A 61,389-nucleotide genomic window follows, 5' to 3' on the forward strand; every position below is an offset into this window, starting at 1 on the left:
ACAGGGATAGATAACCTAAAAACTCTATTATAAAGGGGATCTCAAAATCCACGTTATAACCTTTAGCTTTTTTGATAATTTTATTTTGTACTTTAAATGTGTACATTTTTGATCTCAGTCCAATAAACTCTGTCATTATCTGCCCATTATTCTCATCTTTCATCAGCCCAGGGACTTTTTTATTTACTAGAGGTAAATTGTACTGATTGTTGGGAGAATAATCGCTTGTATCGAATCTAGCAAGATTCTCCCTCATAATAGTGTAAATATCATCACACTCAATGCTGTATATTAGACTATCCGTATCGGTATATAACGCTTTACATTTGCTACCGAACGTAGGAAGCATATAATCATAATGAAAATCATACAAACATGTTTTCGAAATATCAAGAATGCTCATACCTACGTATATAGGCTTATCGAATTTAGCTGCTAATTTTGTTAATTCAATCGTGACCAAATTCTCACTGAATATAGTGCGACTGTGAAAATTAGGCTTAGCAATCATTGCTTCAGCACCATATCTTCCCTCCCACCTACTCACGAGTCTCACATCAACTCTATTTCTAACATTCTCCATAGTCTTACCGAACACCGCATTGTTCATTAATTTGAAAAGATTTTTCTCAAACTCATTTTTAGATGCTGCACGCAAACTAGTGTTCAGATCGATATATTTACGTAACCAGGTGGACTGCTGAAATCCTAAAACGCGATGAATGTGTTTTAAGACAACACCATTACGCATACATTGCTGTAAAGCACGATAGTGTATAACATAGCACTCCTTATTTTCTAAAGTTGCAAGTAGCTTCTTCTGACGTGTACCCGGTGGTGCATCACGTACGGGACAAAATGGAAGGTCGGAATGTTTATTGTGAAGCACGCTTGGATACTCTAAGTCAACCTCTAAAATATAACCCTCGGGTGAATCTATCGGTATATTAGAGATATCCAAATTATTAACATTTTCAATCCAGCGAAATCCGTGAGTAGGTAGCGGTTGGGACATTGCCCACCCATACAAATTATTTACATCGTAGTACATTAAATACTTAGAAGGTTCCTCGGGATTGTAGTTTTGCATGTACCGATTGTTAGCCTTTTCATAGCGGTGCGAGCATTGGCTTAAACCACCACGTATGCCTCGTTCTACGAAAAGCAGCATTTCTACGTCAGTAAAAAGTTCTAATCTTATTCCTGTATGTTTGAGCATTGCATCCCAATTGAAGCCTAGGAGTGTATAATAATGAGCAGGATCCAAATTATAAGTTTGCATGCAGCTATCACGAAAATTTTCGAAAACGTCAGCCAACAATAGTACATCAGTTTTCAAATAGAGATCGCTATACTCCCCAAGTGTTCGTATTTGAAATTTGGTCCATACCTCCTTAGCGTGATTACACGCACCCTCACTAATATCACTATCGGATAATCTATTATAGAATATCTCGCGTGGAGGTAAAGCAGTTTCTTCCAGACGGTTCAGACTATATATGTAATCGTAAGGAAAAATACCTTTCCTTGTCAGAAGGTTAAATTGTTCTATGTTTAAATATGAGAATTCTGACTCTAAATTTTTTAACTGTGATCTCGTTAAATATGAACTCAATTTGTCTAAACTAGATGCCATAAATTTGAAAGAATCGATAAACCTTAGTTGTATATTATATTTACGGATGAATTTAGTGAATGAAATATACTTCTCCTTATGTACAGGTAACAAGTGTACTGAACCTTCACACAAGTTAGCGATTGTACCGAAAATAAAATGTGCGTCATAACCTGATAAATTATGAAAAATTACAGGTATTACATGCGAATCGTTAAAGTTTAAATTACAATTATTATGAGCAGGTCCCCTATATTTACCAGTTAAATGATCATGATCGCGAACACGTATTTGATCTGGAAGAAACGGCTTTTTACATATATGACAGTTGGGCTCAGTATAATGCCTTGAATTTTCACTAATACTTAGCGTTCTCATAGGCACTACAGTCTTTAGTTTTTCGCTCGCTATGCTAGCAATTTTATCGAGTTCTCGCACAAACCATTCTATACACTCGAGTCCACGATATGATTTGTAAGTTGAGAGCGATGAATCACGAACGCTTTTAAAATAATAACCTATACTAAAAGGTATGTGTTTTTGATAAATACCAATTTCGTCATCCGTTTGCTCAACTTTTTCAAGCAAGCATTCAATGTCAGCGTATATGACAAATGGCACCCTCTCACTGTTCTTCATGTTATTGAAGGAAACCCAACGGTCCTTGTCAGGTAGCACAATTCTGATGTTTTTATTGAGTTGCGCACAATCACGTTCATGCGATTTTAGTTTCTCATCATTGTGGAAATAGTGTAAGCAACTATAGGAGGGAAAAAGTAATATTAGAATATAGAAGCAGTAATTATATATATATATATATATATATATATAGTAACACATACCGATCACAAATAAGATGAGAGCGTTTTCCTCTAGTAAGCTGTCCATTTAGCAGTCTGGAAAGGTTCCTGATGCATATAAAATGTGCTGCTCCTTGATGCTCGAGAAGAAGAAGATTAGCGTGTCTGGTCCTCTTGCATTTTGTTAATTGTAGAGGTGCTATGATTGTATTCTCATTCGTCTCAGTCTGTTCCACCATAGTAAAAATATTAATAGAAACATCATTATCTTCCTCAAATTTCGGAATCTGTTTTAATGTAGTCGGAAACGTTATACTTCTAACATCGAAAACATTTGTAAAATGAGGATATGAAGATTTTCGTTGTGGATGAGTATTCGGTTTTGCCGGATAGAGTGCAGCCGTTACAGCCCATGCAAAACATGTATTATCATCACTGTGTATGTTTATCACAGCCTGTTTATTCTTAATAGATTCTGGAAGCTCGATGGCACAACCTATATGCAGCGGGTTATAATAATTTATATTTATAATTAAATTCAGAATTTTTTCCAACGCCCATCCGCTATCACGCTCTTGAAACTCACTCAATTCTTTTAGAATTTTGTCTATTATATTTGTATTGTACCATTCACTAAAACTATCAGTTTTGTATAAAACTGCATTGCGGGTTGAGATATGTTTAATATCACTTATCTCTTTACAAATAAATTGTCCGTTAAAGATGCAATTTATCTTAACTGCGTTCACGTTATTAAACACTTTTTCTGTGTAGGTCTGTACTAAGTCTTTTGCACCTGTTAGAAAATCACGTGGTTCTATATAATTATAATTTACAACCATTCCGCTACATATTCGAGATTTAAATGAAGACTCGAGATCTTTCCAAATAAGCTTTCTCACTCCAATTGATTTCTTATTTTTTGCCGCATGCAGAAGTAGACGCTGGATAGTTGTTATTTCAGTCAGATTTTTGTGTACTGTATCGGGAGCTGCAGATCTATTAGCATCTCTTAAACTTCGAATATAATCACGACACTTGCGTACCCACTCATGATAATTATGCTGATTTCCTAAATCAGGATTCTTGAGAGCATGATTCAAACAATAACTCTTATCCTTAGCTGCTCTAAGTAGAAGACACTGTATTTGTGCAATTTCTGCAAAATTTTTCTGCAGCGTGCCTATAGGTGCGTTGCGATTAGAGATTCTGAGTTTATGAATATATTCACGACACTCGCGTACCCACTCGCGATATTCTTCTTGCGTTTTCAAAACTCTATTTCGTAGAGACATCTTTTGTTCTTTTCTTCGAGAGGACTAATCAGGAACTGAGGAAAAGTGGGTGGGAAACTGAGCTCTCTTTAGATAAAGGATCTCTGAAACACTTCAGGGGGTAAGAGAACATTGAGGACAGGTAACGACATGTTAGAAAATAGATGCAAGCGTTTTTCAGTTATACATATATTCCAGATTTTTGCTCATACATATATTTCATATAATAGACATTTTTTAAGGCACATACACCTTCATGATTCAAACATGCTGGAAGATGTGAATTATGCAAGCTATCTTCTAAATCAAAATCCCCCCACATAAAATTATCTACATTAGTTATTTCTAAATTACAAATATCTCTTAACCAATTTGTATTTTCAATTCCTTTCACAAAAATCTCATCCTCATCATCATAAATATACTTCCTTATAATATCTTTATATTTATAGTAGGGTGAGTAGCCATCCGCCCAATTTAAACCGTGATAATTTAGAAAGAACCAGCTAAAAAGAAACATTATATTAAACAAAAATAATATATATTTTTTCTTTTTCATATACTTACTCTGTCCGCTTTCGCTCCTCTTCACTTAGCCACGAATATGAATAGGGCGGTGAAAATAAAATATGGAACACTTTTTGTTCTTGTATAACAGCAAATTCTTTGATTATAAATGACTTATCCGTCAAACGGAATCCTTGAAAATCAACGAACGATGGTGCCATTATGCCTACGTTTTTTATACTAAAATAATTCTATTTAAATATGAATGTTTCATAAAAATTTCTCCCTCTCTTCAAGCTAATTGTTCTTCATCCCTCCTACTATCCTCACCATAGGTCAAAACTATCTCCCACTATACGTAGCATAGGTCATAAATATTTTCTTGAGGACCAATGACGTTTCCGTTCTTCCAAGAGTGGCAGGTCAGTCATTTCCCCACCGTAGGACAAAAGTTTTGTCAACCCTTAAAGCATCTTAGAATTACCGCCCACTACATGTAGCATAGGGCAGAAAATATTCTCTCTTAGAGCCAATGACGTTTCCGTTTTTCTAAGAGTAATATAGGCATCTTCCTACCGTAGATTAAAAAAATTGTTGACACCTCCCTAACAGTGCTTAAAAGCTCGAAGAAATCGTAGGACCGGCATCAGTATTGCTTGAACGTTTGATTCGTACGACAAATAACATTCCATTTTAAAAATGTCTTCACTGTTTCATATTACACATATAATCGATTTTGACGGGTTTATGATAAACAGAAAGTTTGTGCATAAAGAAGTGGCAATCAAAAACTTAACTACGGGAAATACGAATTACGGTGCATTTCGTGTTCATGAGCCGTATAAAAGTTTATCGACTAAGGACCAAAAAAGCGTAAATTTCGTCTTCAAAAATATTCACGGGATAAAATATTGCAACACAGGATATGAACATTATAATCAAGAAGATATTTACAAATTTGTGAATAGCATAAAATTGGATTGTGAAAACCCCCTAGTAGCTTATAAAGGGGGACATGTAGAACGGGATGTTCTGAATTACTTGGATATCCCAAATACAAATTTGGAAAGGTTTGGTTGTCCTAAATTTGATAATTTGATAGCCACTATAAAACCTTGCAACACCCCGTGTAAACTACACGTAAAACTGTTCACCAATCATACGAGAAAGCCTATACATTGTGTATATCAAGAGGTAAACGTTTTCGCACGATGGGTACATCAACAAATAGATGTGAGTATCAAATGTTAAACTTACAATTTGTAAAATATTAACTGGATTTCTCTGTTTCAGATGATTGAATAAAATATATATATATATATATATGAACTTACCGTCGAAACACTATATTTCTCTTTATATTTTAAACATATAATTTTTAGAAAATAAATTCATTCACTGCTTCAAAACAAGATATTGTATCTTTAAAGATATAAAGTATATTTTCAAAAATGTTAACTATGAATATTAGTATTTTATATTAATCTCCTTCTATACAATTCAAAACTAATGAACATATGATGGTATATTATCAGGTAGCTCACAAATTTTTACAAGAAATGAAAACATTATAGCAAAGATATGTATGCAAAAATGAAATCATCAGTTATATCATCAAAAAAATTTTTCTAATAATTTAAAATATTTATAATAATCACAAATGATAATGATAAACTTTTTATAAATTATTCAAAAGTATTTTCAAGAAAAATATTTAATTAATTCTAGCAGAAAGCATATGAAACTCTTGATTAAGTTTACGAAGCAATTTAAAAGGATTATACGTATTAGAGTTTCAATCCTTGTGTCTTTTAAAACACAAAGTACTATGACATAAGGTTAATCAGATTTTAGAATTCTTATGATAAACCACCCTTCTAAACTCTGCTTCCTATACTAATATACCAGGACACTCAAACACTGCTAATAAATAGTGACGCTAATAATTAATTGCACGTAAAATGATAATCTGAATATTTATGAGATAAATAACAAATAACGTTAATTTCATAGTGTTCTTGCACAATTCATAAAAGGGTATTATCATAAAATTCGGTTAAAAAGCTACATAGCAAAATCATATATCTCATAAGACTGCCGTAATTAAAAGCAGGCCATTTTGAATAAATCATGGAGCTGTTAAAATCGATAAGACTATATTTTAAACATTATTAATACCCAATAATAATACCAACTGAAAACTATTAATATTTTATAATACAGGGTGTAACGAAACGACCGCCTTTTCTCGTAACTGGAGGTTCGGGGTGACCATCCAAATGCACGTGTAAAATTTTGTTCCAATCGTTCAAGGGGTTTAAAAGTTATATCCATTTAAAGCTCACCCTTTTTCGGTCCTTTTCGAACGACTTTAACTGTGCATAATAAAGTGGAGAAAGTGAAAAAACAATTAACGAACACCCCACTAGAATGTAAAAATTATCGATCGCGCGCGATAATACATTTGCTATTTATTTCATTAATTTGGCTATTAGATTAATTTTAAAAATAGCAAAATCCTTTTCATTACAATTTCAAATCAATTCAATACAAGTATCATTGACTGAATTGATGGAAAGAGGGAGAAGATAGAATGAAAAGGAAAGTATCAAAAGCTAAGATGTCACGCGACTGCACTGATAATTTAATAGGAAACACATCAAGGCATTTTCTTTCTACAAACGAAGGTAAAAAGAATTATTTAAAATCAATTCATTGATGATAGAAAAAATTAAACTTACCCATTATTGTTCTCCAAGTTCCTTTACACCGAAGTTTTTGAAAAAGCTTCAAACTGGCTCCTCGATGATTTCCAGAATGCACACTTTCATTGATTTTGCATTTAAGAACTCGCGAATTTAAGCAAATTAGGTGTTAACCTACGTTTCTTCAAAACACCGGTTAATTTGACACTTTTTGAACTGTTTGAAGTAGGTTGAAAAGAGAGACACAGAGAGATAGAATAATCAATCATTCGTTTCGACCACTCTTAATCACCCTACTTCAAACAGTTCAAAAGTGTCAAATTCACCAGTGTTTTGAAGAAACGTAGGTTAATACCTAATTTGTTTAAATTCACAAGTGTATAAATGCAAAATCAGTGATAGTGTGCTTTCTGGAAATCATCGAGGAGCCAGTTTGAAGCTTTTTCAAAAACTTCGATTTAAAGGAACTTGCAGAACATTTAATGGGTGAGTTTAGTTTTCTCCTTCATCAATGTATTGATTTTGAATCATTCCCTTTAGCTTCGTTAGTAGAAAGAGAATGCCCTCATGCATTGTCTATTAAGTTATCATTGCGCTCGCGCGATATCTTAGCTTTTGATACTTTCCTTTACATTGCGTCAACTCGCTCTTTCCATCAAATCAGTCAATGATGCTTGTACTGAATTGAATTGGAATTGTAATATAAAGGATTTTGTTATTTTTAAAATTAATCTAATAGCCAGATTAAAGAAATAAATAGCAAAAGTATTACCGCACGCGATCGATAATTTTTACATTCTAGCTGGGTGCTCATCAATTGTTTTTCACTTTCTCCACTTTCCATTATGCAGTTAAAGTCGTTCGAAAAGGACTGAAAAAGGGTGATTTTTAAATAGAAATAACTTTTAAACCTCTTGAACGATTCGAACGAAATTTTACACGTGCACTCAGTTTGTCACCCCGAACCTCCAGTTACGAGAAAAGGCGGTCGTTTCGTTACACCCTGTATATTTATTATTAAAAATATACACTCATAAACATTCTGTTCAATGCCATGAATGCCCAAAATGGCTTATTTTTAACCATAATTGTCTTATAAAAAGTATAATGAAACTATGTACATGTTTTGAGTGAATCTCATAAATATTGTCTATGAATTGCCTCAAATTAAAGTTAGTAGTAATTTAGTTACAAATATGTACACATAGATAAAAGAAAACTTGTGTATGGTTAAGTGTAACACAATTTACAAAAATGACTTATCATAAGAATTTCAATTCTTGTGACTATTAAGATAGTTTGGCAGTTTGTTAGTGCTGTGGTTAGACACATTTTACTGTTGTTATAAACAAACACTTTACCACTAATTAGAAAGTTAATGTTGAAATTTTAAATAATAGTTAAACTGTTAAGCGAAGCAAAGTATTTCACTTTTATGTTTGAATCCCATGTCATTTTATTACCTATATTTGTCAATGCTCTTCAAAGAATAGATTTGAATAAAGAAAGAAATATTTTCACTGTAAAAATCTAACAGATAACTGAATTAATAAATACAGGTAATAAAATGATATACGATTCATGCGTAAAAGTTAAATATTTGGTGGACTCAAAGTTTTAACTATTTTTTAAAAGTTCAGCGTTAACATTTCAGTTAGCGTTGAATATTTTTATATCAATTTAAAAATATGTGTAAATGATAAAATAACCAATTCCTAAGCTACTTTAAGGTTTACTTAATTATGTCGTTACCTTTTGATTCAGCTCTATGTAGCTTGATTTCTCGTGTGAGCCCTATTGCTCCTTTGACAAAATTGTCAATTTTAGATGTTTCTTACTGCAGTGTTTGCAAAAGAATCTCTAATAACGTTTTTCGTTGCTTTTCACAATGTATAAGATAAGTAGCATCACGTTCCTATAATAAGTGAAGTCTCATTAATGTAGTGTCATACTCTAGTAGAAGGGACTTGTGTATTAGTTTGTTAGCCTTAATTTAATTTTTATCCTGAATATTAAACTTACCAATATTATATATCCATCAAATGTGCTGCTAATCACCCATTCTCATTTATGTTTTGTATTGAGTCTACTTATAGCACTGTTAAAACCTGGATGAGCAGAACTTTCGTGCCACTCCAGCAAAGCAGAAACTTTCTAAATCAACATGTGTAAAACGCAACACAACATGTTCTCTAATAGTTAATATTGTCCAAGTCATTCACTATACTTATAGCACTGTTAAAATCTGGATGATCAGGTCTATTGTGCTACTCCACTAAAACAGAACCTATTTCTAAACCACTATGTAAAGCGCAGCCAAAAATGTTTTATTTTTCATGTCAGCACTTATTATTCTTTTTTGGCAAAATGAATTTTTTGGGATGACAACAAACTTGAAACTATGAAATGATGTCTTAGCTTTGGTTTGAAGTCCACATGAAGTTTACACTCACACAGATGGAAAGATTCAGGGCTAGAAACCTAAGAATTCGAAACCAAAAAAGCAATGATCATTCTAAATAGACTACAATTTCACGTAAAAATGGTAAATTACCATATAACTTACCTAGTTTATCTTCAGAATATATTGATTTCGAGCTCCCGATAAAGAAAACTGCTTATTTGGCTTTAAATTTTTAGGTTTGCAGCACTGCATTTGCGAACGTTACCAAACCTTCAGTGGCCGGTGTAATGTGAAAAAATGCAGGGCTAGAAACCTCAGAATTTAAAAACACATAAGCAAATTTTATGTTCAGGAGCTTGAAATGAAGACACTCTGAAGTAAAATTAGATAAATTGTATAATAATTTACCAATTTCATATGAAATTGCCATCTATTTAGACAGATCACTGCACTTTTGCTTTCGAATTTTTAGGTTTCCAGCACTGCATTTGGGAACGTTTCACTGACTTTGTAGTGTTATTTAACTATAGCACTTACTATACATTATCATAATTGATAAAAACTGTAAATAATTAAGTTTTAATTATTATTTTAACTTAATTGCTTCTATTATTCATTATAAATTTTATTTTCTCAATTAAACTCGGTCATCACTTTTAATACTTAAATAGATAGCAGTAATTTTGCTATAGTTGAAAGTGCTATAGTCTAATCACAGAAAATCTACTGTGAGTGCATAATTTATTAAAAATTCAACTTTACAGCTGCATAGGCTATAGTGTGCTTCTTTTCAAAGATGTCCGACGCCGGTCAACACGTGCAAAATGTAAGCTCTTAATTTTAATTAATGTTTCTTATGTGTAATTAAAAACAATGAAGTAAATGACTAATTTATGCCTTTTATAATTACAGCAGCTGGTACAAGACGCGGATTGGGATGGTATGTAGCTAATCAATACAAATTAATTAAGTACTTATATGAATGCATGCACATGGTTATGTAATAATAGATTAATATTAATATTTTAATTATTTTTAGAGCCAATGCCAGAGCCATCCAGAGGACGCGAAAGGGGGCGGCAAAATTTGCCCATCCCCCCAACTCAGCCCATGGTGCACGCACCTAATAATGGTAAGTACAAACAATTTTTAAAAATATAAAATAAAATAAAGATAATAATGTGTATGTTTTTTCAACAGCGCCGATACCAGCAGCGGCCATACAGCCACCGCCCGCTCCTCCGCTGCCACCGCCACCACCACCCCCGCCTCCAGTAGGAGGATTAGGACAAGGTAATGGTAAGTGACTCAATAATTACATTAAATAACAATTATTTTAATAACTGCATTTTTTCAGGTGGGCGACAACATCAGCGGTCCCGCAGGGCACGTTGGTGGAGGCGCCGCGATAGGGACTTTACCAATATCGCAAAGATGATAGACCAGTTGGCCAACGAGGCCTATGGGCAAGGAGCCAGGGGAGGAAGGGGTAGAGGCCGAGGCCGTGGCCGAAGGCCAAAATTTAAAAAAAAATAATTTTTAATAAATATTAAACTTTAATTATTATGTATTAGTCATTTACAATCCTTCCTATTCCTTTTCCCACCTTTTCATAGGTTAAATTTTAAAATAAATAAATATTAAACTTTAGTTATTAGTGTTCGTCATTTACAATCCTTCCAATTCCTTTTCCCACCTTTTCGTAGGTATGATAAACCAAATTTCTTCATCGTAGTTCTTTTATTAGGAACTTCATTATTTAACAATCTCAATTCTTCGAAGACAATAGTATTTTAAAGAAACATGAATCATCGTATACGTTTATCAACATTTGACTTTTTACTAACATCTGACTTTGCGAAAAACTTCAGTAACTCCATCAGCTGCTTGAGGTGATACAGGGGCAAGATCGGACAAGCAATTCGCAAAGCTTTAAATAAAGTACCATCAAGCATACAATTAAAGCTGACATTGTCGTTTTGCATACCACGTCTCATTTTAGCACCAATTGATGTCACATTTATGCTGCTAATTCTTGAAAAAGGTGGCATGGGAGATACCTTGGCGAGTCATCCTTATAATATTTCCTGTGCCAGAGTCCTCAGATGTTCGTTTCGCTAATTTCTATATACTGTTGAAACTGGTCGGACTTCTGGTGCTGCAAAATGGAGTAGAAACCATTAATTTTTGGACTGACTTTCAATTGAGAGTAACCGTGCATTTTTTCATCCATACCAATAACTAGTATACTGTCTTTGGCCTAGAATACTTGCATAGGTAATGGAGGAAAATAATCAGCAGTTATTAACTCAACTTTATATAATTTCATCCAATGAATCCCGTCCTTAAATCATGGCTGAACAATGGATGACTTTTTTGTGAATATTGGCCATTTCTTACTTTGCCAATCTTTCAAAGCTTTCATCTTGGCCTGTTTCAAGTCTCAGAAAATGCAGGAGTGAATAGTCCATTTTTTTATTCAACTCCATCAGTCATTATATGTGCGAACCTCCCTCCTTGGATTTTTAGTTCAATTGTACCAAATGTATTTATGTCAAAGCACAAATATTACTGTTTTCTATAATAGACTTGTACAGTGACTATAAAATACTAAATGACGATACTAAGAGGAAGCCTAATATCAAATTGATCTTTTACCTAAATTCTTCAATGGAACTAAATATTTCAAAGAATATGAATAATTTCATTTACTTACCAACATTTGACTTTCTTCCATTCTCATTCTCTTTATTTCTTGGTAACCTAACGTCCTTGAGTTTAAATATCTTTAATACTTGGGTATGTCTTTCTTTTTTTTGTAAACATATCCTATCGTATAATTAACTCAAATCCAAGCACTTTTCAACTTCTATTATTCGTAAATGATGGTTATTTGAAATGTTTCACATCTTACAAACAAGCATAACCGTAATTTAATGTGAAATATTTCTTTGTATGTATATGATTATTACTTTTGTAAACATCTCCTATTATATAATTAGCGCAAACCCAAGCACTGGTCAATTTGTATTCTATGTAAATGAGGATTATTTGGAATGTTTCACATCTTCCAAACAAGCATTACCATAATTTAATTTGAAATATTTGTTTGTACATATATGATATAACCTATCGAACAGTTTAAACCCACATCAGTTTAAAGAAAAGAAACAGTTAAATATGGATTTTTTTAATGATTTCAATACTGGGAAGTTTACCATATGATTTTCAAATACCTTAACAATTTCTTGTAATTAATATGCTCCTGATAATCACCGATGCATATAAGTTGAATGTATATTTCTCTTTGGCATGGTGTTGAAGATATGTAAATATTAATCTTACTTCATCCAGTCAGCTCTATCCTCAGCAATGGTACAACAACCACATTATATTTTAATTCTTCACTCCACAGCTCGACCCTCAGCAGCCAGACAATAAATACATCACTCTAATTTAACTTGAAATAAAATCCCACAAAGTACCACAAAATATATTATAATTTATATTATAAAATTTATTGATATACTTATTTAATCTGTTGATTCCATAAAATCCTTTTAATGAGTATGGTGAGTACAAGTATAACCTCATCTTTTTCAAATAAGAACAGTCTAATAATGTTCTTTCATTTATTTATTATAAAATAGGGTGCTACTTATTTTAAGGTTATTACTGTCAATCAAACTTGCAGCTTAACCTGATTTACCGTAATAAACGAAGTAAATCATGTCGCGGAGATACACACACAGACACACTATTTACGATTGTGAGCAACTATGTTTACGCATACGTCTACCGACGTCACTAGCATCTACGTTGAGCAACCAACTTCAGCCCGAGACATACATTCTGGCTGGAAAAGAAGAAGAAGATTATGGAGAAGAATCTGAGTTTTCGATATATATATATATATATATAGCTAACATTGTATGAGATCTCTAGATTGCATGAACTGATTTTCATGTTTATGGTCTCAAATGAAAGCTTATTCAAAACCAGTTTAGGAAAAGCTTTAGTTAAATCATGACAATGGATCATTCACGGAAATAAATCGGTTTAATAATTGGGACGGCAAAATTTGCTGTATAAGTTACACGGTAGCGTCGGCGGTACTTTTATATGTACTTGCCTTCGAGACACTACCGTGTCTCTTGATTCACTTCATATAAATAATTGAATCCTACATTGTAAGAAATCAGTAGTTCCCTTCAAAGTTTATTCCAATGGATTAATAAAAGATTTAATTTGATAGGTAAAATATTATATAAATATATTAAAATATAGACTTGAAGGAAATAATCAATTCGTACTTTCTAAGGAGTCAGTAATTTATTTAAGAGTACATTCATTCTGAATAATAAATTATCTAATTTACTAAATAAAATTGCGTATTAAGGTAAAGAAATATTAATTAAAATTAATAAAAGAGCGGTTGAAAATATGGAAAATATTAGCTCTATCTTAACGTAAATCCCTAATTATCTATATATTTTTTTTATTCAAAAATTAGTTTAATCAGATAAATGGAATAATCACTTCAAATAATTTAATAAAATATTTGGTCTAAATAATTGATTTAATTAAATAATATTCAAGCGGTTTTAGTTGTAAAAAAAGAAACCTTAAATCTACCACTAATAGCTGCAACTTAACTTTTGCAGAAGCACCGTAAGCTGTTAGACGACTTATCACATATTGCTTATGGTGGTAAATCTTACGATTTAATTTTATAGAAAATTTACAATAGTCATACGGACCTTATATTACGCATACAACATACATTTACTCGCTTATATGATTACGCAGAGAACAGAAGTATTACACAAATCTGAATAATATATTTTAAATCGACTCTTATATAATAACCAAGTAAAGTTCAGTCACTTGCGAGAGAATATTCAAACCTACTAGCCCTCTAACGGTAATTTCTTGAAACATCTGAAGTTAGTAAATAGTAGATTATTACAAGTAAAAATCTATTGACATTTTTTCCGCCGCGTATAAATTTTAAATTATTATTCATAAATTAAATATTATTTCTATTGAAATAATTTTTTCGTTAAGTGAAGAAGGAAATACGATTAGAGAAAGATAACAATTTTAATGAGATAATGAATTTAGGTGCTCCGAACAATTAAATATTTCTTTCAATTATTACTATATTTAGTTGTAACAATGTTACCATTTCCTTGAAAATATTTACTTCTTGTAATAAATTAATTCATGAAACAAAGAGCACAAATTACTTAAAAGCTAAATTTTTATATGTTTTGAATGAAACTATCGGTTATTATTCATAAATGAAATGTTATATCTATTGAAATAAATATTTCATTAAATAAAAATGGAAATATCATTCAAGGAAAAAAACAATTTTAATGACGTAATAAATTAAGTACTCTGAACAACTAAATATTTTCTTCAATTATCGATATACTTAAGTGTAACAAATAATACTGTTTTCTGATAATAAGAAACAATTATTTATTCAACCGTATCATATTTGACACTTGTATTAATTAAATATTTTCATAAAGAGTGCGTATTAGTATATAATGATCCGGGGTACATAATGTATTTCATTGAAACTAAGAACAGTTATTTGAAATAAATAAATCTAGAATTGATTTGAATAAAACAGACCCTGAATAAATATAAAAATTATGTAAGTAATTTATTTAATTGATTGAAATACTCTTCATTTCATGAAACTAAATAATATTTGAAACAAATAAATATTAAAACGAATAAATGATTTACTAATTTTAAGCAAATTTTTTTCTCAGTGCATGTAAGTATAATACTAACAAAAAAGACGTTATTGTATTCTCGTCATGGTTACAGCTAATGAACTTGGTTACTGGAAAGGGATGAAGTCTCGGCTTTGCAAGAATCAAGGGATAGTAATAGATTTGTTTTTCACAAGCATGAGAAGCAGCAATTATTGAATATGTTGAGTCAAAATGCAGAGTTGCATTGTGTCTAGGCATCGAACAAAGAACGTTTCTTTGTTTTTTCAGAATAGCGAACGTTCGGAATAATTTGGCAACGTTGTAACATTGAACATGGACTGAATTTGTTATTGAATGTTACCATGGCATCAGTTGTTATTTATATAAATAGATATGAATTTGGATCTTAGTATGCAGTGTTGTATTTGCTGTGATAATCAGTAAAACCTATCGAAATCGTAGTTTAAAAGAAGTTTATTTAAACTGAAAGTGGACTATCAAAAGATTGAATTCTTATTGCTCTATTATTAAAATAAACTGATAAAAAATGCATATTTCTCGTGAAATGATAGCAGTTGCTATATCAAACATTTTTCGAAATAGTGGTGAGAGTGTTGAAGCAATTATGAAATGTATGTATAAAGCATCGTACAAAAAATCAGATAACATTTTTCAACAAATCTGTGAGAATATTATGAATGGGCATAGCTCTAAAACTGTTAATAAGTACACACGGACGTGTTACTTCACTTTCTGTCGACATGCCATATTTATTGAAGACCAATTAAAGCAAATTCTTTGAGATAGAGGCACTAAAAAGGAAATAAAATATGGTCATATCGAGATGTTACGGAGGAAAAAAGAGAGGAAGAACAAGAGGTGGGTGGAAAAGAAGAAGAAGGGGAAGAGGAAGAGTGAGAAAAAGAACGAGGGGAATAAGAGAAGGAAGGAAGAACGGAGAAAACAGAAAGAATGGGAAACAGCTTCAAAGAATTTAAGTAATTGTACCCTATCCAATACGAGTAGTATTTTGAATTCTACTATGATCATACCTTGTTACGTACTGGGGAGTCGTGGCCACCTATCGGTCGAGTTTCGACTGAATGGACACTACAGTCTGGGTCAGTAGAAACGCCGATTGAGCTTTGCGACTCACAGTACAATGAACTAAAATATTACACTCCGAGCGGTAAGAATGTAATGAATTTGCAAGATTCGGGGTGAATAATTGTATGTATAAACATACGTTGGAACAGCAGATTTGACACAAAAGTATGTATTTTCAAGTATTACAATTGTACTTACAGTAAACGCTAATTATGCTGCAACAGCATTCGCAGGCTTATTAACTATTCGTCACAACTATTAGAGAGACTAGACTCTCTTATGGTTGTGGGTTACTCGCACTAAATTTCTATGATCAGTTCGTAGTAGTTGTTGTTATCTTTCAGAACGGTACGTGTTAGGCACGACTGAAAGATGCACACTCGCGATGATTACTAAACGACTTGTTTCGGATTGAATATTACTAGACTTAACTGCCAGTACACGGCGACTGGGCAAGAGGTTTATTAGAATAAAGTAGAGTAGTCTGCTCCCGTGGAACGAACACTAGAGTTCGACCTTGGAACGCGGATAATGCGGCAGCGGCTAAGCTTGCACAGAATAAGACTCAACTCGAGGGTCGCGGAGCTCGCATATACACTGCAGGCCAAAAGTTTAGGACCACTTGATAAAATTATCAGCATGACAGGGTCTTCTTTAATTGCGTGTAGTTTAGCAACCCTAAGAGGTAGAACAAATGTAAGGAGATCGTTGTAAAGCTTATTAAATTCCGTATCCTACCACATTGCTTTCACTTAAAAAAATCTAATGGTTGCCTGAATTAAAGGACAGCAATATGACGACATTTTTGATATCTCTTTGTTTATGGATAACCAATTTCAATTCTTTGTACAGCCCATGATAATAGTCTTATGCATTTGAAATTGAAGTATGTGAAGCTTAAATCTTTAGCTTTCAACCAAGTACAAAAATGTTGATAAATTGTTATTAGATCCACAGTTATTGGATAATGAATGAACCAGTGTTCAGCCAGCATTTTGTCCGTAAAACATCTGCTCGCTAAGCTCTGGGAACAAATTCAGGTCGGTATAATGTATGGGCGCCAAAGGGGAACCACGTTTAACATTTCTTTTATTTGATTATTAACTATACTACGGTTTCAAGTAAATCAATGCAAGCTTAAATACGATTAAATAACACATTTATTTACAAGATAATGATATAAAATTATATTTTCTTTTCATCGAAAATACCGCCCTTTCTTTTAATAACTTCTGTTACTATCCTTGGCATCCTGGCAATGAGTTTATCTATTACAGTCATAGATACGTTATTCCAAGCTTCTTCTAATAGAAGCCACAAGTTTTCTGCTGATGTTGGGCAAATTTCTCTAACGCGTCTGTCAGTTCATCCCAAATTAGCTCAATTGGGTACAGGTCTGGTGACTGAGGTGGCCACTTCATAATTTTTAAAAGATCCTCATTTTCCTTTTCCTGCAAGAAAGACATGCATAATTTTGATGTATGCTTCGGGTCATTATCCTGCTGATATGTGAAGCCACGACCAATCAGCCGCAGACCAGAAGGAATAGCATGGTCTTTCAAAATATCCTTAAACTTCTCCTTGTTTAAAATGCCCGTAATTTTAACAAGCTCTCCCGTACCTACGCCGGAAAAGCAACCCCATATCATGACTGATCCGCCGCCATATTTAACTGTAGGAATTACACATTGTGGGTCCATTTTCTCATGTTTAGCCCGTCGCACGAAAACTCTTCGCTTATTACCAAAAATTTCAAATTTGGATTCGTCCATCCATAATACTTTTTTCCAATCATCTAGGGTCCACTGTTTGTGTGACATAGCCCATTGCAATCGTTTTTGTTTAATAATAGGGCGTTGCAATGGCTTCCTAACTGCAATTCTGCCGTGCAGATTTGCTTCTGTTAATCGTCGTTTCACGGTGATCAATGACAGCGATTTTATTTTCATGTCTTTTAAATTTGCTCTAATTTGTGGAGCTGTTAATCTTCTATTTCTCTTACTTTGAACGATGATGTATTTATCCTGTTCGTGTGTCGTTACTCGTGGTCTTCCTGACCGATGTCTGTCTGTATTTCTTCCAGTCTCTTTGTAGCGTTCAATTGCATTATGCACCGCTGTTTTTGAAATTTTCAGCTGTGCAGCAATAGTTCTTTCAGATTTACCTTCCTTGTATAATGTATTAATAGCGGAACGAGTATCAGAATCTAATTGATTTTTGCTCCCATTTCTGTGGTTATAATGACCTTAGTTCTATGAAAATTATTCATAAATGATTATCAAACTAATAAGACAAATGTATTAAACATAAAACAAACGAACAGTATGATATTTAATACATTTGTCTTATTAGTTTGACAATCATTTATGAATAATTTTCATAGAACTAAGGTCATTATAACCACAGAAATGGGAGCAAAAAACATTTAGATTCTGATACTCGTTCCGCTATTAATACATTATACAAGGAAGGTAAATCTGAAAGAACTATTGCTGCGCAGCTGAAAATTTCAAAAACAGCGGTGCATAATGCAATTGAACGCTACAAAGAGACTGGAAGAATACAGACAGACATCGGTCAGGAAGACCACGAGTAACGACACACGAACAGGATAAATACATCATCGTTCAAAGTAAGAGAAATAGAAGATTAACAGCTCCACAAATTAGAGCAAATTTAAAAGACATGAAAATAAAATCGCTGTCATTGATCACCGTGAAACGACGATTAACAGAAGCAAATCTGCATGGCAGAATTGCAGTTAGGAAGCCATTGCTACGCCCTATTAATAAACAAAAACGATTGCAATGTGCTATGTCACACAAACAGTGGACCCTAGATGATTGGAAAAAAGTATTATGGACGGACGAATCCAAATTTGAAATTTTTGGTAATAAGCGAAGAGTTTTCGTGCGACGGGCTAAACATGAGAAAATGGACCCACAATGTGTAATTCCTACAGTTAAATATGGCGGCGGATCAGTCATGATATGGGGTTGCTTTTCCGGCGTAGGTACGGGAGAGCTTGTTAAAATTACGGGCATTTTAAACAAGGAGAAGTTTAAGGATATTTTGAAAGACCATGCCATTCCTTCTGGTCTGCGGCTGATTGGTCGTGGCTTCACATATCAGCAGGACAATGACCCGAAGCATACATCAAAATTATGCATGTCTTTCTTGCAAGAAAAGGAAAATGAGGAACTTTTAAAAATTATGAAAAGGCCACCTCAGTCACCAGACCTAAACCCAATTGAGCTAATTTGGGATGAACTCGACAGACGCGTTAGAGAAATTTGCCCAACATCAGCAGAAAACTTGTGGCTTCTATTAGAAGAAGTTTGGAATAACGTATCTATGACTGTAATAGATAAACTCATTGCCAGGATGCCAAGGATAGTAACTGTTAGTGGTGTAATAGGAATAAGGTGAGGAGGGACAAGAGGAAGTAAGCTTTATTTAAATGATGATGTAAGTAAAATTGCAAGAGCAATATCGGTTGAGTTCTTATTGCGTGAAACCAATAAGATGAGTTTCATGGCTTTAAACCCCACAGATATGGATGACATTTGTTATCCTGAGGCTGCATCGACCCCGGTAGGGATATTTATCCATGGTAAAATGAGGGTCCCACGTTTCAGGGGGAAGCCGAAAGGCGGGCCGTGGTCAGTGATGCCAGAAACGGACTTTTTTTCCAAAAAAACAGTTGAACAGAGGGGGCATGCACACAACGATAAATACCCCTATGCGTGTGACTAGCCACTTTTATGCCGATTCGGGCAACTTCGGCTTTAGAGAAGGACAGCGACATTTACTACGTCACTCTACATACACAAGTCTACGGCATATGCGTGTGAGCTGCTTGCGTCATCGAATACCGGGAGACTAACACATATGTATGATCCATCCGTGAGAGCCTTCCCAAAGTTTAGCAAAGTGTCAAAAATTCTCGTGTTCATAATCTATATTAACCTGTTCGAATGTTTTACGTGAGTAAAGTGTAGTGAAGTGAAATGTCAAGTGTGGATAATAAAGAAGATTGTGGGGAATCATCATCGAGTATGACATCCACAGGTAAATTATGAATTATTCTGTAAAGTTTTTGGTGCTTGTTTCAACGTTTTCGTTTTTGTAGGTTATTTTAATGGAAGGGTTTTGGTGGGTAGGTGCGGAATAGCCATAAATCCTGTTGAGTGTCGAGTTTGGATTTAATATTCCAAATAACTTGACCTCTCCAGGTCGGCAGCAAGTCCCACACTACCCGTGCAAAGGATCCTTGTATCGTTTGCACGGGTGAACATGAGTTTTCCCTGCCATTCTAATTAAAAAAAAAAAAAAAAAAAAAAAAAAATTATAACTGGAATAAAGCTTATGGATACTGAACACCAGTTAAAGTGGACGTTCATAAGGACTCGACCAAAAGAAGAGATAGTTCAACTGGCAACAAGGATTCTTCGAAGGATGAATTGCTGAATGGTGGATTCTTTCAATTTGCTGTCAATCAAAGCGTCCAGAGCATTATTCTGCAAACAGTGTACAATACTCATTGATTTGCCATCGGCCTGGAAATGGAGATAATGGAGAGAAGTTGCCTTGTTATAATCCATTAATTCAAGGATGTAGAAACATTCTTATGGTATTGATGGATTTAACAATATAAGCATCAGTGACAACAGTAGATGGAAAAATCATTTTAAGGTAATCCAGTCATACATTTGTACATCAAATCTTATTTCAACAGGAACACGCGCTGAATCTACTCCAATAGTGGCATCTGGTAGTATAATTCCAATAATGATTGGTAGTTTGCTGACTAAATCATTTTCCTGTTTCCTCCCTGCCTCATGACCATTAATCAACAGCAGATACATATTACAATAATAAGGTATATTTTTCAAAACTGTCATCTTGAGTGTTACATATAAACAAGTAAAATATAATTAATTCTTAATTTCTATTACTTTGTAACTTATAAATCTGTATTTGCAGAAGCTGCGGCTCACTCCAACATCAAGAGTCTATTATGGCTGGAATATTGCTTGAGGATTTTGAACACCAGTTGAAGTGGACGCTAATATGGACTCGACCAAGAGAAAAGAGATGGTTCAACTCGCAACAAGGATTCTTCGAAGGATGAACTGCTGATTGGTGGCTTCATCCAAATTGCTCTCAGAGTCCCCACAGTATTATTCTGCAACCAATGTCCAATGCTGTCGGATAAGCCATCTGCCTGGAAATGGAGAAAATGCATATGAGAAAATTGATTACAATCCAAAAGTGCAAGGATATGAAAACATTTCTATGGTATTTATGGACTTTAATAACAACTACTTAAATATGCAAATATAATGAGATCATTTTCAATGGATCCAATGACATTTTTTAAAAGCAAACTTACTTTATCAGGTACACATTGAAACTCTTCCAAACGATGCATCTGGTGGCCTGAATGCAAGGAAAATTTTCATTATTCTGACTGGAGGCTTTTTTCATCAGCAAACGCGATCCACATGCTTCTCCACTGCATCAGGACCATTAATCAGAGGCAGGCATGCTGAAATTGTACATTACAGATTACAAAAATGTTATTCTGAGTGTTACATATAAACAAGTAAAAGATAGTTAATTCTTAATTACCATTGCATTGTAACTTATAAATCTGTATTTGCAGAAGCTGCGGTCCACTCCAGCATCAAGATTCTCTTATGGTTGGAATATTGCTTGAGGATTCTGAACACCATTTGAAGTGGACGTTCATTAGGGATTCAACCAAGAGAAAAGAGATGGTTCAACTCGCAACAAGGATTCTTCGAAGGATGAACTGCTGATTGGTGGCTTCAACCAAATTGCTCTCAGAGTAATTGTTGCTCTCAAGTCATATTTTATGGAAATCATTTTATTTTTAATTAAAAATTAAATTTTTCACACGTTTATTAATTCAGATTATAAACCATGGCAAGTACTAATAAAAACATAATATATTAATAATGTGTAGCTACATTCTTATACAAATAAGTAATGGTAAACATGATAAATTTGGAAATATATAGCATTATCATTAAAGTTAATGTTTTTCATTTGTACACAGTCTCAATTTATTATTATTATGTGTGTTTGACTTGTACTTTTTTTTAAGCGTAAAGATATAATAGATTTTTAACTTTTCGTTTTCGTATTTTTTAATAAATGAAAATAAATCGATAATTTATAATTAAAAAATTTATTTATTTTAAATTTTCAAAGAATATTATTTAATTTTATAAAATAACTTTAAATATATATTGATTTAAATAATTTATTAAACATATTTACATTTTAAATAAATATTTACAAAAAATTTTATTTATTTACAATTTACAAATGCAACCCTCCCCTCCCACCTCTGCCACCCATACCACCACGCCCACCCCTCCCTCCCCTCCCTCTCTTCATTTCTTCCCAAGTAAAAATTTTATTTATATAATAACTTTGGGCCGCCATAATTTGCCCAATATAAGCGGCGGCCCTCTGTTTCCCCCTTTGCTGGGCCCTCTGCCGGACCTTCCTGCCAGCTCGATAGTTCCGCCTGGTTTCTGCAACAAATAATAAAATACATATTTATTAATTTCCAATTTTTGATTACCTAAAATTATTACATTATATATATATATATATATATAGATTATGAAAAGAAATACATACTTTTATAATGAGCTGGGGGCTCATTCTGCCCATTCTCTCCCTCAATAGCTCCCTCATGGAGAAACTCTCCTTCTTCTATTCCAACGACACCATGACCATCCTCATTGGTGGGTCCGTCGGGACGTGCCGCCTCAGTCATGGGCATCGGCTCGTCCACCACGCCGCCGATACCCATGACTCGCGGCACTTCATTTTTTCTTAATTTAATACCCGACGGACCCGGTTGGGACTGCTGGTCCGTGGCGGCGGCGGCGGCGGCAGCGGCAGGGGCAGCGACAGCGGCAGCGGCAGGGGCAGCGCCTGGCCTTCGGCCTCCTGTCTGCCATCCAGGTGGGCCAAATTGAGCTGTAGCTCTTTTTTGCCCTTCTTTTCCTTTCTGCATCTGCTTTTGCTGTAATTAAAAACAATTTCTATTAATTATATTTATTAATGTGTTACTTAAGTTTTTTAAAATAAAAATATGTTAATGAAAATTGAAAAATGAAATGTTATACGTACTTCAGACATCCTTCCCTGACAACGGTTTTTTTAGAAGTGAATTTAATCGTTGAAATAAATAATCAGATATTAGCTTTTAAAACATTCAATTTTTTCGATTAAATCGATTGTACAAAAGTTTAATTAACATCAATTAATTTGCTTGCTTTTGGAATGTTTTGAATGAATGCAGATTTGTCAGATAACTCGATTACTCGAATAATCGATATTACTCAAAATATTTCCAAATCAAATTGTTTCGCGAAAGTTTCAAATAAAAGAATATAGAAATATAATATAATTTGAGAAGCTGGAAATATTGGGATACATTAATTTTAATTAAAAGAATAAGCAGTTCATTAGTTGATAACGTAAGTAATTTCTTTCATTTTAATTTTACATTCATTAAGAAAATTTAAAATCTGTATTTCTTAATAGGAATTTGTAAAGTTAAAAACTGAATAATATTCAAAGAAGCGCTTGCTAAATTGGAATATTTTGTAGAAGAGGCGCAGCGTAGAAGGGAGTAAGTAATGTAACTTTCTTGTAGAATAAATTATTAAGCTGAAAACCTATAAATGTTTCTCGCACAGCTGTTTAACAGTCTAAAATATCTCCGTTGCATAGATTGGCACTGATTTCAAAAATATAATCTCGCATCAGCTGAATCAGTTAACGGGATCCCTCAAGCCCTCTGTAGCCAACATTATGGAACGAAAAACGAGGGAGAATTGTCCAGCGTTCTTTTTCGACCGATTTTAATGATTTTGGGCTTGTTGGAACCGTTAGGACTCGCACCTTGTCATAAAAAGCCTTATTTTCCAAGAAATGAAAAAAAATTATAAAATTGTTTAAAAATTCGAATTAATAATATTTAAACGCAAAACAAATCGAAAAATCGGGCTTCTTTATGACGAGGTGCCAGACCTAACGATTCTAAAAAGCCCAAAAACATTGAAATCGGTTGAGAAATAGAGCCGTACCATTGTCCCGCGTTTTTGAGGTGGCCGAAAACTAAAAATTTTTAGGAAGAAAGCTAGGCTTCCACCCCTCTCGCGGCTCACGCTAACGTGTTCCCCTACTCCAGTATCGAAACTTACTGCGAAGCTTTCCTCATATTTACGCTATTCCCCTATCTGTAGCTATTCTCATATATATACAGCTGAAATAATATTGAGAACATTTCATTTCGCCGATATAATGAAATAGCTGAAAATGCAATTATCATTTTGAAATAAAATTGTAGAAAAGGAGATTTCGTAATGCTTGAAATATAGGGCATACGGCGAAACGCGGGACAATGGTACAGTCGTATTTTTCAACAGAATTTGATGAGACTAGTAATAATTAAAGCCATTCTTCATGTAGATTGTCATAAAGAGCTCGCATTTTCGATAAAGCTTATAGTTTTTCAGCTATGAACGTTTGAAGTTGCACGGCGCACAAATACATATTTCTTCTCTCGCGTAGATCAACTGTTGCGCACGTCCATCTTCAATCGTTCATAATTGGAAAACTATAAGCTTTATCGAAAATGCGAGCTCTTTAGGACAATCTACACGAAGAATGGCTTTAATTATTACTAGTCTCATCAAATTCTGTTGAAAAATACGACTGTACCATTATCCCGCGTTTCGCCGTATGCCCTATATTTCAAGCATTACGAAATCTCCTTTTCTACAATTTTATTTCAAAATGATAATTGCATTTTCAGCTATTTCATTATATCGGCGAAATGAAATGTTCTCAATATTATTTCAGCTGTATATATATGAGAATAGCTACAGATAGGGGAATAGCGTAAATATGAGGAAAGCTTCGCAGTAAGTTTCGATGCTGGAGTAGGGGAACACGTTAGCGTGAGCCGCGAGAGGGGTGGAAGCCTAGCTTTCTTCCTAAAAATTTTTTAGTTTTCGTCCACCTCAAAAACGCGGGACAATGGTACGGCTCTATTTCTCAACCGATTTCAATGTTTTTGGGCTTTTTGGAATCGTTAGGTCTGGCACCTCGTCATAAAGAAGCCCTATTTTTCGATTTGTTTTGCGTTTCAACATTATTAATGCGAATTTTTAAGCAATTTTTTTTTCATTTTTTGGAAAATAAGGCTTTTTTATGACAAGGTGCGAGTCCTAACGGTTCCAACAAGCCCAAAATCATTAAAATCGGTCGAAAAAGAACGCTGGACAATTCTCCCTCGTTTTTCGTTCCGTAATGTTGGCTACAGAGGGCTTGAGGGATCCCGTTAATGGTTTTCATTAATATTAATTGTATTTATGTTTTTTCCTCAAAATTAATTGTAAAATCGAAAATTACGTGATGTTCCAAATCAAGGGTGTACGGGAGAAACGCTAGACAATAAAACATTAGCATACACTGCAGCCCAAAAGTTTAGTACCACTTGGTAAAATTATCAAAAAAAATATATCTCCTTTAAGTGCGAGTAGTTTGGTAACCCTAAGAGGTTGAAGAAATTTAAGGATATCGTCATGAAGTTTATTAAATTCTGCGTCTTACTACATTCATTTGACCTAAGAAAACCTAATGAGTTCTTGCCGTGCTTGTATTAATGGAGAGGAACATGACAACATTTTTAATGTCTCTTTATTTATCAATATTAAATTTCAAATTTTTGCACCGCTCATAAAAATTGTCCGAGGCATTTGAACTTCAAAAAAGTGAATGCTTGAATCTTTAGCTTTCATTCAATTTCAAAAACGTTTAAAAATTCTAATTATGTTCGTAGTTATTTGATAATTAATGAATCAGTGTTCGGCCAGCATTTTTTTCATAAAACATTTGCTCGCTAAGCCCTAGATGCAAATTCTGGTATGTATAAATTATGGATGCCAATAGGGAGAGCCACATTTAACTTTTCTTTCATTTGATTGACAACTATTCTACGGTTTCAAAAAAAACAATGAAAGCTTAAATACAATTATCATATTTATACTTTTATTGATTGAATTGTAACACGTATTATTGTTAATAATCAAAATTAAAATAATTAAAAATGCTAACCGTTTGGTACCCATTGCTTATACCGACCTGCATTTTTTCTTACAGCTTAACGAGCCGATATTTTGCGGACGAAATGCTGGTCGCGCACTGCTCGACTAATTGTCATATAACTCCGGACTAAATAACAATATATACACTACCGGTGAAAAGTTTAAGACCCCTTGACAAATTTGGCTGAAAAACAGTTGCTTCTTAAAACGCGCATAGCTTGATAATGAAGAAAGATACAAGAAAATTGAAAACATTATTGGAAAGGTGACGAAATTCTGCATAGGATGGAATTAGATTCATTTACGAGAAGCTTATAATTACAGAGTTGCAATTAAATAATAATGCTGCTAAATTAAAAATTTTTAATTTTTCGTTATGTCAATTCAACCTGTTGCAGCACTTGTAATAATTATGATAACTATGTGAAACTTTGGTGACATAAAGCTCAAAGTTTTAGCTTTAATTTGAGCCATCAAACATAACAATATTAATTGTACTTCCTTATTTTCATAATGTTTTTCTGAGTGATGTTGAAATAAATTTTTCACCGAAAAACAACTGCCCAAGCATTTGAAACAATTTCAAATTGAAGAATCCGTCGGTATTAAACGACCTATTCTACTTGTTTCATATTGCAATTTTATTCAATTAAAAGAAATATAATAATTGTAAATCTTCGAATTATTAAAATAGATTTAGTTAATCAATACTCTACATTTGTTGATTTAATTTAAAAATGACTTTTTTTTATCTAATTGAATAAAAGCGCAATATGAAAAAAGTAGAATAAGTCGTTTAATACCGACGGATTCTTCAATTTGAAATTGTTTCAAATGCTTGGGCAGTTGTTTTTCTGTGAAAAATTTTTCTAAACATCACTCAGAAAAACGTTATGAATATAAGGAAATACAATGAATATTGTTATGTTTGATGGCTCAAATTAAAGCTAAGACTTTGAGCTGTATGTCACCAAAGTTTCACATAGTTATCATAATTATTACAAGTGCTGCAACAGGTTGAATTGACATAACGAAAAATTAAAAATTTTTAATTTAGCAGCATTATTATTTAATTGCAACTCTGTAATTATAAGCTTCTCGTAAATGAATCTGATTCCATCCTATGCGGAATTTCGTCACCTTTCCAATAATGTTTTCAATTTTCTTGTATCTTTCTTCATTATCAAGCTATGCGCGTTTTAAGAAGCAACTGTTTTTCAGCCAAATTTGTCAAGGGGTCTTAAACTTTTCACCGGTAGTGTATATGTTTTTGGTCTTAAATGAAAGCTTAAGTTTCAACTTCGTAAGAGTATTACTATACTCGGTGCAAGTCATTGAAATTGGATATCCATATATAATGAGACATAAAAAATTGTCTGATATTTCTCTTCAAAAATAAGGGCATCTATTGGTTTTTTTTTTAAGATCAAACCATTATGGTTCTACGTGAAATTTTATAAGCTTTCCAACAGTACCTTAAAATTTCTATTAACTCCTGGGGCTGCTAAACCACTGGCACATGAAGTAGAACATGTCATTCTGCCAATTTTGTCGGGTTGTTCTAAACTTTTGGCTAGCAGTGTATATCCAGAAAACTTGCTGAAATGAAGAATTATGGAAGTACTTCTTTATACGTATTGTTGTAAAGACTGGTTTATTGACGAAACCTCATAGTTACATAACTACGAGCATTGCAAGTTGAAAAAGCGCGACAAAAATTTGAATTTTTCTTTGGCGTTCAATTAAAAACGAAAACACTATACTCTCTTTACCCAAATTTTATTTTGTTTACGCTACTTTATATAATTAAAGGTTTCAATAATGCCTAATTCCAGCATTTTTTAGTAAAATATGTTTTATTTCTCAATTTCCACCGTTTCTTCTGTATGCCCGATATTTGAAACATCATGTATAGTCTTCGATTTTACAATTCATTTTGAGAAAAGGAAAAGTACAATTATAATATGAATAATTTTATATTATTGTAGCAAAGAGAAGCTTGCTATGGACATAAGTTTTTAATTTTTCGATAAGATTGTGTAGCTGCATTTGTATATGAATAACGTTTAAGTAGAAATTGGTATCCGTGACACGACATATTACTCTACTATTCCTATAGTATCCCTCCTTATCAAGTCTCTGTTATGTCTTCGTTTTTGTCAGTCTGTCTCAAAAATACAAGATAACGATACTTAGTCATTTCTCATCATATTTAAAATTTTGTGACTTTTTTTACTCGTTTGGAGTGGCATCTTATTGTAAAAACGCCCATCGTATAAAATTCGTTTGTGTAATAATAAAATTAAACCAATTATTTAATCCATTTTGTCTTTTTTTTGTGCCTTGTATAATCTGGAATCTTTAAGAGAAAGATCAATTTGTAGCGTTAATTAAAAAAATGTGGATTGTAAAATAACATATCGTAACAATGTCCTGTATTTTGCTCTGCATTGATGAATCTGAAACTGAGAGCCACAATTACCGATCACACTATTACAGTCCGCGAAACTTTTGTTAAGGACTGTATCACTCTTAAATTTTCAAAAACAATACCTATGCAAAACGCAAAGAGCAATGAGGCTGAAATTTTTTGCATATATTCCTTGAATATTATGTAAAACGACAGTACTATGAATATCTTTGGACAGCACTTCCTCTATTTTTAAAAAAATAAGAAGAAATTCTAACATCTTGCATAATACGTGGAGGCCAAACGCAAAGGGCAATCAGGCCGCAAATTGGACCAGGGCCTCTTCATATCAGAGATTATCAAAAAATTCACTCTTAATGAATCTACGATGACATTCACTGTTATAATAGCTTACGTCATTGAATTTATAGATATACACACTGTTACAATCGTTTATATCGAGCGTCTCGTAAACGATAAGTTTAATCTTAGTACAAGATGATTTTTTACAAAATCATAAAGCGTAAAAATAAGTTACGTGATTTTCTTAATTACATTTAATTTTACTGTTTTTTATGATTAACACACAATTTGGAGAATTAATTTGGAAGAAATTATTATTAAAACTATTTGTCCAACTGGGTAAAATGTGTCCATTATTAGTAAAAAAAAAAATATAGATATAGTATAATGCAATATAAGATTGTACGCGGAGCAAAATGATATTATTAAAATATAAGGAGTGTCTGCATCTTAATTAATGTGAAAATAGATAAAAATATCTGTTTAAAGAATACAATATACGAAAGATGAAACGTTATGAAATACTTTCATTGTTATTAATCAATATCACGGATCAAATAGCTTTTCTTCACTGTTCAATGCAAGACTGTGGTTTTGTCTACCGTGCTCTTTCATTAAGAGAACATTACGTTAAAGCCTGCGGAATTGTTACACCAACGATGGATAAATTTTTAAAAGATGAAAAAACTGTAAGTAATCTTTTTATATAACACATTGTTAAAATTACCTGTAATTGTAGTTTTATGTTTATATGTTCTTTTAATTAGAATTTTATATAAATAATAAGCATACACGTATGTTTATGTATATACACGTATAGGGGAGACTGGAGTCAATTGTAACACGTCTCAGTTGTAAAATTGAAATATGTGGCTCTGTCCATTAATGAATATTAAAATCGTTTAGTACTTTTCTTGAGTACTACAAGATTCTGTATAGTTGCACTAAATTTCCAGATAGCAGACGAATATTCAGCAGAATTCTTTCAAATGTATTCGATATACTATGGAATATTCTCTCATACTCAAAAGTACATAAGTTTATAGGGTGAAACGTTAACGCCGCAATCCCATGAAAGGGGTGATTCCTGAGATATTTATAAGCAAAACGTCGTTGGCTGTTTTTAAATCTAGCCCCTGGTTAAGTAGAGGTAATAGATTGCATTTTGCGTACAATTAAGAGCATCACCTTTATGAATTCAGTAGTATTGGTAAGTTCGTGTGACAAGTGCAATTATCAGATAGAAGAGAGAAGTTGCTGCTATTACGTTTCACTCTCCCTTTTTATTGATTTTTTCATAATCGGTGAGCAGTTGATGCCGGTTTGCTATTTTGTCTTTTTATTGATTATTCGAAAATTTTAAAAATTTAATTCGGGTTCTCGCACAAAAACTAATGCGTACGCGCAATTTACCTATACGTAGAATCTTGGTTAAATGTTATTGTGCATCTCTATACAATTTAATTTACAATGCCAAGTAATAATGGGCAAATCGGGATAATGCAAATTAAATTCTATGAGAATTTCACGCTGTAAACCAAGACTATGCACCAGTCAATGATCGCTAGCTATGCACAACTGAGCGCTCATTGACTGGTGCATAGTCTTGGTTTACAGCGTGAAATTCTCATAGAATTTAATTTGCATTATCCACATTTGCCCATTATTACTTGGTATCGTAAATTAAATTGTATGGAGATGCACAATAACATTTAACCAAAATTCTCCGTAGGTAAATTGCGCGTACGCGTTAGTTTTTGCGCGAGAATGCGAATTAAATTCCAAAATTTCCGAATAATCAATAAAAAGACAAAATATCAAACCGGCATCAACTGCTCAATCAATAAAAAGGGAGAGTGAAACGTATAAGCAGCAACTTCTCTCTTCTATCTGATAATTGCACTTGTCACACGTACTTACCAATACTACTGAATTCATGAAGGTGATGCTCTTAATTGCACGCAAAATGCAATCTATTACCTCTTACTTAACCAGGGGCTAGATTTAAAAACAGCCAACAACGTTTTGCTTTTAAATAACTCAGAAATCACCCCTTTCATGGAATTGCGGCGTTAACGTTTCACCCTATAAACTTATGTAATTTTGAGTATGAGATAATATTCCATAGTATATCGAATATATTTGAAAGAATTCTGCTGAATATTCGTTGAATATTCGTCTGCTATCTGGAAATGTAGTGCAACTATACAGAATCTTGTAGTACTCAAGAAAAGTACTAAACGATTTTAATATTCATTAATGTACAGAGCCATATATTTCAATGTTACAATTTACTCCGGTCTTTCCTATACGTGTATTATGATGTGTTGCGTATGTAAAATTTATCTTTCTTGAATCGAAAATTGTTGCGTAATCATTTAATATCATCTTAAATTTATTTATATCAATTTTTAAAATAAATTAATGGTATATGTCCTGCATTATATTGTTAAGTAAATTGTATTATTAAAAATGTTAATTTTTTTAGTTATCCAATGACGACAAGAAAAACTGTAGTTCAAATAAAATGGGAAATTCTTCATCCAATATTAAAAAAGAAAAAACCAATAAAAAATTTTGCGATCAAACAGCAAGTTCATCAAAAAGAGAAAAAAAGATGATTATCCCTGGAGTCCCTGGAGAAACACACGGGTAAGAGATATTCTTTTTACGCAAAAAAATATTTCATAATGAAGAATATTGTTGATTTAGTACGATAGAGCCGTCCAGGAACAAAGGAAAAAATTAAAGTTGGATGAAACAAGACCACCCACCAAAAAAAGATCACTTACACCAGAGGGTAAAAATTCATGTAAATTACTATTTGAATGTTATGTATTAATAATTACAACTTGAAATATATATTTCAATAGGTGTTTAGACCTTTAATTTTGACACGGCATCGTCTGACGAATCTTAATAATAAGCGTAAATTATAGGTAAAAATACATCATTTACTTTCTCATTAATATGTTAGGAATATAGTGAATTATTTTTAAAAAAATATTCAAAGGAATCACGGATCATGAACTTGCAGGAATCATCAACCCAATATTAGCGTAGAGGTACATAATGGTGAAACTACGAGCTTCATCTGGTTTTTGAAAGATAATTATAAATGACTTTTTGCTTTGGTTTTTTCTACAATAATATGTTGTTAAAATTATGTGCATCATTGCTAATACACATTTTATATGCTGGTAGCAAAGTTCTTTAAAACATTCTCCAAAATAAACAAAAAATAAAAGTATAAATTTACAGTATGTAACATCGCAATGTAAAAATATCAATCATTTATAAAAATCGTTACAAATGACAAATTGTAGTATAATATTATTTAAATGGAATTTAGGTTACCCATTTTTCAATTAATTCTGCGTCATTTTAAGATTACTCATGATCAATATTGAGTTATGGGGTTTAATATGAAAAAAAAAGTATCATTTAATTATGATTTTATAAATTATATGAAGAATTTAAGTTAAAAATCATGATGTCTCGAAATGTGATCTCTTTCGCAAAGTAATAAATTTTAGTTCAAGCATACTGTCGTTATAAAAAATTGTAAAATACATAATGCATTGCTCATACTTTTTAATACTTCTAACTTTTTAGTATAAACTTTATTATAAAAAAGGCATTGTTTGTACTAATTAAAAATGAGATTTATTTTTTTTTTTAAGGATCCTGTTTAATTATTTTAAACAAATACAAAAAAATGTTTGCAAATCAATAATTTACAAAATTATAAACAGCTTTTATATTGTATTATGGAAAACAAAAATTATATAAGTATCATTGGTGAGCTATATGCTAGTTTGTATTAGGATTAAATTTGCAATAAATATTATTTTAGGTCCTGTTACAAACTAGCCAAACGAAACCTATCAATGTTTTATGGCCTGCTCCCTTTTTTAAAAACCTCAAAGGTAACAGTAGATAGTTACACTTTTGTAATGAAAAAGTCAAAAACTAGCTAGACTTTAGCAATTATTGGGCAAATAACCATTACAGCTTTTTGATTACAATATATATTTATCATTATTTTTTGTTATTAAAAACAGCGGAGATATTTTAGATGTTAAAAAATACCTTTTTTAGAAAAAAATTATATTATTGACATTTTTGATAAATGTTCAATGTTTTCAGTGAATATACCAAAAAACAAACACTCTTAAATGATAAGCTGTGGGCAACTGTGACTTACGACATTGTGTAACATACAAGTGTACATTTTATTTTAATAATAAATTCTTACACAGATTACAGAAGAAAATGTACTCTTACTGTAATAGCCAGCTAAATATTCTATTAACAAATTTTGTCATTTTTACATCATTATGATCAATATTGTTATTTTGATTAGTTAAAAATTAAATAATGTAATGGTGATAAAATTGTTTTTACATTTTTTTAAAAATGTTTTCAATAACGAAGAAATTATTTGAATTATATATCTTTAATATACAAATAATTATTTCAAAATTGAAATTAAAAATGTCTAATATTAAAATAATATGTGGGCCTTATATTGAAATACAATAATATTTCATTTAACACACTGTCGAAACTTGCTAATTGCCACTACAAAAAAAACTGCGTTTAATATAAGTACACCTTATTTTCATAAATACATATACTAATTAATCTTTTTTATTTTCAGCATACCCAACAACAGCTTGTTGTCCAGGGTACAAATAAATATTATTTTACGGCAGTTCAGAGTATTTAACTCTTGGTACGCCATATATTTAAAGGCAGTTCAGAGTATTTAACTCTTGGTACGCCATATATTTAAAGGCAGTTCAGAGTATTTCACTCATGGTACGCCATATATTTAAAGTATTTAAAGGTAGTTCAGAGTATTTCACTCATTGTACGCCAAATATTTGAAGACAATTTTAAATATTTAAAAACATAAAACACATTTAATAGATAATTGTCTGAAAAGTTAATTAATCCAAAATAAGTAAATTTCAGAGCCATCTGATCGGTATAAATAATATATATCAATAAATTTAACATTGAAAAATATATAATATCCAAATTAAAATGGAATCTAGAATTGAAAATAAATTAAAGAAAGGAAAATTTTGTCAGAAATGGCTACATGATGAACGTTATAAAGATTGGATAAGCATTGTTCCAGACGATGATTATTCTTATCAATGCAATAAATGTAATAAACAATTTTCATGCGAAAAAACGCACGTTTCAAAACATAAACATAAAAATAATGCTCGATTAAATGACATTACAAATTTATGTAACAATTTAGTTTTGACAGATAATGAAAATGAAGAAAGTAGTAAAAAATTTCGCCTAAGTTGGCTAGAGAAATCTGAGTTTAAATTATGGTTACGCAATATACCTAATAATGACAATTATTTTTATTGCCGAGTCTGCAATGTGACTTGTAAAAGTGGACTGTCCAATATAACTGAACATGCTCGATCAAAAAATCATAAGAGCAATTTACCAGAAAATAATATGGATAATATTGAAAACCTTGAACAGACAGCTTGTTCTTTCGATGAAAGAAAAAAGTCTGCTGAAATAAGATTTGCTGCATTAATGACCGAAAAAAATATACCTTTTAATGCTGCTAATGATATTTTAAATTTCTTTAAAGAAATTGGAAAAGATAGTAATGTATTACAAAGTATGAGAATGAATAGAACGAAATGTACAAAAATAATTTCTAACGTTCTATGCCCAATTGAAACTGAGAGCATTGCTGAAAATATAAAAGAAAACAATTTTTCTGTTTTCATTGACGAAACAAGTGATATTACGAATAAGAAATGGATGACATTTTTCGTTCGTTACGTAGACTCTACTACGTTAGATGTTCAGTGTACATTATTAAAATTGATAGATATCGATGCCAAAGATTGTTGTGCAGAGAAACTATTTGATTATTTCGAAAAGGAAATGCTTCGAATGGGAATTTCTTTTTCAAATATAATTGGATTAGCTTGTGACAATGCTTCAGTCATGATAGGTAAACATTCCAGTTTTAAAACAAAATTGGAAGCAAAATGTAAAAATCTAAAAACCTTTCCATGCATTTGTCACTCTTTGGCATTAGCGGCAAATGCTGCATGTAGCAAAATTCCAGATTTCTGCGAAGATTTTATGAAAAAAATTTCAACTTATGTAAACAGCAGTCCAAAACGGTCTGCCATTTACGAAGAATTTTCTACAGCTTTTCAAGAAAAAAATAAAAAAATTTTGAAGTTGTGTGATACACGTTGGCTTTGCCGATATCAATGTATTGAAAGGATATTAACTTCTTGGAATTCCATCGTAAATTTTTTACGAGAAATGGTTGTTTCTGAAAATAGTAAAACTGCCCAAGATTTATTATCCACAGTAGAGAATGTGGATACTAAAGCTTATTTTTTGTTTCTAAAATTCGTACTAAATTATTTCAATTCATTTAGTGCATATTTTCAAACTCGTGAAACAAGGGTGCATTTAATATACGATAAATCTGTTCAACTATTAAAAGATTTATGTATTAATTATTTGAAAACACCACTAATAAATTATCTTACAGACAACATAAGATTGTCTGATGAACATAATATAAAGAATATTGAAGAAATATATTTAGGACCAGATTGTGAAAAATATCTCACAGAATTAGAAAAAGAGGGACGAAAAGACATTGTAATTGATGTAAGGAAGCACTGTTTACAATTTTATTTAACAGCTGCAAAAGAAATTAAAAAAAGATTACCATTCAATGATGAATTTTTAAAAAATTTAAGAGTATTAAAAGCGGATATAGCTTTACAACAATGCGATAGAGAAAAATCGTTTGACGATATTTCTTTAATTGCAAAATCATTAGGTGATTATGATGAAACAAAATTAAAGGAAGAATGGGTTTCATTGTACAATAAAATAACAGATGAGGAAAAAGTTAAATTGTCACAATTAAATTTTGATGACATGTGGAAAAACATTTTAAAAATTGATATTAATGGAAGCAAAAATTGGCCTAATTTGTCAAAACTATTATCAAAAGTAAGATGTCTTCCACATTCAAACGCTGATCCAGAAAGAACTTTTTCTGTATTAAGTGATTTAAAAACCAGAAAACGTAACAGATTATCAGCAGATTCCGTAAATTCTGCTTGCGTTTTTAAAAGTGCTCTAAAAGCTAAGAAACGTAAAGCTATAGATATAGAATTATCGGATAAACATATTGCCTTAATGGATTCTAAAAACTTATATAAGGCAAGTGAAAGGATCATTAAAAATGCATTAACGATAAATCCAATAGATGATAATAACGAAGATGCAGATGATCCCGATGATACGATTAATAATAAATAATTATTTATCAAGTTGAGAAAAAAAATTATTTAAATATTAATCTATTTTATTAATTAAATTACAGTGAATTTTTCAAAAAATAACAAAATTGAAAATTTATTAAATATTTTTGTGAGTTACTGGTGCAATTTTAAAATAAAAAAAAAATAATGGTGATGCTAATGGCGAAGGAAAATGAAGCGATGTAACATTTATATAAATAAAAATACAATTTTCGCTAATTCCCCAGTAAAACTCAAATATACTCATAATATTCATGTATTTCACCGAAAATATCAACACATCGCGTGAACATGCTGTTGGAGATTACAATTATATATGTTATCAGATTTTAATGAAAATATTAAATTAACTGAAACATATAATAATTTAATTCATTATTTATAATGAGTATACATACATAATATTTCTTTAACAAGTGTAAAATTATATTATTAAAATATTAGAAACTTGTTTGCATTTTCTCAATCTCAAGAGAGATGATAGTTGCGAGAGTATTGGTTATACAATTTATCTTTAAAACTTTGAAAGCAAATTAGCAGCAATCACCATTTATGATTACATTTTTCGAAGAATCTTTGTCGCCAGTTGAACCATCTCTTCTCTCTTGGTTGAATCCCTAATGAACGTCCACTTTAACTGGTGTTCAGGATACATAAGCAATATTCCAACCATAAGAGAATCTTGATGCTGGAGTGGCCCGCAGCTTCTGCAAATACAGATTTATAAGTTACAATGCAACGGTAATTAAGAATGAACAATATTAAACTTGTTTATATATAACACTCAGAATAACATTTTTGTAATCTGTAATGTACAATTTCAGCATGCCTGCCTCTGATGAATGGTCCTGATGCAGTGGGGAAGCATGTGGATCGTTTGTTGATGAAAAAAGCCTCCAGTCAGAATAATGACCAATTTCCTTGCATTCAGGCCACCAGATGCATCGTTTGGAAGAGTTTCAATGTGTACCTGATAAAGTAAGTTTGCTTTTAAAAAATGTCATTGGATCCATTGAAAATGATTTTCCAATATTTGCAAATTTAAGTAGTTGTTATTAAAGTCCATAAATACCATAGAAATGTTTTCATATCCTTGCACTTTTGGATTGTAACCAATTTTCTCATATGCATTTTCTCCATTTCCAGGCAGATGGCTTATCCGACAGCATTGGACATTGGTTGCAGAATAATACTGTGGGGACTCTGAGAGCAATTTGGATGAAGCCACCAATCAGCAGTTCATCCTTCGAAGAATCCTTGTTGCGAGTTGAACCATCTCTTTTCTCTTGGTCGAGTCCATATTAGCGTCCACTTCAACTGGTGTTCAGAATCCTCAAGCAATATTCCAGCCATAATAGACTCTTGATGTTGGAGTGAGCCGCAGCTTCTGCAAATACAGATTTATAAGTTACAAAGTAATAGAAATTAAGAATTAATTATATTTTACTTGTTTATATGTAACACTCAAGATGACAGTTTTGAAAAATATACCTTATTATTGTAACATGTATCTGCTGTTGATTAATGGTCATGAGGCAGGGAGGAAACAGGAAAATGATTTAGTCAGCAAACTACCAATCATTATTGGAATTATACTACCAGATGCCACTATTGGAGTAGATTCAGCGCGTGTTCCTGTTGAAATAAGATTTGATGTACAAATGTATGACTGGATTACCTTAAAATGATTTTTCCATCTACTGTTGTCACTGATGCTTATATTGTTAAATCCATCAATACCATAAGAATGTTTCTACATCCTTGAATTAATGGATTATAACAAGGCAGCTTCTCTCCATTATCTCCATTTCCAGGCCGATGGCAAATCAATGAGTATTGTACACTGTTTGCAGAATAATGCTCTGGACGCTTTGATTGACAGCAAATTGAAAGAATCCACCATTCAGCAATTCATCCTTCGAAGAATCCTTGTTGCCAGTTGAACTATCTCTTCTTTTGGTCGAGTCCTTATGAACGTCCACTTTAACTGGTGTTCAGTATCCATAAGCTTTATTCCAGTTATAATTTTTTTTTTTTTTTTTTTTTTTTTTAATTAGAATGGCAGGGAAAACTCATGTTCACCCGTGCAAACGATACAAGGATCCTTTGCACGGGTAGTGTGGGACTTGCTGCCGACCTGGAGAGGTCAAGTTATTTGGAATATTAAATCCAAACTCGACACTCAACAGGATTTATGGCTATTCCGCACCTACCCACCAAAACCCTTCCATTAAAATAACCTACAAAAACGAAAACGTTGAAACAAGCACCAAAAACTTTACAGAATAATTCATAATTTACCTGTGGATGTCATACTCGATGATGATTCCCCACAATCTTCTTTATTATCCACACTTGACATTTCACTTCACTACACTTTACTCACGTAAAACATTCGAACAGGTTAATATAGATTATGAACACGAGAATTTTTGACACTTTGCTAAACTTTGGGAAGGCTCTCACGGATGGATCATACATATGTGTTAGTCTCCCGGTATTCGATGACGCAAGCAGCTCACACGCATATGCCGTAGACTTGTGTATGTAGAGTGACGTAGTAAATGTCGCTGTCCTTCTCTAAAGCCGAAGTTGCCCGAATCGGCATAAAAGTGGCTAGTCACACGCATAGGGGTATTTATCGTTGTGTGCATGCCCCCTCTGTTCAACTGTTTTTTTGGAAAAAAAGTCCGTTTCTGGCATCACTGGCCGTGGTGCGTTACGGGTTATAGAACACAACGATAAAAGTATGCTCAATAGTTAAAGGATGTACTATATGTATTGGTTTAATTATGCACTTCCTATGTTTTTCCCTCTCTTCTTTAGCTTATCTATTCGCGTAGTAACAACGTAGTAGAGTAGCTAGGAGGGTTCTATGACCGGGTGGCGAGGGGGTCGGGGTTCCGCGGGGGTAGGGGAAGTAGGGGAATTGCCCCACTCCTCGGCTGAGACCGATGGGCGAGGGGGCCGGGGTCCCGCGGGTGTAGGGGAAGTAGGGGAATTGCCCCCTCTGCGGTTGTGCGCATTGTGTGTGTCATCCACGTTAAACCCCTTTGGTGTGGGGTACACATGTGACCTCCCCCCCTCTTACGTTAAGCAGTGGACGCCTTAGAGAGAGAGAGAGAAAGAGAAAGAGAAGGAGAAGGAGAATGGGAGGTTGCGAAATGAACGATGGTTGAAGTTTTTAATATAAATTTATATATATATATATTTTTAATAATATACACATAATAATAATAATAATGCTCCCAAAACTGCAGCATCTGCGATTAATTGATATACAATGCTTGTTTCTTTAGAAGTTTTTCTTACATTCTATGGCATGATGTACGTATGTTCTGCAAATGGTACACCACTCTGGAAGTGAGCAATTAATATGCAGGTGACCATAATTTTTGCAATTTGTACACCAATAATGTGGCGTTAGATCTATCGCAGGTTCCATTTGCGTAGCCTCGGTTATTACGGAAATAAGTTCCGTTTGTGTACCACTATTTTTCACCTGGGACATATTTGAAAACATTTTGTTATTTTTTTTTTATATTGTAATAACTATTTTACAAAGCAAGTATACTTACAAAAATCACCTCCTCTTCTTCTTCTTCCTCCTCCTCCCTCTCCTTTAAATCAATGACTGGTGTAAAATAAAATAAAAAAAAAAATTAATTTTTTTCGTTATTCTTCGTTTTGAATAAAAAAAAACAATTGGTCAAATAGTGAGATAGTTAACAGTTTTCAAAAATATCTGTCGTAAAATTCTTTTATGATTCTATTTATTGACATTATCTCATGTATCACGACATAAACAGTCTGTATGGATGGGTGGGTTTTTTTCTTTGAAAGAAATAGAAATAAGTACTTACAGTTCAAGTGTATATTATGATGAAGCATCGCTTCATATTCTTCAAAATATCGATTGTGAGAATCGTTAATTCTTTTGATGTAATCCTGCATCGATTCTGCAGGATTTTCATCCTCCTCTACTAGATTTTTTGTCACAAAACCCCGTTCACTTTCCATTTTTTTTTTTTTAATTTTCTATTGTACAATCTGTACTGATGGAGGTTCGACGACTGAATGAAGCCTCTGAAGAAATTTCATCGAGAGAAACTCTTTGTCGTTCAGTTTTTAAATATAAAGTTACATTTGATAACACTTAGGAGTCCATTCTTTCTTCATCGAGAAGGGATACACTATACCCTCTGAATAATCACCGTATTGTGATATTTTTCCCTATTGTGTTATAATGTGATAAACCTATAGGTCAATCACAATGGAAATGCATTGCAAGAAAGAGAAGAAAATTACCCTTTCCAATAATTGAAATTAAATACGCTTAACATACGATAATATCGTTTGCAAAGAAGTCAAGTGAACAGCAGAAGAAGAAAAAGCTTCAGTCTGTAAAACGTATTCTGCATAGCAGTTACAGTAACGTCAGACGTATTCTGCATAGCAGTTACAGTAGTGTCATACGTATTGAAAAAGAAAGAGAATAAGTGTTTTTGAAAAAAACTTCTTTTGTTTTTCTTACATAATAAAGGTAAGGAAAAAATTTTTTTTAAAATGATTTTTTCATTTGAGTAGTGCATGCATTTTTTAAAATGATTTTTTAACTTTAATAAGACGAATCATTTTTTATAGACATATCAATAAATTGAAAATGAATTTTGAAAAAGTTAATACTCTTGGAAATGTAAAACCAAAACAAGTTGTGAAATTGGATACTTTAAAGGATGATGAAAATTACGAAATTTTAGAAGTGGAAAAAATTAAAACTAAATATGGGATAAAAATAATTGTAAAATTGACAACCGATGAATGGCTATTCTTGCCTGCAAGAATGGCAAAATTGGCAGATGACCCGGAAGAATTGAAGCAGCTGCAGAATGCTGCGTTAGCAAGTAATTTAATAATGATCTATAAAGGTGGTAAATACCACAATGTAGAATTTAAGAATAAAAATTAAATATTGTTTGTTTAAAAATTGTTTGTTTAAGAAATAAAACTAAATTACTGCTTATATTTATTTATTTATTCCCCACGTCTAATTTCGAATATCGTAATGTAGAATTTAGGAATAAAACATTAAGTAGTTTAATAAAAAAAAGTATTTTATTTTTTATAAACTTATATTTCTAACAATAATTTTTTTTTTTTTTTAACTTACATTTCTAACAATATTCGTAAGAGGATTATATTGTACAATTTTATCGTGTATAATTAGACAATAGGCTGTAGTATTATCCGGAATGATTTCCATACACTCGATCTCGAGTTTGACGTCGATCGTGCCGGTTTTTATGGACTCGTTCTGATGCGAGCAGTCGATGACGAAGAGCGGCCCGTACGTCAAGAAGTCCGTATAGTCGAGCATGGGTCTCGCGAGTTTCTCACCAGCGTAATAGGAGGTGAAAAACTTTACATACATGTCGTAGAGGACGGAGTAGCGGGATTTCGTGAAATCAGTGTCGAGGCGATCGTACGGATAAGATTCGGAATTCAGATAAAGTTTGACATCGAGGACTTTGCAATGATTGAATTTCAGCACATCCTCGTGCTGACTACTCTTTTTGTTCGTTCTGAACGCCAGAATGACGTATCGCGGCTTCTCCAATTGCGTGGACGCTTTCACGGACTACGTGTGTCGCTGCGACTTGGGCAAAAGCGGATACTCGTAAAGTTCCCAGGCGCGAAAAGCGAGTGACAGACTCTTGTCCTGCTCGACGATACTGAGAAATTGGAGTTTCGTAATTTCGTTCAGGGTCACATGGGGCATTCTTCATTGCACTCGTAGCAGCTTGATCCACGAATCGGTGATTTTCACCGATGAGTAAATGGCGTTTGTATCGTCGCGCGCGCGAATAAGAACGAGCTCGTGACGCGCGTTAACGACGACTCGCCGATAATCCTCGCAGAATCCCAGCAGCATTTTTAGGGGCACGCAAAAGCTGAAATTCTTAACAGCCGCCTCCTTTTTCAGCCGGTCTTTGGCCGTAGCGACGAACCATCCGGAATGACGTAGACTGGCGCTCTCCTCGGTGCTCAGGGAAACAAGATTCTTCAGAGTGCTGGTAATACCGACGTTTCTGCATCGGTCGATCTCGATACCGTTCAATTCGTAACGAATCTCGTCGAAGAGGAAGGCCGCGGAATTGCAGTCGAGCGTAACTATATCCTCGTTGTTGGCGCTCGCGTCACGCGTGCCCTCCACCAGCTGTCCCTCGACGTAGAGATAACTCTCGCACGGCAGGAGTATCAAATCTTGCTGCTGTATGGGAATGCGAATTTCGTCGCTGTTTGCCAACGAGGCGTTCGCATACGGATTGTAGGCATGCATCTCCATTTTGGTGATGCGATTGTCGTAGGTCAGCGGTGCGGTGACGTTCAAGGGATCTGCCATTGTTCCACTATGTACTTTCGCCCAATCTCTTCACGGTGAATCCCAATGATTGTAAAAATTCTATATTTCTTCTCGTTAGCAAGAAGCTCCTCTTGTCGCGATTCCTGCTTTCACTCTGAACCGGTGTATTCGACTCCACGTAGGACGAACGACTAGCGAACGTTTCAGCCAGTTTCATCGCTTTATAATCCTCGTTTCTTTTGTAAATTAACATTTCTTAATGTGTAATCTTATGGTAATTTCTTCACGACCAAAATCTACGAGACGATCGTCCTGATCGAGGATACCTAACGTGAGACGGTCGATTACTCTGACGATGACCGGTAGATAAATGACGGTTTTCGGTGCCTCCGAGATTTTATAGCCCGGTGGTACGCTGGGAAAGAACTCGTTAATAATGTGTCGGGGTCTACCGTTGGTGTACACACCACCCGCAATGTTGCACTCGATGCGTAGAATATTTGTTTTCACAATGTTCACGGTTTCGTCGGATTCAGCCTGGGCGTTCGGTTCAATCATGCGATTCGATGAGAAGCCCAGTAGTGTGCCAATGTTATTCGGTTTTCCAAAGTCAATCGAATATTTACACAAGTAGTGGTAGCTAGGCGGTTCCTGTGACACGATGGTGAGGGGAGTGCGGATGTGCGGGGGGAAGTGTCTCTGTGACATGGAGGTGAGGGTGGATGCGGGTGTGCGGGGGGAAGTGTCTCTATGACATGGTGGTGAGGGGGGTGCGGGTGTGAGGAGGAAGTGCCTTGGCTGTAGGGAGTGTGAGAGAGAGAGAGAAAGAGAGAGGGATCCCTCTCACCCTCTCTTTTTCTCTTAGTCTCTCACCCCTTTCCCATCACCCTAGGGCCCGGATGGTTAATTATCCTGCGGGTCCACTAGTTCCCTAAGGCGTACCCCCTCTCCCATGACTCTTGGGCCCGGATGGTTAGTTATCCTACGGATCGACTAGTTTCCTAAGGGCTGCCCCTCTCCTATCACTCTAGGGTCCGGATGGTTAGTTATCCTGACAGTTACCTAGAGAACTTTTTTTGTATGTTAGTTAGTGGAGGAAAAAGTTCCAATTTTCTCCACTAGGTGGCGATCACGAAAATTACTGGGGCAGCTACACCGCTAGGGGTCCTCACCATCATACAAACTACCATTCTTTTCTTGGGCCTGCCCTCGGAGGGGCTTTTCTCTTTCCACATACTTATCTTAGACCCTTTCACTATTTACCTACTGTGGACCCGCCATTTAATTTGATTTCGCATTTTCTTAAACCGTGAACACTAGGTAGATTTTTTTTCTTTTACAAGTTAGTAATAATTTTAAATTGAAAAAAATATGCGAGTTAGCATTGCTATTATTTTAGGACGTCCTACGGACAGTATATTACAGGAAATTATTGAATTGTTTCATTTGAATTTCTTTGAAATAGATTCATATATTATATGTTAACAAAAATTTAATTGAATGAGATATAATGTTACAACTTTTAAATAATGAAACAAGTGAATCTATTAAAATTTTGTTTAAAACTAAAGTCAATGTTCTTCTTGAAAATTTCCCTAATACTCTCTAACCATTTTTCTCCCCTCTCAACTGACCTCTACGCCATTGAAGGGACTTTTTTCCTCCGCATACCCATTCTAGACCCTCCTACTATTTTCCTCCTATGGGTCCTTCTTTTAATTTCACATTATACCTTTCTTGAACCTTGGGTACAGATTCCTTTTTTCTTACACAAGCTGTCGAAAAATATAAAGTGAAAAATTATGCAGTATCAAATGGTTATTAATTTATCGTATAGTCAGAATTCTCCAGTAATTCCTATAATTACAAGAATAATGGGTGAAATTATGCAAAATTTATCACGAGTGGTAAATGAAGAAACAATCGAGACGGATGGAATGGAATATGAAAATAGTAAGTTATTATAAATGAGATTGTATCACACATTTTTCTAAAATCTGATGATTTTTTACAGTATCACGGTGTATGCCAATGTTGATGAGCGGTATCCGAATGATAGAGGTAGAGGCAGGGGTAATTCCGCAGGAAGAGGAGGAGGAGGAGCAGGAGGAGGAGGATGAGGAGACAACGATAGAGGTAGCAAGGGCTGAAGAATAGCTTCTTATTTTAAAATATTATATGTTAAAACTCTTTTTAGTTATATATATATATATATGTGTGTGTGTATATTGAATAAAAGTATTATATGTTAAATCTTTTGAATATTAAATAAAAATTACTGTAAACATGTTATAAGTGAATAGATTATTCATTACATCTTCCTGTAAGCATGCTCTACATGTCACATAATTAAGACATTATTTTTCCTTTTGCGAAACAATGGGGGATAACATTCTAGGGACCACCCAATGTTCCTCCTTTGAGCTTTCTCAGGGCTCTCTAAAACTGACCCGATACCTTCTGACCATATTTTACCCTCTCAACCAGCCTCTAACTATTTTTTCGTGACTTTTCTCACAAGCAGACCAGACAAATGAACCCATGTGCTAAACAGAGTCGCAGTGTGAAGTAAGATTTTCAAGAAGTCATTGATGTGCTCGTAAATTTTAAGCTGCACTCAGGATACGTCCTTAAGAAGCTAGTATTCCCCACCCAAGTAATAATGAACGTATATCTCACGACGCGTTTCTAAATAATGAAAAGTTTATATTTTAAACTGTCATTACTTTATCTGAGGAACGTGACTATCTTTACCATCTAGTACGTGTTATGACACGTTTGAATTAAACATATTTGTTTTAGATGACAGTTATTTGATATGAAGAACGTGTATCTCACGACTCGCTTTTAAACAATGAAAAGTTTATATTCTAGACTGATGTCACTTTATCTAAGGAACGTGTATATAATTAAATGGATTTATTAGTTTTAATTAACAACTACTTAATCTAAAGACTACATGTATCAACACGTTTAAAATAATGACTTCACTTTGAAATCTACAATCATGAGAGAGTAACCTATTACAAATTCCGTTCGCCTGCAACACTTCCCCTACTCTCAATTTCCAATAAGTGTGTATATCTTATCCCTTCCTACGATATTATTCAAAGTCACCCATGCTAACAATTAGGAAATTTCATTCAGTCTCGATTAGAAGCGTGAAGCAGTCGAAAGTTCAAGTCTGTAATGCTGCAGTCAGAATATTTTATTGTGGTGTAAGAGCAGTATTGAAGCTTCAAGCAGTGCAAAGTACCAGTGTCACGTTGCAGACAGATTAGTTTTTTATTATCACATAATTGTCGTAGAAAATCTTTAGAAGGTAAGAATTATTTTTTCTTTTTACGTTATTCTCTTTTCTTAATATTATTTTATTATAAAAATAGATTTAACTAAGATTAATTTTTTATTTTATTATAGAAATAGATTTAACTAAGATTAATGAACTGGCAACTGTAGAACCAAAAACTTTTATAAAGATGAATACTTTGGAGATTGGGGGGTCATACCAAATAACTGAATTATCGAAAATTAAAACCAAATATGGAGAGAGAATAATAGCAAAGCTGGTTACGAAGGAATGGTTCTTCTTGCCTGCGAGGATGATGGCATTACTGGAAAAACCAGAACAATTCAAGAATTTTCAAGATGCAGCTTCAAATCAAATATTAACATTCACGTATCATGGTGGAAATTACAATAATATGACATTTGCAATTGTTAGTCAAATTTCAAAAGATTAATTTAGAAAACATTTTTAAGGAATGATTTAAATACAAAATAAATGATTATTATATCTTATTTATTATATTTTTTCCTTCATTATAATGATAAGCTTAACTATAGTCTATTAGCGATTAACTTACATTTCTAACTATTAGCGATTAACTTACATTTCTAACTATTAACGATTAACTTACATTTCTAACAATACTTGTAAGCGGGTTATATTCAACAATTTTATCATGTATAATTAAACAATACGCAGTAGTATTACTTGCAATATTTTTAGAACAATCGATCTCTATGTTAACGTCAACCGTGCCAGATTTAACAGATTCATTTTGATGCGAACAATCAATGACAATTAAGAGTAGTCGAAACGAATTATTTATTATTTTTCCTCTCTGTGTCTCTCTCTCTCTCTCGTAAGTAGATTGTGCTTGCTTTGTGCTGTCATACTTTTCAACTAAGGCTATTTGCTGCCATAATTTCCCCGTGTGGGTTTTGTTGTAGCTACTATATCACCAAATCTCAGGCTATTTGATGAGATATTAACCATTATTGGTGCTATTCATTCTGCTTGGACATATGAGGTTTTATTGGAGTCACTAAACCTAACCTCACAGCGTGTTTACCGCCTAATTCACGTTATCAGCCGTCTGCGCATGACTGGGTCGTGCGGTGTGTTCAACATCACGCTGCTCTATTGTCTATTGCTGTCAACTGTCAAGTGACCTTACACTGTACAGTGAGGACCATACACACATAACATACTACAATCGCTATCGCTCATCTGTTGCCTCTACGTGGGACTCCTGGTACCGCTTGTGCATGCGCTTATTCTTATTCTTATTCTATAAATAACTGGAGTGTTTTCATAGTTTTTACATATTTATTGCTGGACTGCGTGCCTCTTATTAAAATGCCAGACATTAACTGCGGAATCTGCGGTCTCTTCGTCGGCAAGGCCGAATTAACGAAGTTTTGTTTTATCCCCGACCATGGTTATCACACCGTTTGTGTCCGCCAAGAACTTAATCTTGGGGGCAAGGATGTTATACCATCACAAAACTGTACTATCTGCGCTAAACTGGCTACTGCCACTCCCATGAATCAGCGTTCGCATTCTGGCAATTCTGTAAATTTGTCGGTGGCATCGGCAGACAATGCCAGTGTTTCTCCGACATCTGAGCCGTTGTTGACTGCGCTTTTTGCCGGCTTAAACTCCCGCTTGGATTCTATTGATGTCAAGTTGTCTAAAATGGAGGTGCTTTCTGACAAGGTCGATACCTGCATCTCTAAACTTGAGAATATGGCGGCACGTATTACTAATGTGGAAGGAGTGGTTGAGGATCTTAAAAATACGTGTGAGAAACTGACTGCCAGAGTCAATACGATTGAATCAGCCTCGCATGACAATCTTTTGGCACCCAACCGAACTAATGACCTGCAGTCACAGATCAATCACTTGGAGTATAACATTAATAGGACTAAGCTTCTATTCTCTGGTTTACCGCAATGTGGGGTTCCAGATAGCTCACTTATTGAGAAGGTTCTCGGCTCTCTCCATGTTGGTTTTGGGCCTGAGGCCATTCTTAATTCACGTCGACTTCGTGCTACTGCTGCGGAAAACCAAGTACTCTCCTAATGCATTTTAAGAATGATACCTGCACTGACTCCATTATCGCTGCTAAGCGCTCGTTAGGGAGACTTACTGCTAACATGATAGACGCCTCGTTCAACGGATCTAATATTTATGTAAATAGGTTTTTACCCCCCGCATTGTATAAGCTTCTCTGCGACACGAAAGTTGCTGCTAAAAAAGCCAGCCATGAATTTGTTTGGGTCGATGATCAAGGCCATATTAAGGTTAGGAAGAATAGATCGTCGCCAGTTATTAAAGTCACTTCTCCGTCGGATCTTTCTAAGCTCGACGCATGAAGCTCATTCCCCCCTACCTCATCTATGTCTGCGCTGTCATCAAGTAATGTCCTACGCATATGCCATATAAATGCGCAATCGATACCGGCTCACTTTTTAGAATTTAAAAACTACTTTCTGCAACATTCTTATGACGTCATTATGGTCTCGGAGACTTGGTTAACTCCAGTGATTACCAATGACGTCATTGATCTCCCGGGTTATCTTATTTTGCGTTGCGACAGAACTCATAGGAGGGGTGGAGGGGTTTGCATTTACTACCGAAACGCTTATAATGTCAAATTGATCTGCTCGTCTTCCTCTGATATATATATGCCACGTGTTGAATATCTATATGCGGAATTAATGGCGAATACTGCCAAGCTTTTTCTAGGTGTTATTTATCGGCCTCCGCGTGTTGCTTTCAATGCGGATCTGGAAAATGTGCTCATGGAGCTCTCACAAGACTATCCATGCAAAATCATTATGGGAGATCTAAATGCTGACCTTTGTTCCAGCTCTTCCGACTGTGTATACCTGCGCCGTACGATAGAGCTCTCTGCACTCTATCTAATACCTTTTCTACCGACACACCACACCTCCTCTTCGCATACTTGGCTTGATGTTTGTATAGTTGATTGTACAGATAAGGTCCATAATTCGTCTCAAGCACCTATGCCATTTCTTTCGGGGCATGACCTTATCAGTGTTGATTATAAAATCTCCTGTAATACACCACTCCCTTCAACTACTATTTCCTGCAGACATTGGAGTAATCTGGCTACCCCTGAGGCTATGACATCAATTACAAATTGCGACTTTGGTGCATTATTTCGCTCAGGCTCTATTGATGATGCTACTGTTGCGCTTAACAGCTTATTGCTAGGTCATCTGGATAAGTTTGCGCCGAGTTACACTTTTACGCCTAAGAAGCCGCAGATTCCTTGGATGACCAGCAGTATCAGGGAGGCTATATTAAACAGGAATAGGTTCCGTTGCAGGTTGCGTCGTCTCACTCCCACTTCTCACTTATATGATATGATGCGGATTGATTATTGCCTTGCCCGCAATAGGGTGCGTGATATCATTAGAACTGCTAGGGATGAGTTCTGCTTAAACTCCTTAAATCGCTGCGCTAACTCTAGATCATTGTGGGCCTGTCTCCGTGATCTGAATATCGTTCCGAGAGGTAATTGTCCCAATGTCTCTGGCTTTAGCCCTGACCAATTATGCAATTACTTCTGTAGCGTCGTTGAACCGCCTGGTGCGGGTAATAAGCAGGTATCTTTTCCACTTGACTTAGTGACGTTACCAACTTACAATGATGATAACTTTTACTTCTCCCCGCTTGACCTTTCTACCTTTCTTCGATTTTACAAATTCTCAGACTCATTGCTCACTGGGAGTGACTTGCTCTCTCCTAGGCTTTTAAGGACCTGTTCTCTTGCTGTTCTGCCTGCCTGCTTCCAGATCTGCAGTCTCTCATTGTCCTACTCGTTTTTTCCAACCTGTTGGAAGAATGCGTACATCACTCCGGTGCCCAAGGTCAAAAACCCCTCAGAGCTCTGTCATTTTAGGCCTATATCCATCATTCCTGAGTTGTCAAAGGTCTTGGAGCGCATCGTGTATAAGGATGTCCTTAGGTTTCTTAATAACACAAGCTACTCTGATGATTCACAGTATGGTTTTTGCCAGGGCCGTTCTACACAGGACGCTCTCATCAAACTGACAGACTACGTGCGTCTTGGCATTGATAGGCGGAAAATAACTCTGCTTATACTGTTTGATTTCTCTAAGGCCTTTGACACGGTCAACCATGTCATCCTGTTGCGTAAGCTCTTGGCTCTTGGGTTTTCGGGTCCTGTCTTGCGCTGGTTTTGGTCGTATCTTACCGGTCGCAGGTGTGCAGTTCGATCTTCTGATTCTGTTTCTTCGTGGCATGTTATTTCTTCTGGGGTGCCGCAGGGGTCGGTTTTAGGCCCTCTGCTCTTTCTTTTATATACGGCTGATGTTATATCTGTTTTCCCTGAGCACCTCCTTATACGTTATGCAGATGACATCCAGGTTTGTGCTCAGTGCTACCCCAGTGATATTAATCAATGCATTGCAAACCTTAATCTTAGTATAGAAAGATTTTGTACTTGGGCGTGTGATAATGACCTAGTCCTCAATTCTGGTAAAACTTAGGCTATGGTTCTTGGTTCCTCCAGGTTCATTAATGCAATAGACCTTGCTCTGATCTCCCCCATCATTGTGGATAATTTTGCCATTCCGTTTGCTACCTCCGTGTGTAGCCTCGGTATTATTTTATCCCCCACCTTATGCTGGAGAGATAATGTCACTGCGGTATGCTCCAGAATTTATCGCACTCTGTATCAGTTTCGCTCCAACCAGGGCTGCCTTTCCACCAGGATTAGGCTAAAACTTATTAAAGCGCTCGTTTATCCTTTGTTGGACTATTGTTCACTGGTCTTGGTGGATATAAGCGCCGTTGAAAATCTCAGGCTGCAGCGTGCCCTGAATGCGTGCGTGCGTTTTGTATTTAACGTTAAGAAGTCCGACCACATTACGTCTTACTATAAGAGTGCTTGCCTCCTGAAGGTGCAAGAGAGGCGCATGTATTTCCTAGGTGTTGCCATATATAAGGCGTTCTACATGCCTAATGCCTCAGTTTTTGGACAGCTCGTGTCTAAACTGACATATCCTGCCTCTGTTAAAGGTAGTACCAGGCGTTCAGCCTTGGACCTTAAAACTCCTTCCTGTAGAACCACTGTGTATCAGCGCTCTTTTATTTCATCGGGTGTTCATTACTGGAACTCATTGCATCTTGGCATTCGGCAGGCTACCACTCTTTCTAGCTTTAAGAGATTGCTGTACCACCATGTCCTTAGTGGGGAACCCACATAATTATGAGCTTGCTGCGAATAATATTAATTGTATTATTATCTCTTGTGGTTAGCTATAACTTAGACCTGAGATTTATTTATTTATAAATATTTTATAATTGCGTTGAATCCTGATTGTATACTTTACTGCGTTAATTTTATATTTGTTATGGGAGAGAGCGTTATTGATTTATGGCTGGGTTTTGTTGCTGGAAACTTATGTTTGTTTCCTGGGCAATTACCCCTGCCTTTTACCTCTCTCAATTTTCTTATTTTATTTATTGTTTGTTTGTTTTTTTTTTTTGTACATATAGGGCCCCCCCCCCCTTTGTATAATAAAGTTAATATCTATCTAATATCTATCTATCTATCTCTTCAGCATACTTCAAACAGTTCAAAAGTGTCAAATTAACCGGTGTTTTGAAGAAACGTAGGTTATTACTTAATTTGCTTAAATTCGCGAGTATTTAAATGCAAAATCAGTGATAGTGTGCTTTCTGGAAATCATCGAGGAGCCAGTTTAAAGCTTTCTTAAAAACTTTGATGTAAAAGAACTTGGAGAACATTAAATGGGTAAGTTTAGTTTTCTCTATCATCAATGTATTGATTTTGAATCATTCTCTTTAGCTTCGTTAGTAGAAAGAGAATGCCCTCATGCGTTTCCTATTAAATTATCAGTGGGTTCGCGGGACATCTTAGTTTCTGATACTTTCCTTTTCATTGCGTCTTCTCGCTCTTTCCATAAATTCAGTCAATGATAATTGTACTGAATTGAATTGGAAATGTAAAGAAAAGGATTTTGCTATTTTTAAAATTAATCTGATAGTCAGATTAATGGAATAAATAGCAAAAGTATTATCGCGCGCGATCGATAATTTTTACATTCTATTGGGGTGTTCATCAATTGTGTTTTCACTTTCTTAACTTTCCATTGTGCAATCAAAGTCGTTCGAAAAGGACCGAAAAACGGTGATTTTTAAATGTAAATAACTTTTAAATCTCTTGAACGATTCGAACGAAATTTTACACGTGCACTCAGTTTGTCACCCCGAACGTCCAGTTATGAGAAAAGGCGGTCGTTTCGTTACACCCTGTATAACTTATCTTTGTTCATGTTGCTTGTATTTCCTGCACTTTTCATTAAAAAAATGTATATAGTATTTATTTTATAGAAATTTGTATGAAATAAATAATATATACTTTTTTAATGAAAGTTGTAGAAAGTTCAAGTGAGACGAACAAAGCTCAAAAACTAAAATAGTTAACTGCGACATTTAAAGTGCATTTAAAGACCTTTAAACAGAACCTGCTGCCAATCTGCTACCAGTCTGCAATCAGGTTATGCTGCAGATCTGCTTCATCTCATACGTCATTCTGCTAACAGGTTATGGAGCGCAGGATCTGTCACCAGACTGTCGACAGTCTGCGCATACAGTTGTATGCAGACTACCAATACAACTTAAATGATTCTGGTACCAATCTGAAAGCAGTCTGCGTACAAAATGTTATCTGGGACGTTACAATATATATATATACATATATATTCAGTGTTATGAACGCTTAAGTGGAGCATTTATCCACATTAATTTAACCACTGAAAGGTTTATTTTAATTTGGCAAAAATTATGATAGAGTTCGTAATATTTGTTTGTGTTAATAACATAGGAAGCGATTAACTATTCAAATCATACAAAAGTAATTATATTCTTATATGTATATTAGTGTACATAAATAAATGACAATTAACATATAAAGAAACGTGCACAAGTGTTGATCTATCATTTAAAATAAAATAATGAATATTTTATATCATAATTGTCTTAATTTTAAAACATCTGGTGGAAGAGAATTATAATATCTATGCCAAATGCTATAGGTTATGATGGATATTCCTTTATAGAGATGCTTGATGATAGACACTTTATCATTCACTTATTACCTAGATTAAAATAATATATTAAATTAATTAATCTTATTCAGAAATTAAATAACTTCTCTTGGTTCTCATATATCATTACTGGCTTTTTATATAGTGTGACGCTACTGTCTATCCCGAGGGTTGGCGTAGAAGGGGAGGGAGGAGTGGTCCCTCACCGATCGCGTTCGCGTCCCAATAGACGATTTCCTACAAGACCTGAGCGCCTTCGATGTAATTTCAATAATACCCGAATATTTATTTGTAAAGAGGGGGTTCTAACCCTCGTACGCGAATTTAGGGGATGGGTGCTAACCACTATAATTCCTCAATTCCGGTTAAGTTGTCTTTATTATCAATTTCGTACTCAGTTTATTACAATGTTCTTCTCACAATGTTTTAGTTCCGCTAGCGCGAAATCCCAATTGTGGGCGCGGCCTAAGTCATGCGAACGCGGCTGAAGCCCCGATGACGTAGTAGCTAGCCTCGCGCTCGAGCCACTAGTCGGCGTTCGCCGCGGTCCCCACCGAGTCGCGCGGTACTCGCGCGCCACCGGCGGATTCCTAGGCTAACCACTACGCGACGCTACGCGGATAAGTCCCTATCCCCGCGCGTGCGCGTCACTCGACGGCTATTCGCGCTTACTCCGTTCCCGCGTACTCAAGCACCACAACAACCCGGATTGTTTAAGTTTGGGAGTCTAAGGTCGCGAGTCCTCACGATGATTATACTAAGTCCGCGGCCTTGAACCGACTGAAGGGAACGTTCTTGTCAACGGTCAAACTCACAACGAATCGATGTAATCGCGAACACTTTTACTAATTCGCGCTTTTATACAATATGACTTTCGTTACAGGTCCGACGGAATGACCTCTCCGCTAGGTTGCCCGCTTACCCGTGACAGGTGAGCAGGGCCAGCGGTTCCCTATAAAACCGTTCGGTGCTACGAGCCCTAAAGCCCTAGCACACCCCGGGACGTCACTGGACTTTTCACAATACGAATAATCACCCTTATATCAGCTACCTAGGGGTGGCTCTCTTCTCTATCTCTCTCTCTCTTTCTCGCCCTTGAAACTGGCCCGAAGGGGTGGTAGGCTCCGTTTTCCGGTATGGGTTCGCTGCGAGGTGGCGGTCGTTGCACTTTCGTCTGCACTTTTTCTGGTTCGCTGCGGCTTATTCCAGCGGCGGGGTTTCCTCCTAACACTGTTCCTATGAACCTCCAAACTACGTGTGTCGAGGCAGTTCGCGGGAGCAGGTCAGGCCCTGCGCCTGTCCCGCCACTGCCCCGCTACACCCATCGCCCGACACTAGGGAGCCGTCAAGTTATCAATCCTAGATCAATACTTATCGGTTGATAACTCCCTAGTTCGCACGCGACCCGCCTATCTAGCGCTTGAGATTAGCGAAGCGCTAGATGGCAGCTATTGTAACGTTGCGGGAACGCAACGTTACAAGAGTAACATATATGCTTTGTACCTTAATGAGTTGGCAATACAGTTTCTCATACACATTCCTTCTGTTTTCAAATGGTTAAGACTGTATGTATTACTTGTGTTTTCTCTTCTTATATCTTCATTAATTAAAATAGGTATATTATCCATCATATCGTTCCTTAATATGCAAATATTATGTAAAATACAGTATGCTATCACATAGCGTGGTATTAAATCAGTTCTAGTCATACGCAATTTGTTTAGAATGCTTCGGAATCTCCCTTTGAGAAGTCCAAAATTTCTCTCAATTATCATCCTTGAAGATGATAAAATGGTATTAAATTTGATTTGATTAGCTGATAAATGTCCATTATCCTTAAAAGGAACCATGACATATTTTTGGATCTGATATGCTGCATCGCCTATGATATGGCTGTTTTCAGGAAAATTCTCATTGTTGAACATATCTATAATCTTTGACAACCTAAAGACTCGCATATCATGAACAGATCCAACATGTCCACAATAAATATGAGTGAACTTTAGGTTTTCATCGTAAATAGCCTAAAAATTATATTTGATAAATAATTTGTTAGTCAAAGGTGCCTTAACAAAGATTTATTTATAAATAGACCTGTAGTTGTAAATAATGATCGCGTTTTCTATTTACGTAGGCCTCAGACTTATCTTTCGGAGCAGCAATTTTTATATGAGTCCCATCAATGGCTCCAATCACTTTTGGAAACCCATAAGTATTTTCTATTTTAGCCATTGTTATTTTGGCTTCTTCAATGGAAGGCCATTTTATGGAGCTATGTAAATGGCTGTATAAGGCTTTTACTACCCTTTGGGTAGACCTCCAGGCTGTTGCTTTGCCAACTCCAAACCTGTCACTAACACATCTATAATAATTGAAATTGAATGCATTAATCTTTAATAAGCAATATTTGTTAATAAATTAGAAAATATAATTTATAGTGACCTAAATGAATTAGGAGTCGCCATGACCCATACTGCCAATAGTAATTGCTTCTCTGGTAATAAACTGTGACGTCCATATGTGTCTGATTGTCGTATTAAGTACGGAGCTAATAGCTCATTCAGAAATACGAATGTACCTCGTGTTATTCTAAAAGAGAAAAACAAATCATACATACACATTGAATTTTGTAACATGTTATATCTTTTCAATATTACCTAAAATGCGATTTAAAATCAGCCTCAGAGTAATGACTCACTGCATTTTCAAAATAATTTGTAATTTTTATTCTAGAAATGGTAAATGTCCCAGCAAACCATTATATTATTGTTATATAACATTGGAAGCGCAAGAGCAGAACAATGTAATATTTCGATATTACATAACATATACCTTTATAATGAATAATTATGATATACTCGTAAAGCATTTGGAGAATATAAAAGTTACATTTCTTTGTTACATGCATGATCTGTAACATTTATTATAAAACTGTAATATCACGTATCTGTATCTTATAATAAGGGATGTATATATTACATTTGCCATTGTAATGTTATATAACAAATGTTATTCAAACGATACAAAAATTTATATATTAGGTTAGTTCAGAATTGATGACAATTGCTGAAACATAGTCAGATTATAACGGAACAATATCGACTGCCTCACAAGGGCTGCGTTCATGTATGTACTGCCAGTACTGAAAAACTATATTTTTCGTAACATACATTGTAGAGTTTTAGTACTCGCAGTTAATGAGCGAACGCAGTCAAGATCACAATGATCATATCGCTAAATAGATGCCATTTTTCACAGCGTTAAGTACACGGGGTAGCAGGAAGCTGGTACATACACGTTCCGCGCAGCTGGTGCGATTTTGATAAAAAATATATAATATATGTATATACATTTGATATAATTCTGATATTTTCAATTAACAAAAAGAAAATATTGCAATCTATGTTGTAGCAAGGTTAACAGCTATATGTACAGAGGCACTTCAGTTTTCTAAAGGCTTTAATAATAGCTTAAAGAATATTGAAAAGTACTTTGCTGATCTCAAGAAAAATGATGATAATAGCTTTGATGACGTGTTGCCTATAGACTCGTTGGAGGCTCTCAAAAGTTTCGAAAAGCTTCCATTGAAAATGATGACATTAAGGCCAAATTTGTAAGTAAATTTCTCAAATTTAAATGGTGGATTGTTTTCGAGGTTAAAATAAGTAAAATTCGATTCTTTCAACTACACTGCTTATAGATAGTTCTACTTCTTACTAAACATGATAATTTTGGCTGAACTAACTGGAACTTAGACTGCAATGAATTAACCGCACTGGCTTAATCGTTAAAATATTTCTTCGTGTCATTGAATTTCTTAGATAAGTTTTTATTAGCTATCCTTCATAAGTTTTTTACTCATTTCAAAGTGAGCTTTTGCAGTGACGCTGATTAATGCTTTCAATAATTTGTTTTTAATATGATTAATTAAATAAAGCTGTATATTATATACATTTTAGATCAAATTCGTGAAACACATTGGGGGTGTAGGCGGAAAAAATATGGTTCAAAGGTGCATGAATCATTTATTTACAAATAATTTTGGGATTACTTGTTCATGGTGTGGACGCTCAATTAATAATCGTGTATGCGATTTAAAATGCATACGTATTCTGAAAAGTTAGTAATTATGTAATTTTATTTATGCATGTAAACATCTGATATAGATATTCGCAGTAAAGTCTTTTAAATATTAATAGGAATATTAAGAGCGAAGGGCGTCGATGAATGCGAATTCGAAAAAACTGCGAGTGAATGGCTGCGTTTAAGCAAGTTACGATTCAGTAGAGAAAAAGTAAATACAGTACCGAAGATGTAAAGGGTTATAAAGGTGTAAAGTTTCTGTATCTGTTCTGAATTCGAGATGCTATATGCAATCCACCTGGTTGGTAATTTCATTTTATTGTACATTTAGCTATGCTTTATACATATAGGTGGAATTTATATTTTTGCAAAGTATCTAATTTTGTTGACGAATAAAAAAAATTCAACATATAAAATACAGTGAGTAAACTATAATGAGTTTTCGTGTTTTTGCTATATAATTCAATAGCCTATATAAAGCGCAATAATTTCCTCAATGACTGAATAATAACTCATTTGTTATTCTTACATAGATTTTTAATGATTCGCATACTGGAAACAATTTAAATCTATTATACTAAACTTAATCAAAATGTTCTTCTTGTGTTCCAAATCAATTAGTTTATATATTTTCTTTGCTGTTTTCTTGCAAATTTCTTAGTTCGTAAGTATATTAATTCAAAATCAATATCACTTTTAATGGGATTTTTATATTTGTACTTTTTTTTCAAATTGTTTATTTTCCGCGACAAATACTAAAGTTTAATAGTAAATTAGATATAACCTGTTAGTTAAATCTTATAATCTTTTTAATAACAATTTAGTTAATGCAGCAATTGTCTCATTAGTTTAATAATAATCTAATCACATTTTTTTATACAGATTGGTAAATATTTTATCTGCAACGTGCAGGCTAAATATTAATAATTCATATTTTTCATGGAAGTTTATTCATTGTATAAAATGTTAATGAGATAACCATCATAACCTTAAACATATTTTTAATCTTCATTTGTATTTCTTTTGGATTCTTCAATATAACGTTTACCTGATAAGGATTATTTTTTATTTTAATATTAGCCATATTCTTTAGTTGACCTTGCAATACTGCATTATCCACAGTTCTTGTTGAATAAACAAATTCATGATAAATAATAGTAATCGTGCAATAATTAATTTTTAGTCTTTGTAAAATTTACCTGTAGCTAGTGCATTGATTTAGTCTGAACAACTAAATTTAAAAAATAACTCATTTGTAATTCTTTTACAGATTTTTGGTAATTGTAATACTTATTAGCTTGAATTTACCAAAAAATTGGGTGTGCAATGTGCAAACTTATTTCGAATCTAATATGGAGTTGCTGCAGAATTATTTAATTTTTTGAAATAATGTGTATCTTCGGCTGTTTTCTAACAAATTTTAGTTTGTAATTATATATATTTCAGTTCATCGCTTTGTCAATTTTAACCCTTACTGTGCACACCTGTTTAATGAATCAATTAATGCATATGGGGTCAATCTGACCCCATACGACATAAACTTAGAGTATCTTCGCAACTGTACGTTTTTGGTATGAAAAAGCTTAATGTTTTCTATTGGAAATTTATTAAATTTTCACGATTTTAAATAAAAATCTAAAAAAGAAATGAAATATTAGTCAAAAATATATTAAGAGGAGAAATTGTTTAATTTATCGTTTTTAATTGTAAAAAAGGGTGTAAAATTTACATGCATTAATATCCGGAACAATCATTTATGGATTTAGTAGAGTAATCCACGTAATTTAAGAAAAAAATATGAAATTTCTTAAGGATTTCAACAAATATATTTATTTACGAATCAATAGTTAAACATTTTTAAGTTGTATGAAAAAGTGAAAATAATGGTACTGCAGTAAACGATATGAAATATTCTTGTACACAATAACTAAAAATAATAATATAATTATAAAATTATAGTTATTAGTATATTTAGTCAACACAAGCATAATCTGTGCATAAATAGACTCTGTGGTTGTCACACATCGGCCGTCCGCAGGATGGACATTTTGCGTTTGTTTTTTGATCTTCTTTGCGACTGCACAGTGAACATCTAACTCTTTTTTCAAACTTTGGACGTGATTCTTCAGTAGGCAGTAACTCTATACCTAAAATTGTTTGAATGCTTTTCTTTATTCCTATTTTCAAACAGGACGTTTCAGCAAGTCGGCGATGGAGTAATGGTTTTAGCAAGTACATTGCAATCTGCTTTTGGCTTTCCCTTCCAGACAATCTCTCTCCTACATTTTCCGGATCATTCATTTGACGACAAGTATGGAGTATTCTGTTATTTACCGCTGCCTGATCCAACATCCCAAAAAAAAATCGCACTGGCCATCGTTTTGTACCACGTGTAACAGTGTAGGAGTGACATAATTTGTCAAAACCGTCAGTACCACCTTTTGTACTATTGTAATGACTTATAATGAGAGGTTTTTTCGACTCTGTTGCATTTTCTGTCGAATTAATGAATGAAGATGCTACTAGTACAACTTTCTTCTTTCGTGGTGTCCATGACAGTTGCTACACTACAAAAATTTTGGCATACCCTAAGATATTCGTAAGCTGTAACTAAATCCAAATCTGTAACGTAAGTTGGGCGCCAGGTTCCCGAAAGAACCACTGTACTGTAGTGACTGCAAAATACTGTATTCGTCAAACTAAAATGCCAACTAGCTCAGTGAATATAAGAGTAGGATTGCGGAAGCGGAGAGTGGGTGAGTTCCTGAAACGTAAAATGCAAAAGGATTTGGCAGTTCGGGTCAAATCACTACATACTATATTCGATAATAAAGTGTCTATATTTCCAAAAAGACATTGCTGTATTTGTCAGACTTCATAGCGCATAGATCGTTATTCGTATTCTACAAAACTATCACTCGAAATGGCGTAGAAAACGGTTTTCCGGAGTGCTCGGGATCAATCCAACGAATTTCTTCAATAAACAACTAACTAATCAAATAAAGGCCTACCCAAGGCAGGTGTTTCTCCTGCGACCTTTTAACTAAACGAAACTATACTCTCGCGAAGAGAACCGAACGGAGTAGCTCTTTCTGGGAGAATTCACCTCCGGGGTTCCTTCTGACGAGAAAACGAACTGTATGACCACGAGGTGATCGAACGAGGTAGCTCCTTTCGGGGAGAATTCGACCTCGGGATGCACCCCTGGTTAAACGCGACGAACTGTACAAAACGTAACTGAAATTCGAAACTGAACGAATATCCCGATCACTCTTTATACCCGAATTCGACCCATCAACTATACTGTAAGCGCATAACCAATTTCTCGGAAAATACAATACTTTAATACGACATTATATACACGGTAATCGATAAAAGGACTTAACGTAAGTTATAGATAAAAACTATGTACATTTCATATCCGAAAACCCCAAAGACGACGGTGTCCTTGAATTACTAGCGAATCTCAAAGTTTCTCGATATTAGACCATTGTTCCAATTTCTCATTTGTGTCCCTAATTCCCAATCCACGCACTTTGGGAGTATGTTTAACTCGTAATTCGTGGTTTTTGACGATTTCACGGCTATTAAGCGCGTTTTCCGAAGTTTACTCGTGATATAAGGATTTCTAGGAGCTGGGACTCCCGCTAACCTTTTCCGTTGGAGCTGGAGAACGACGGCTGAGCAGGATAAAGCAGAGCAGAGCAGAGCGGAGCGGCGTCGAGCAGAGCTGAGCAGAGCAGATCGGAGCAGAGCAGAGCAGATCGGAGCAGAGCAGATCGGAGCAGAGCAGAGCAGAGCAGAGCAGAGCAGGGCAGAGCAGAGCAGGACAGCGCAGAGCAGCGTCGAGCAGAGCAGAGCAGGGCAGAGCAGCGTCGAGCAGGGCAGAGCAGAGCGGAGCTGAGCAGCGTCAGGCAGCGTAGAGCCGAGATGAGCAGAGCAGGTCGAAGCAGAGCAGAGCAGAGCAGCGAGGAGCAGAGCAGAGCAGCTTCCACAGTTATTCACTACGTCTTTTTCGGAATACGAGTTGCCGAAAATCACGTCCGATCTTCTTCAGGACTAAATAACGAGTGTCGCAAAAATCGGGAGACACCAGCAACGAGCTGTTGGTCCCCTATCCCCAACTCTTCGTAACTCTAAATCTAATTGGCGGA

General features: G+C 34.4%; 2 protein-coding genes across 2 annotated transcripts; one reads left to right on the forward strand and one right to left on the reverse strand.

Moving 5' to 3' along the window:
• Positions 1-34,075: 34,075 nt before the first annotated feature.
• LOC136773770 (protein FAM200A-like) lies at positions 34,076-36,370 on the forward strand. The gene has a single exon (XM_066727683.1). It carries the CDS (start codon positions 34,076-34,078, stop codon positions 36,368-36,370), a length of 2,295 nt encoding a protein of 764 aa, XP_066583780.1.
• Positions 36,371-51,030: 14,660 nt separating this feature from the next.
• LOC136773772 (uncharacterized) lies at positions 51,031-55,740 on the reverse strand. Its single transcript, XM_066727684.1, has 4 exons — positions 55,595-55,740; positions 55,247-55,514; positions 54,729-55,176; positions 51,031-51,149 (listed from the first exon to the last, which is right to left on the reverse strand). Exons 1-4 carry the CDS (start codon positions 55,615-55,617, stop codon positions 51,031-51,033), a joined length of 858 nt encoding a protein of 285 aa, XP_066583781.1. The 5' UTR covers positions 55,618-55,740.
• Positions 55,741-61,389: the final 5,649 nt, after the last annotated feature.

This window comes from Prorops nasuta, unplaced genomic scaffold, assembly GCF_024137725.1.
Source record: "Prorops nasuta isolate Cenicafe-Biocafe unplaced genomic scaffold, Cenicafe_Pnas_1.2 PNAS00005, whole genome shotgun sequence".
NCBI classification, from domain to species: domain Eukaryota; kingdom Metazoa; phylum Arthropoda; class Insecta; order Hymenoptera; family Bethylidae; genus Prorops; species Prorops nasuta.

Coding starts and splice junctions, on each gene's coding strand:
- LOC136773772 (XM_066727684.1), bottom strand. CDS start 55,617: ATGGCGACTCCTAATTCATTTAG. Junction 55,515..55,594: donor GCGACTCCTAATTCATTTAG/GTCACTATAAAT, acceptor CAATTATTATAG/ATGTGTTAGTGACAGGTTTG. Junction 51,150..54,728: donor TATAAGAAGAGAAAACACAA/GTAATACATACA, acceptor GCTGATACACAG/TGGTTCTACAGGAAGGAGTT.
- LOC136773770 (XM_066727683.1), top strand. CDS start 34,076: ATGGAATCTAGAATTGAAAATAAATTAAAGAAAGGAAAATTTTGTCAG.